This window comes from Oryctolagus cuniculus, chromosome 17 (genome assembly GCF_964237555.1).
Source record: "Oryctolagus cuniculus chromosome 17, mOryCun1.1, whole genome shotgun sequence".
NCBI lineage: Eukaryota > Metazoa > Chordata > Mammalia > Lagomorpha > Leporidae > Oryctolagus > Oryctolagus cuniculus.
In genome coordinates, this window is record NC_091448.1 from 38,383,726 (window position 1) to 38,453,634 (window position 69,909).

At 55.1% G+C, this 69,909-nt stretch overlaps 1 protein-coding gene across 6 annotated transcripts; it reads right to left on the minus strand.

Moving 5' to 3' along the window:
• Positions 1–1,999: 1,999 nt before the first annotated feature.
• On the minus strand, positions 2,000–56,056 carry HNF1B (HNF1 homeobox B). 6 transcript variants are annotated; one of them, XM_008271145.4, is made up of 9 exons: positions 55,499–56,052; positions 51,038–51,237; positions 45,912–46,098; positions 43,947–44,182; positions 23,806–23,966; positions 17,875–18,007; positions 11,977–12,171; positions 9,950–10,068; positions 2,000–2,652 (listed from the first exon to the last, which is right to left on the minus strand). In XM_008271145.4, exons 1-9 carry the CDS (start codon positions 55,840–55,842, stop codon positions 2,632–2,634), a joined length of 1,596 nt encoding a protein of 531 aa, XP_008269367.2. In that variant the 5' UTR covers positions 55,843–56,052; the 3' UTR covers positions 2,000–2,631. The 6 variants fall into 6 exon arrangements, with proteins under 6 accessions (XP_008269367.2, XP_008269366.2, XP_008269365.2 ...); XM_008271144.4 differs by having other exon boundaries at positions 17,875–18,010; XM_008271143.4 differs by having other exon boundaries at positions 45,912–46,176.
• Positions 56,057–69,909: the final 13,853 nt, after the last annotated feature.

Consider the following 69,909-nt stretch of genomic DNA (forward strand, 5'->3'; position numbering starts at 1 on the left):
AGGCTTCCTCATCACCAAGTCTTTCACTCCCCAGACCACCTTATAAAACAGGAACTACCGCTATCACCCCACTATATACAGAGGATCAGGGAGCTTTGTGTGTGTGGGGGGCTGCTGATTCTAATCAAGGCATTCAGTTCCAAAAAGAATATCAAAGACCTGCCCCCAGCTGTGGCCAGCTCAGATTCCCTGGGGATCTGCATTGTGCTCTTATCCACCTGAATTCCAGAGCTGGCAGGGCAGGATCTGGGCCTTTGAGGGGAGCCTCCCAACTGTTTGGCATGGACAAAAGCCACGAGGGTTCAAGGCAGTTTGCTTTCTTTCTTACCCTTGGCTGTTAGAAGGAGACCTGCCTTCCCCGGTACTTCCCCCTGGAGAAACACAACAATCTGCCTGCCAAGAGGGGGCTCCTGCTGCAAAGAGAGACCCTGGACGATGTGCCTCTCTGAACTGTGGAAAGGAAGGGATGGGGTTTTCAGCTGCAGTGGGCAATTCCCAACTGGGCACACCCCGAAGGGGTCTCCTTGCCCCTTTTACAGCTGTGGATAGAGGTTCCTGAGTTAGGAAGAAGGGGGTTAAACTTTCCAAAGTCACCTTTCTGCATGTCTGGCTTCGAATTAAGTTTGGCTGGAAAAAGTCCCCAGGGGCTGTCCCTGTCCCACCTGTTCTCCCTTCCCGGCCCTCCTCCTCTGGCTCCAATGATGATGATGGATCCATAGGACCTCCTGGGTTCTCGGGGTTACTGTAACAATGCAAGATCTAAAATCTAAAATCCACCAGACATAAATGATGGGCGCTCCACACACAGTCTGAGTGCTGATGGGCGGCTCCCACGGAGGCCGGCACTTGAGGCCCGTGTTCCTCTCCTGGACTGCATGGGAGCCGTCCAATAAGAGCCTGACCGGCAAAAGGCTGTCCCATCCCCCGTCCTGCCAAAGTCAACCCTGAGCTTCCTCTTGATCGCCTCAGATCCAGCTGTACCATCAGGAGGCCCAGAACCAGTGAGAGCACCCACAGCCATACCCACCCAGCCCCGCCCCAGGCACAGATGAGGTCTCTGGGAAACCAGCCTGGCTGTGGAGCCAATCTCTGCTTCGCTGGGATTTGGAGGGACCTGTCCCTCAGGGCATAGTTAGCACACTTTCCCTGGGAAAAGCTCCTTGTAGAAGCGGAAAAACCACACACCGGCAGGCCAGGCTATGAAATGAGGGGACAGCGATGGAGGCAGGTCTGTGTGCCTTCATCCTGGAGTCCCTGCTGATCATCTGCAGCAAAGTCCCTGCTGGTGGTGCCTCCGGCCTTGACTTTCGCCTTTTGGATTATTTGTGTTCATTAGCATCCAAGCAAGAGGTGGCACCCACAACAACCCATTCTCCCAATGCCTGCCGGCCTTACAGAAGGAGGGGGGGAGGGCAGAGGAGGGCAGAGGAGAGAGTCTGGAATCACTGCTTAAAATGAGGTTAAAAACGCCAGCCCCAGCATTCTGTTCTGCTATTCATCTCTTTCCAGGACACAAGTTGCCAGGAATTGGTTCAAAGACATTTCCAGGAAGACGGCGGTACTGACCCCTGCTCTGACCACGTGCCCTTAGGGGCACCTGGGGGATCAACTCTCCCTTCCTTTGAATAGCAGCTAATACCAGACACATGACGGCGAGCAAAGGCCACCTGCCTCTCCACGGCCCCAATGGCATAGGAGGAACAGCCCACGCAGACCAGGGCCCTAGGGTTCTTGGTGGCACCGTGGCAGAGGAAACGTCAGAGACAGAAACAAGACTCCGAGTAGTGATAAAATAAATCGCTTTAATGGGCTGCTTTCTGAGATGCTAAATTTTTTTTTTTTTGCTCTCAGCCCGCCAATTTCCCCTCCCTGAGGTTTGTTGGGGGTGCACTGGCTGAGCCCCCAGCCCCACAGGAAGCGAGGACAGTACTCTGACCCCACGCTCAGCCCCTCCAGGGACCTGGGCGTGCAAGTCCTCCCATTAGCAGGGGGCGGGGGGAGAGGGGCTTCGCTTTCTGCTTCAGGTGTTTCTCTGGGGGGAGGGGGCAGTCACTTTGGAAATTTCAACTCTGACCTTTACACAGAAAACACGTAGACGCTTTAGTATTATATACAGGGCAGAGGGGAGCGATGCAGAGGGAAATTGCACTTAATTACAGTAGTTTACAGTTTATACCCATTGGACAAATTTACTTCTTTAAAAGAAATCTCGAGATCATCTGGGACGGAGCAGGGGAGGGAGTCTGTGGATATTTACAGTGTGTCTGGCTCAGTTCAACAGCGGGCGTCCCCCTCTCCTCGCCTCAGTAACAGATTCAAGTTTTCCCATCGGTTTGTTCGATGAAGGATCCCAGGGTGGACGTGACCGCTTTCTCTCTTCCTCTGTCTCCCGCCTCCAGGTCACACAGGAGGACTGGACATCCCGGGAGAGGCAGCAGGACAATACTGCACAGAAAGGAAGCTGGGCTTCAGCCGGCGCCTCCTGAGCGTGCGCAGGACGTCGTGTAGGCGCAGGGACCTCTCCCACGTGCTGGGCAGGTCACTGGGCTTCTCCATGACAGCTGCCCGGAGGGTGACGGTGTGGAAAACAGGGTCCTTGTTGCTGGGCACAAAGTGAGTGATGTGTGGGCATCACCAGGCTTGCAGGGGACACTGCAGAGAGAGAGGGGAGAGAGCTCAGCTGTGTGCATTCGGTAGGGTCATGGGTCATGAGCCAAGGGAGCTGCCCCCCAACTCAGGCAGCAGGGAAGGGGGCTCGGTGCTGGTCCCTGTTCTGCAATGCTGGCCCTGCAACATCTACTTCCGTTACGGAAGTCTTGGAGCTGGCTTTCCTAGACACTTCGGAAGACAGAAGGGAATAGCTGAAGATCTGGAGGGTCTCATCACTGGTGAGCTTAATCCTGAAGCTGGGCTCCACTTTCTCGGACGGTGATTTTTACAGAGTGCTTGTGTGGTTGCAAAGGCAGCTGGGTGGAAGCAGGGTTTCCGAGTTCCCCAGACCGCCACTTCCCAAACTTACATGGAGCCACGACTGTTCCCAGAGAATCCGTTAAAATGTAGCCTTTTGATTCGGATTCAACGGCCTGGGGCAGGCACAGGAAGCTGAAGTTCTAATAACCTTGATCAGCACTGTGCCAAGGCTGCTGAGCTTGGAGCAGCAAGTCCAGGAGCCCGTGAGAAAACCGCCACTCTCTCCAACTCCCCGGCAGGAAAGCCGCTCGGGAACTGCAAGGTGCGTTCCGAGGTTTCTGACCATGGGGGACCAGGGGAAGGGTCCTGGGGCTGTCCTGCCCAGTGGGCCAGGGCTGGAGGCCCCGAATGGCTGGGAAGCACTCTGCGAAGAACCACAGCGCCCTCAGGGACCCTCCAGTCCCAGAGCCTGCCCCTCGCTCCTCTGAACATCGTGAACACCGTAGCTCTCCTCCTGACTTGCCTTGGTCTCTTCCCTCCCTTTCGCTTGGGTCAGCCCTGAAGATTCTGTCTTAAGGCTCGGGGGCTTCTCTCAGATTGTTCCCCCACCCAACACACACACGCTCCTACCACTATCACCTCATGAACCAGGGCTGCCAACCACAGCCCGACAGGAAGGGACGAGCGTGTCCATTTTACAGATTAGGTAAATGAGGCTCAGAGAGTTGGTGAACTGTCCCAGAGTTCAGAATTGGGAGGCTGTGAGCCAGAGTCGAACAGTTCCCAGCAGCCCCTGGCTGTGTTCCCGAGGTGCTCTGCGGTCAGTGTGCCCCCTACTCAGCGTGGTGCTCTGGGTCAAGCCTCAGGCCTCAGTTTCTCCACCTGTAAAACGGAGGCTGCCGTGGATTAGACGAGGCGATAGACAGAAGTCCTTAGACTGGCGGTCGGCACCGGCAGGCCCTGCTACTCTCGGGGGGCGGGCCCGAGCCGCGTGCTTACGTGAGGAGCAAGGTCGCTGACCCTTCTACATTCTTGAGGCTGTGGTCAGGGCCCCCTGATGCCCGCCCTTTGCCTCCTCTTCCTCCCTCCGCCCACCCCCATTCTCAAGTCTCTCTGCCTGCCACTCTCGGCCTTTCCCAATTTTCAGATTTCAGGTGGAGGAGAGAGAAAATGGCTTGTGACCTTGCAGGTTTCAATAGAAGAGCAAACAAGAAGAGCAGATAAGGCGACGCCAGCGGGATTCTATGGCCTGTCGTTAGGGATGGGCTTCCCAGCTATCACATGTTTGCTCACATAATAAAATGGTGGCAGGGCCCGAAATGTTGTCAAAGGGACTAGAGTTATTTGCCCCCTTCAGAGTCTAAACACAAACATCTGATAAGGGGTGCACTGGGGGCCCTCGGAGCTAGGGGCCCAGCACCCCCAGCCCCGCTCAGCCTGGCCCTGAGGATCCCTGAGAGCGCCTTGGTCTGAGACAGCTGGCAGAGGAGGGCTCCGCCCCATCGTCTGGGGCAGGAGGCCCTACTGTGTGCCAGGGGCCGTGCTGAGGGCTTTGCACACATCCGTGCCTTTAATTCTTCCACGGCTGTCATTTATTCATTTCACATCGCTGGGGCTCGGGGCTGCAGCTGCAAACGAGATCTCCACCACCTCACAGAGGCCACTTCCTAGTCAGGGATTTGAGCAGAGCACAAATAAGCCAGTGTGCCTGTGTGCACAGAGAGGAGCACGCCACAGGGCGGCGAGCGCTGTTAACCTGAGGGAAGAGGGCAGCACCAGGGGAGGGCCATCGGGGCAGGCCTCGAAGGCGGCAGCGTTGGAGCAAGCAGGCAAAGCTGGCAGGAGGGAGTGTCCGGGCCAGAGGCTGCAGGTGCAGGTGCCCCGGGGCCGCTGCGGTGCAGCCAGCCAGGCACGAGAGTGGCGACACTGGCAGCGTGCTGATCACACACCAGTCTCCATTCACGGAAAACTACCAGGAAGATTCACGCAGGGAAAGATCGCTCTGGCCGCTGCAGAGCAAGGGCGGGAGCAGGAAAAAAGTTCAGGGCCACGGAAGGAGAAGAGCAAGACAAGGAGGGACCTGGGCTTGGCTGAGGACAGTCCACCGGAAGTGGTGGGGAATGGTCAGATGCAGGCTGTACGTCAAAGCCCTCCCCTCCCCCAGCCAAACCTGCCAATGCCCTGCCAGTGTGGGGTGCAGCAAAAGACCCAGAGCGACTGAGGGGCACTGTCACTTCCTAAGAAGGGAGCGACTCGGGCAAACCGCGGAGCTCCTATCTCAGCTACATGCGATTTGGAAGGCTTATGAGATCTACGAGGGACTTCAACGCTTCCTGGAAGATGGGATTAAAAGAGGACACCCATCTTCCACGAACATGTTGAAATAACCTCGCGCTCGGCACACATACGGCCCTGCCACAGATGCACCAGGTTCATGAGTGGGCACTCAGTGGGCAGGACTGGCATGGGGGCAGGATTATTGATCCAGAGCCAGAGGACTGAAGGAGACCCCCCCCGCCCCCAGGCGTGAGCACAGGTGAGAGGAGGCCGAAGAATGAGCCCTAGGGCCGTGCAGCTCCCACCCGCTGGGAAGTTGAGCTGCCGGCTCAGCGGACGGGCAGTTGCCAGTCGTGCCACAGGAGAACCGGGAGCGGCAGTGTCCCATAACCCAAGGGTCAAAAGCGGGAAGTGACTGGCTGTGTCACAGACGGAGGCTGAACAGGGAGCATTGGATGCAGGGAGGCCGGGGTCAGGGAGTGGGACCCCGTGCGGTTCGAGGACAGAGGCCATCGGCAGGAGGATGTGGCCGAAGCCAGTGCAGGTAACTGTCTTCTGATACTATGAACCCGGGGAAGACGGCGGTAGCTCTGCTAGTGAAACGTGATGACTGTGCCTCCCACGTCACAGATGAGCCGAGTGGGGCTGAAAGAGGCACTGAGTGACTTAGCAAAGCCTGGGCTGTTAAGTCTCTCCTGGACCACCTGCTTCTGCCTTCCGAGTGGGGCAACGTGGGGACAGAAATGCTCCTTGTCATTTGAAAACCTCCCCCACAGGCTCTCCACACACTCAGGGGAAGCTGAGTGGGAGCCGGTTCCGCTGCCTGGGTATTCCCCACGCAAAGTGGTGACGAGTCCTCTGGCAATGAGTCCTTCCAACAAGCAGGTGCAAAACCATTGGGCAGGTAAAGATGCTCAGACGCTTTGCTGAAGCCGTACAGGTAGAAACTGGGGGACTCTTGTGCTGGCACCTGCCTGACTCCCAGGTCAGTGCTCCTGATCCTCGCCTCACCACCCCGCGGGGAGGAAGGCTGGGGGCGGGAGCTGCCAGGGGTTTATGGTGGGGCTGCTCAACTGCGACGGGTCAGCACCCTGGCCTGGCGAATCCTCTGGGGGTCCTCTCTTGCCCTCTCTATAAACTAGGAAGTGAAGCAGTGGGCAGAGAAAGTTGTGGCAACAGCAGTCAGCTCAAAGCCTGCCCACACTTGTTCTTACGGAAGTCAGGGCTCACTGTGGTCTTGTCTCCAGCGGGGAGGGCGTTGCCATGCAAGAGCTCGGGCACAGACCCACTCTGATGGTAACTCGCTCGCACCCCTGCGCCGAGGACGAGAGGCGGGCACAAGCCTTGCAAAGGCCACACGGCAGTGGCTGCAGGAGGATTCTTGGCAGCAGACAAGTCCCAGCTGGGGTTCCTGAGCCGCCATCCCCAAGGCCCCGAAGGCATGTCTGTGTTGACAACACAGGCACAAGTTCAAATCCTGGCTTTGGCCTCCTGCCTGTATAACCTTGGGTCATTGTTATGGGTGCTTAAAAATAGATCCTGGAAGGTGAGTGGTGGTTAGCGGATTTGGAGTAAGAAGGAAGACTACAGCCTGGAAGTACAGCCCCGGAATGTATCATCTCTGTCAACTTGACCACACCTACCCCTCCCCCATCTCAGATTCTGTTCACTGCTCTGTAAATCAGGCCTAAAAATATCTACCTTGCAGGACGAATGAGAGAGTTGGCCAGGGAAGGTAAGATAGAGAAGCAGTTGGAGTGCTGCCTGGAAAGTGGGAGTCCATCTGAAAATACTGGTTCTGAATTCATACGTCTGTCCATCCCGTATTTCTTGAACAGCTACTATAGCCCAGGCATTTGGCTAAACACAAAAGGGCTCGTGTGCTTTTGAGAGGCCCCCCACTGCTTGCTTTGATCCTGGGAGGTAGGTGACAGAGTACTTGTGTGTCAACAGGAAAATGGAAACAGGAGTCTGGAGTCCTGGCCCAGGAGGTGGGATGCACTTGAGAGGCGTCCTAGCCCTCAGCAATGTTATCCTCACAACCTCCTCTGCCCACGGGTGGACCTAGCAACAAGCTAAGTAGCGGAGGAGTGGGAGGAAGGAGAGACGGCTGTCTCCCACGCGATCCCACACAGAAGGGACAGAGATGGGGAGCAGCAGATACCCCATTAGGTACTTCAAACATTTTGTGGAGGTGGGATTGCCCCCATTCATAGGTGCAGACACTGCGTCTCGCCGTGGAGAGGCAACTGCCCAAGGTCACGTGGCAGGGAGTGAGGGAGCTGGGAGGGGCCCAGGGCTGTGGGCTTATCCTGTCACCTTTGCCCACAATGGGGGCTCTCTGACCCCAGCACGGGGCGTGCTGGTTCCCGCTTCGGTACAGCCACCAGTGTTTTGAGGAGCCCTGCCCAGCGGTGTTCCACTCTGTTCAACACAGCGGTCCCCGCACGCATTTGACCAAAGACTCCTTCTCTCTCCGCACCCCAGCTGCCCGTGGATACCCAGCGGTGGTCTTGAGATCTCTTTTGGAAGATCGTACTTTAAAACAAACAAAAGGCAGAACTGCGGGCAGATCTCTTTGGGGTCTCATGTCTAAGCCTTAGGAGCAGAGTCTGCACAAACAGTGGACTACCTTTGCCGTCAGGAGCGTGCCCCCCTTTCATGTCATTCTGCCTTCACTAGTCCTTCTTCAGATTGCAGGAACGAAGTGTCCCGCTTGGAATACAGCACCTGGGCCCAATTTCTACTCCTGTCCTTGACCATGGGAGCCAAGGAGAGCAGCAGGAGTTAGCAGGGGAATTTCAAAGCTGAGTCCTGGATGGCAGGTGCTGTGCAGGCGGAAGTAGCCCAGGATGTGGAGTCAAAGGCCAAAGTCTGGAGGTCCAGGTCTAGAATTTATCACCCGTGTGACCTTGGGCAGGTCACTCACTATCTCTGAGTCTCAGTTTATTTCTTTGTACTTTGAAGGTGGCAATAAAATGATGTGATCGTGTCCCTGAGAAGCATAAGCTGCCAAGTGCTACATGAGTGTTTTGGGTTTTAATCCCTCCTAAGCAAGCATAATCCTCCTCATCAAAGAAATGCTTCTACTGCCGGATCCCTGCCATGTCCGAGCACTTGGGATGGTTCTAGAAGGCTGCCCGTCAGCTTCAGGATCGGCTGCCACTCCGTGCAACGGAGGGGAGAAGCCAGCCGGGGGCTGCTGGGCAGCGACTCTGAGAGCATCTTGAAGCATTTTGATTAAGAGACCATTTCCTGAATCCAGAGGACTTGTTTCAGCAAGCAAGCATCAAAGTCAACTTGGGAAAGACAGGAATAATTAATCACGGTGCTGTCTGGGGCTGACCGAGCGGCAGATGGATTGATAAACCTTTCAAAGGGGACGGTATTCCCAAGCAGGGCCGCTGCGCCTGGCTGCCCCCCGGATTGAGATTTGTGAGCACAGATAAATGTTTTCCCTGCTCACTACAAAGAGTGGGAAATCGCACGGGAGGCGGAGGGGAGGGCGGTGGGGGGTTGTCCTTTCATCTTCCATTGGGTGATTGGGTGAGAGAACAGGGGCCAGGCAGGTCCCACACACCTCGCCCTCTGCCCCCGACTCCGGAGCCTGGCCCACCAGGCCGTGTGCATGTTCCAGTGCCCAAGTTGTGCCAGGCGCTTAATCCACCTGGGCCGGCTGAATCTTTAGGAGAAGGACACCTCACAAAGCTCATTTTACAGATGAAGAAACAAAGGTTCAGAGAGGCCAAGGTCACCGAGAGAATGGCAGGACCGAGCCTAGAACCAGCTGCTCCACCATGCGCTACGGCTGGGAGGAGATGGGGGGGAAGGGCAGAGCAAGCCCATGAACGAAACGACCCAGAAACACATGGTGGTGGATGGAATGTGATTGGCAGGGCTCAGATGGGAAAAAGGCCATCACTGAGACCAAATCCTGCTGAGAGCCTCTGATATGAAGTTCAAGGCTGTTGCTTACTTATCTAGGAATCGATAAAGGCCAAACAGTTCCCACATTGCACAGACCCCAGCTGCTAAAAGGTCTTATTGTGTTGCTCTGGAACCGTGTTCAGACATCTCGTCCTGCTTTCTAACTTCCTGTTTTCTAACTCAGTGTCCCCCTTGCAGCCCGCCTGCCCAGGAGACAGCGATGAGCCTGGCTGCTGGCCATCTGTTTCTATGGCTTTGTCACCTGGACAAGGAGGTGGGAATCAGTCATCCGGCAAAATGATGACTAAGCCGCTAGATTCCCCACTTTCAGCACACCAGGAAGTGGACTCCAAGCTTCCTGATAAAACACCAGGTGAATGCGGACCCTGGAAAGACCTGGCTGCTTCCTGGGGAGCCCCCACGGAAGCTCCCTCGGAGTGGACAGAGTTCTGGGTCCAGCAGGGGTCCTGGCCGGGGAGGGTCAGCCCTGGGGCTGACTCTCTACTCTCTCACTACTTTGTGGATCTGCAAGGATCCTTCCTGCAAAGCATGGAACTCAGCAGGGGGTCTACCCACCTCCCCCAGACCTCTTTCCTAGTCATCAGTTGATCACTGGGCACTCACTACGCATTCTCAGTGCCTAACGGCTGCACATCATCCAGGCTCCAGTGACCATCAGACTTCACTGCTCACGTAGCACGCCCGCTAGTCTTTCTGCAAGTAACTCACAGAGCCTTGGGAGGGGGCCCCCAGAGAGACACGCTTGCTGCCTCTGTGCCACGTCCACAGCCTTGAGTCATCACCCCCAGCCCCGGCCCCGTCTTGCCCGCATTACCTGTTTGCTGGAAGACATGTTGGTGAGCGTACTGATGCTGCTGGTGTCTGAGACCACCATGGCCGATGGAAACCGGGAAGTATGGGAATACTGGGGGGGTTCCTGCTTGTGTGTGTACACTGCAGAGACAGAGTGGGGACAAAGTCAAGGTGCACATCTAGGCACACACCCCCACACACACCTAGTCCCCTCCCCCTGACCCTCCACATAGCTCCTCTTTCCCTGGGTAGATGGAAGTGGGTGATGGTCACCTGTGCAGGGGTGGTGCAACGTGGCTAAATCTGTGCTCCTTAATCAAGTGACTCAACCTCAGTCTCCTCATCTATAAAATGGGGATGCTATTTGTTGCCGGCTTACAAGACGCTATGCTTAAAGTACTTTGTACCAGGTTAATAAATAGCCTTGCCTAGTGTAAATGCTCCCCCGACCCTCTATAAAATGTAGGTGTCAAGGCTTCAGCAAGTGCCCCGTGGGCACGTGTGGTGCCTTTGAGATTTGAAGCCTAAAGGAGTTCTATGTAACGGGCAGATGTGAATTCCCTGGCTAAGACAAGAATGCCAGGTCTCAGGGCAGCAGCTGTCGACTGAGCAACAATTTCAATCAGACACGGGATAATTGGTTGCATCATTCTGAGCTGATGCAGTTTGCATAAAATGGTACCAAAGCTTTATGACATCACAGCAGCTTTATGACATCACAGAGACGTAAGACGATGGCCCAAAGAAGACTGGAGTGAGAATGAAATTCTGGGAGCACAGAATTTGAGTTTCAGTGGTTTTTAGTGCTTCTCCACAAGTCTGGAGCTTCTGCATGCCTGGGAGCTGTCCCTGAGCCTCGTGCAAATTCCAGTCACATGACCAAATGACAGATGCACGTGGGCGCTTGGTGTGACGCAGGGCCCAAGGGATCCCAGGACACGGAGCCCACCGAGGAGTCCTCCAGTATCGACCAACTGGGGTGAAGGTCACGGGCCTGCCTCTGCTTGCCCTTCCCATGCAGGGAGGCTGGGCACTGCCTGGTCCACGGCCTCAGCTGTCCCACCTAGGCCTGGCCACCGAGGGAGACTGCCCGGGGCAGTGGGCAAGTGGGAGTCACACTGCCAGGCTATGGCAGATCTCAGAAGCTGCAAAAACGTGACTGGAATGCGAACCGGGGCTCAGGAAGCAGCTCCCCTGCCTGCACGGGGGACTGAGCCCTCGGGAGGAAGACAGACGGAACCTGCTGTGCTCCCTCAGCGTGCTACCTGCTGGAGTCAGGAGTCCAGTCTGGCCCCAGGCTAACTCCACACCGCACGCTTCCCTTTGGTCCCGAAGAAGAGGAGAGCACAGGATGTCCGCCTGCTCCAAGGCTCCTTCCCAAGCTCCTAGGCTGGGGTGGGGGCCATGGCTGGAGGACCAGGGGCCTGGGGTTCAGGATGGAAGGCAAAAAACAGGTAGACACTGGGGAGGTGCAGAAATGGGGAGCAGCCTCTGTGTTGGGAGCAGACACCCAGGATGACACACAGGTGGCGTTTTGCACCTAGGTCCAGGGCTCCTGGTTAGAGATGTGTGTGGTGGATAAACTGGAGGGCAGAGTTACTCTAGAAAGTTTTCTATTTTAGGCAGGCAAACAGGATGCCAATTAAAGGGCAACCTTGATTATCTGGAAGTAGCTTTTTGCAGACTGAATTTTGGATTCAAAAAGTTAAGTTGAGGCTCGTTGGGAAAGGGTGCTGTGGCCGATTGGTGATGTCTCTTCCCTGGGTGCTGGAATGGCAAACTGGCATGTGCTCCACCTGCCATCTGTCTCCCAGCCCTTTACAGGTGGGCCCATGCTGCTGCCACACCAAACCTTGCCCTCGGCACCTGAAGCTAGGCAAGAGGACTAGAACGGGCACAACAACATGGAAGAATTATGGTTGAGAAATTGGCTGGCTTGGTTGTTGGCAGGGAGCAAGCCAGCTCCTTTCTGAGGAAATGCACAACCAGGGAGGGAAGTGGCGGTGAGGGGGGGAGGGGCTCCATCCCCTGGCCCACTCGTGTCCTTACTGTGCGAGTTCTGTAGCTGGGTCACAGCAGCCATGAAGGGCTGCTGGGCCATGTGGCTACCGGGGCTCTGCTGCATGAGGGGCTGCTGGTGGGGGCTGTGCAGCTGCTGGGAGAACTGCACGGGCTGCAAGGCTGCCAGGCTGCCGGCCACACTGTTGATGACGGGGACGCTCTGGGCTTGGGACGAGTTGAGGCCTGTGGGAGCAAGAGGGAGAGGTCAGCAAGGCTGCATGTGAGTCTGTGGAGCGGGGAGCGGCTGGTGACACCGCCGAATGCTGGGCTGAGCGCCTGAGCACACCATCATTTGGGAAGGGACTTCAGGGGCAGAGACGCAGAGGCTGGGAGAGATCAATCAGCTTGCTATGAAGTCACGGGGAGCTGTGGCACGGACCTGACCACAGCCTGAGAGTCTCCCAGAGGCATCCTGTGACCGCCCAGACTCAGCCCGGGGAAAGCTGACTCTACCTGCCCACTGCCCCCATGCCACACTGGGCAAAGCTGAAGCTGGGCACCCTAGGGCACAGCGCACTGCCCGGATCTATGTTTCCAGTAGAGGGCAGGAGGGTGCAGGCACCTGCAAATTGATTGACAGCAAAACAACTCCCACAATCCTGGGAGTCTGGAGACTCTCATTAGGAGGCTGTGCCAAGACCCTGGGAAAGGTTTTGAGTCCCTCAGGAGCTGGGAACTCAATCTGGGCCTCCAACGTGGGCCTCCAAGTGTGCACATTGGCAGGAAGCTGGAATCAGGAGCAGAGCTGGGACTGGAACCCAGGCTGTCCCATTCAGGATATGGGAATCCTGAGTGGCATCTTCACTGCAAGACCCTGCCCCTGAAATGGGCAGATCGCATCTGGTAGCATCAAGAGGCCCAGGTCTTGGACAGGGGAAGCAGTAGATTACAGGTTGGCCCTTGGCAGTAGCAGGCTTGCCATCTCTGGCACTGTGGCTATTCCCTGGGCCTCTGGACACTGCACACCGCCCCCATGAGGACTGGGTCCCCTGGTACCCAAGCCTTTTATCTTCTCCCTGGGCAGTACCCTGGGGAAGGCAGCTGAGGTTGGGTTGGAGTGAGGACTAGAGGACCAGGAGACGAGAAACCCGGACCGCTGTCCAGGAACTGCCAATGTTCCTTTGTTCTTGCTTTCAGGAAAGGGGCGAGGGGTGGAGAATGGGATGAAGAGAGAAATCCAGGAGAAGGCCTCTGTCTGGGCAGATGCAGAGGGACACCTCGAGAGCCTTCGTGAAAGGGAGCCGGCTGCACCAGCAGCTCCCAGGGAAGTCCACTCGCTTCCCTCCAGCCAGCATCTCCTGGCACCCTGCTATCCTGTTTCACTTCCACACCTTTCACTTAGCATCTCCCTGTCCTAGGAGCTAGAACTTGCTGTTTTTTTTTTTTTTTTTTTCCCCAGAAGCCATGGCTGCTGCCCTGTTTAGAAAATGTCTGTCAAGAAGAGCAAATTAGGGGCTGGTGCTGTGGCACAGCAGGTTAACACCCTTGCCTGAAGCACTGGCATCCCCTATGGGTGCTGGTTCAAGACCCGGTTGCTCCACTTCCAGTCCAGTTCTCTGCTATGGCCTGGGAAAGCAGTAGAAGATTTGGGCCCTTGCACCTGTGTGGGAGACCCAGAAGAAGCTCCTGGCTCCTGGCTTCAGATCAGCACAGCTCTGGCCGTTGCTGCCATCTGGGGAGTGAACCAGCGGATGGAAGACCTCTCCTCTGCCTCTCCTTCCCTCTCTCCGTCACTCTGACTTTCAAATAAATAAATAAATCTTTAAAAAAAAAAAAAAAAAAGGAAGAAGAGTAAATTATCCTGCGCAGAGCACATGGCATTTGAAGACTGAGTTTTTTGGGTTTTAGTTTGCTTGTTTAGATTCATTTTATTTGAAAAGCAGAGTGACAGGGAAAGAGGGGAGAGACAGAGAATTTTCAATCAACTGGTTCAATCCCCAAATGGCCACTCTAGGGTGGGGCTGGGCCAGGCCAAAGCTAAGAGCCAGGAACTCTATCCGGGTCTCCCACATGGGTGGCAGGAGACCAAGTACTTAGGCCATCATCTGCTGCTTTCCCAGGCACATTAATAGGGAGCCAGATCGGAAGCAGAGTGGCCCGGACTCAAATCGGTACTCTGATGTGGGATGCCAGCAACGCAGGCTGCAGCTCAAACCCGCTACACCACAGTGCTGGCCCGGAATCATCCGGGAGAGCTCCGAAAGAGACACACACTCCTGGGCACCGCCCAGGACTTGATGAGTCAGCACCTTCGCTCTCTTCCAGGATCCAGGCTGATGTCATCCTGGCTCAGCAGGGGTGTGGGTGTTGGCCTCTTCCTTTGTTTTTGGGGGCTGGGTGCCTGCTTCAGTAGCCTGCCACCCAGTCCAGCAGGAAAGCAGAGAGTGAGGACTGGGCACCGCCAAGTGATGTACTGTCACTGTCACTTCCTCTGTGGGCCCTGCAGAGCTGGGGCAGGACCCCTGAACCCCACAACTTCTGAATCAGCGAAATGAGGATGCCACAACCAACTCTCCATCCCAGCACCTCACAGGCGGGGCCACTGTGTCTCCACCAAGCTCCTCACCCTTCATTCTCTGTCCACCCCAAGCATGTATGCAACACACACCCGCCCCTCTGTGGCTGGGACACACTCCAGTCTGGCCCATCTGCAGCAGGAGATGAAGGTCATTGTGAGAAGGCAGGGAAGCAGGGGTGGGGGAAATAGGAGGAAAAAACTAAAAACTAAGGACCAGCCGCAGGGAAAATGCTTGTCAGATGATGCCTAAAAAAGAAAGAACAGGTAACTGTGCCTTTCAGTGTGGGGGCCGGCGCTGTGGTAGAGTAGGTAAAGCTGCCGCCTGCAGTGCCAGCATCCCCTATAGGTGCCGGTTCAAGTCCCGGCTGCTCTACTTCCAATCCAGCTCCCTGCTATGGCCTGGGAAAGCAGTAGAGGATGGCCCAAGTGCTTGGGCCCCTGCACCCACATGGGAGACCCAGAAGAAGCTCCTGGCTCCTGGCTTCTGATAGGTGCAGCTCCAGCGGTTGTGGCCAGTTGGGGAGTGAACCAGTGGATGGAAGACCTCTCTCTTTCTCTCTCTCTGCCTCTCCTTCTCTCTCTCCGTAACTCTGACTTTCAAATAAATAAATAAATCTTAAAAGAAAAAGCTTCTTGTGGGAAAAAGGAAGGTAAGTGGGGCACTCTGCGGGTTTGTGGATGATGCTGGTTGTAGAAATACAGAAGTGGGATAGCTTATCCATGAGCCTTTTACTCGAATCTTCTAGAAGGCAAGCACGCTGTTTTCAGGTATCCTGGTACTACTAAGGTTACCACATTCCATATACCAGGGCCCCAGAGAAAAGGCAGTAAATTCAAAATCATTTTGTATTTTGTGAGTCCTCTAAAGGCTTCTCCATTCCCATTCTCCTGCAAAACCATCAGCAGAGTGCGTCCACTTCCAAGCAGCTAGGGGCAGAGCGAGAGCCACACACACTCATTGAACACACTTGCGTGTCTCCTGTGTTCACTCCATCCTGCCCTAACACATGTAAGTCATCCTTTTCAGCTGCGATCCAGGTGCCATCTCAGGGACAGCAGAGGGAAGGAAAGGAAAAGGCGGGACGGAAACAGAGACAGCGCCACCGGCACCAGACACGAGGGAGGCCAAGAGGAAAGGAGGCAACACCAGGCCCAAAGCAAGAGACTCATGTCATGGGCCAGCGGCAGGCCTCCCGCAAGCCATTTCGGGACAGTTTCCAAGGGTCACGGTGATGCTTTCCAGAAGCCAGGACCTGCCCTGAGCTGTCATAGCGCAGCTGAAAATACATCGAACACTCATGGACACTGAGGCTCTCAGAGAAGGGGCAGGTGTCACAGCACAGCAGGCTGACCACAGCTTGGAACGCCCACATCCCAGGTCAGAGTGTGGGTTCGAGTCCCAGCTGTTCTGCTTCTGACCCAAGTCCCAGCAAATGCACCCGGGAGGCAGTGGATGACAGCTCAAGTCCTTGAGTTCCTGCCACCCAGGTAGGAGACCTGGATGGAGTTCCTGGTTCCTGACTTCAGCGTGGTCCTGTCCCAGCTGTTGCAGCCATCTGAGGGGTGAATCAGCAGATGGAAACTTTCTCTCTCCCTCTGCCTTTCAAATAAATAAATAAATCTTTTTTTTTTTTTTTTTTTTTTTTTGACAGGCAGAGTTAGACAGTGAAAGAGAGACAGAGAGAAAGGTCTTCCTTTCCGTTGGTTCACCCCCGAAACGGCTGCCACGGCCAGCGCGCTGCGCCGATCTGAAGCCAGGAGCCAGGTGCTTCCTCCTGGTCTCCCATGTGGGTGCAGGGCCCAAGCACTTGGGCCATCCTCCACTGCACTCCCGGGCCACAGCAGAGAACTGGACTGGAAGAGGAGCAACTGGGACAGAATCCGGCGCCCCTACCGGGACTAGAACCCAGTGTGCCGGCGCCGCAGGCAGAGGATTAGCCTAGTGAGCCGCGGCACTGGCCTAAATAAATAAATCTTTAAAAAAATCAATAAGCAACCTCTTAGAGAGACAGCAACAGCTGGAGCCTGCTTCAGCCTCCCCACGGCCTGCACCGGCCCGTCTGCGGTGGGGCACAGCCCTGGTGCAGAGCAGCAGGGAGGCCCCAGCCTGCTCACCTGTCTGCAGGCACGTGTGCAAGCAGCCTAGTTGTCTTTAAAGTTTTCAAAGCCCAGAGACACTACGACAGCCTCCCTTGGGTCCTCCTGCAGTGCAACTTCAGCTCTGCCTATGGAGTCTCAAACACCACGCAAACCCCCCATTTAGGAGGAAGCCTGTCACACCTTGCTCCATCTTTATCAGCACGAAGAACCTTCTGGAAAATACACTGCATGCCGAGGGACAGGAATGAACACAAAAGCAGACAATGCTTTACACATTTATAGATTCCCTGTCATGTGATTACCTCAATAGGTCATTCTACAAAATAGGTATTTACAGGGATGGTGCTGTGGTGCTGCAGGTAAAGCTGCTGCCTGCGATGCCAGCACCCCTTATAGGCGCTGGTTTGAGTCCTGGCTGCTCTACTTCCAATCCAGCTCCCTGCTAATCAACCCAGGAAAGCAGCAGAAGATGGCCTAAGTGCTTGGGCCCCTGCACCCACGTGAGAGACCTGGAAGAAGCTCCTGGCTCCTGGCTTCGGATCAGTCCAGCTCCCTCCAATGCAGCCATGTAGGGAGTGAACCAGCGGATGGAAGACCTCTCTGTCTTTCCCTCTCTAACTTTGCCTTTCAAATAAATCTTAAAACAAACAAACAAACAAACAAACAAAAAAACCAGTTATTTATTTGAAAGGCACAGAGACACAAAGAGCGACAGACAGAGAGGTCTCCTTCTATCTGCTGGTTCACTCCCCAGGTAGCAGCAACCAGGCTGGGCTGGGCCAGGCTGAGGCCAGGAACCAGGAACTTAATCCAGGTCTTCCAGGTGGACAGCAAGACCCAGCTACTTGAACAATCCCAGGGTGCACATCAGCAGAAGCGGAACTCAGGAGAGCAGAGCTGGGACTTGAACCCAAGCCTCTGATATGGAGCTCGGGCATCCCGGATGGCATCTAAACCCCTTTGTCCGCCCCTCAACAACCCATTTTACCAATAAGGAAATTGAGCCACATGACGGTTCAGTGATTCGACCCATGACACACAGCTATTGAACCGTGACTGAGATTCCAATCTATCCCATAATTTTCTCTTGTTTTAGGCTAAACAATCCAAGTATTGCTGAGGGGAGAGGTGAGAAACTAAAGAAGTTAAATCAAGTGCACGAGTCGTGGGTGAGATCCAAGGGGACCTCCCGCACTGCTTCCCACCACGCCAGCTGGCTCCCCGCTCTTCTCCCGGCCGCCGCATGTTCTGACCGATGAGGAACTTACTTTGTGCAATGGCCATGACTCCAGAGAGGGGGGTCATGATGAGGTTCTGAGACTGCTGGGGGTTATGGTGGGAGAGGCTGTGGATGTTTGTCAAGGTGCTGACGGGGGGCAAACCTCCTCCGGAGACTGAGATCTGCTAGAGAGAGGAAACAAGAACGGCGTAAGTGGACCAGAACCACCCAGGACACTTCCCGCGTGGCACAGCTAACTCCCTGACTCACGCGTTCACTCACTGACCATCAGTGAGCACCACAAATGCTCATGCGCTCTCGCGGCGTGCGGCCCCTGTTCTGCCTTCTGCGCGTTACGGGTGCTAGAGACGCATAACTGCTAAAAATAACTGCAGGCGTGGGCTGGGGTGCCCCAGTGAGAGCAGGTTAGGGGCCAGCAGGAGCACGGGGATGCTCTTGCTGCTCCAGGATGCGCTACTCGTGCGTGAACTGAAACCACACCGCAGTCCCACGCAGTGGTGGAGACTTCTGTCAGTCCCATTTCACAGAGGGGTAAACTGAGGCTCAGAGTAGGCATCCGTGCTGCCAAAGATTCCGTAACTAGGCAATAGTACACCCGCTATTCAAACCCAGGTCTGTCTGACCCCAGAACATAAGTTTTGATCGGTTATGTAGGACTACTAAGGGCTGGGGACACCAGCCATGACTGGGGATCCTTTTCCAGATTTGTAAATGCAAATCCACCCCTCCCCCTTTGTTCATTCAAGGAACTGATGATGTAATGACAAAGCTATTACATGAGTCTTGAACACCCTCCACTCAGTTTCACCATTATATATATATATATATTTTTTTTTTTTTTGACAGGCAGAGTGGACAGTGAGAGAGAGAGACAGAGAGAAAGGTCTTCCTTTGCCGTTGGTTCACCCTCCAATGGCCGCCGCGGCCGGCGCGCTGCGGCCGGCGCACCGCGCTGATCCGATGGCAGGAGCCAGGAGCCAGGTGCTTTTCCTGGTCTCCCATGGGGTGCAGGGCCCAAGCACCTGGGCCATCCTCCACTGCACTCCCTGGCCACAGCAGAGGGCTGGCCTGGAAGAGGGGCAACCGGGACAGAATCCGGCGCCCCGACCGGGACTAGAACCCGGTGTGCCGGCGCCGCTAGGCAGAGGATTAGCCTAGTGAGCCGCGGCGCCAGCCTCACCATTATATTTAAGACACAGTTTAGGAAGGAAAGCTACTGATTTTGTATATTCTCTTTCTGCCCATTTTTTAAAATTTATTCCTACTAGCGTCTTTTCCTCGCTGATTTTGTTTTCATGTTCCCAAGCGCCTGACTGTATCATGAGACTATAATGTTAACAGGGGCCCTCTTTCTTGCTGATAGCAATCTATCTTCATGTCTTAATACATTGGTTAGAACTTTCTAGGTAGTAAAAACAGTAGCAGCTGGGGCTGGTGTTGTGGCATAGCAGGTAAAGCCGCCGCCTGTAGAGCCGGCCTCCCATATGGGCACCACTCTGAGTCCTGGCTGTTCTACTTCTGATCCAGCTCTCTGCTGTGGCCTGGGAAAGCAGTAGAAGATGGCCCAAGTCCTTGGGCCCCCGCACCCGTATAGGAGACCTGGAAGAAGCTCCTGGCTCCTGGCTTCGGGTCAGTGCAGCTCCAGCCATTGTGGCCATCTGGGGAGTGAACCAGTGGGTGGAAGACCTCTCTCTCTCTCTCTGCCTCTACTTCTCTGTAACTCTGCCTTTCAAATAAATAAAACAAATCTTAAAAAAACAGTAGCAGCTGTAACAGATGCACTTGTTATGTTTCTGACATCATCAGAAATGTTTCAAATGTGCTCTGGTTAATTATAATTCTAAAGATGCTATCATTATTTTATTTTATTTTATTTTATTTTTGACAGGCAGAGTGGACAGTGAGAGAGAGAGACAGAGAGAAAGGTCTTCCTTTGCCGTTGGTTCACCCTCCAATGGCTGCCGCGGCTGGCGCGCTGCGGCTGGCGCACCGCGCTGATCCGAAGACAGGAGCCAGGTGCTTATCCTGGTCTCCCATGGGGTGCAGGGCCCAAGCACCTGGGCCATCCTCCACTGCACTCCCTGGCCACAGCAGAGAGCTGGCCTGGAAGAGGGGCAACCGGGACAGAATTCGGCGCCCCTACCGGGACTAGAACCCGGTGTGCCAGCGCCGCAAGGCGGAGGATTAGCCTAGAGAGCCGTGGCGCTGGCCAAGATGCTATCATTTTATATATACATTATTTTTCATAGTAGTTTCTTTTGTATAGTTTTATTTTTTTATTTAAAAAGTTATGCATTTATTTTCATTTTATTTGAGAGACAGAGAAAAAAATCTTCCATCTGCTGGTTCACTCCCCAAAGGCCTACAACAGCCAGAAGCCAGGAGCTCCATCCTGGTTTTCCACATGGGTGGCAGGGACCCAAGTGCTTGAGCCGTCACCTGCTGCTTCCCCGGGGGCTGAATGAGCAGGAAGCTGGGCGGGAAGCAGAGCAGTCGGAACTCAGACAGGGCTTTCCCACGTGCGAGTTGGGCGTCTCAAGCGGTGGCTTCACCACCACATCACATGCCTGCCCCACGTACAGTTTTCAACTAACTTTCCCAATTATTATTCAGCAACACCCCCCCCCGCCCCCCGCCCTGACACTGCGGCAAGCACCAGGACCCTTGAGAGGGGCTTTCAGAGTAATCCAGCTTCTCTGTTTTTCTGCCACCCAGGGCTCTTTCAGCTTTGACGGCTAACACCAGCACCCAGGTACCAGATACCCTGCCCTCTGGCCAACCCCACAGCCTCCAAGGTTAATTTGAAAAAAGAAAAGAAAGGAAAAGCCAAACAGGTTTGTTTGTGTTTTTCAAATGAGCATCAAGAAATGAGGTAGAGGTCACATGACCAAGAAAGAATTCCAACCGCATGGAACAGGAGAGAACCGGCCTGTTGGCCAGACTTGTTTTTCAGAGATGTCAGAGTCATAAAAAACAGCAGGGATCTGCCCTCCAACTGACTCCCTTGGGTAATGGAGTCCTTCGGGGATCTCTGGGCTGTTTCAACCTGGAGGCCAACGATTAAGACAGCCTGCACGCGTGGCTTCAGTTTGTCCAGTGTGCTCCCCAAGTGTGCTCCGTAGAGAATGCCGCCCACAGGGCAGGCCAAGGAACCAGTCCTCCAGCAAGTGGGGGCCGGGTTTACTGGAGTTCAAGCCCCGCCCACTTTCTGTGTTGGACTCCACAAAGTCCCAAGGGTACTGGGCACAGACTGGACAGCTGGGAGAGCCCAAAAGCCATCAGCGTGCGTCCCCCCACCCCGACCCACGGGGTTTCTAATCATTGCCCCTGCTTTGCAGTCTGGGAAATGGAAGCTGAGAAAAGTTAAACAAGGCTAGGCTTCTCATCATGAGGCCATGCTACTTGGTACTATGAAACTATCCAATACGTGCTTTTCCTAAAACAAAACAAACAAAAAACTGCAAACCTCAGCCTGACTCCTCCCCACCCCTTTAAAATCAAAATTTACCATTTGGGTACAGAGTATGGAGACTGGGGGAGGGAGCAACAGCACCACAGGGAGTGCTAACAGATTGGCTTTATTTCCACAATTCCCTGCAGGAAGATTCCCACCCCCACCTGACTGAAAGCCAGCCCTGAGACTGTCACTCCAGGAACAGGGCTTACCCCACCACGGAGCCACAGGGCCACCAGCCGTGCTCAGACCTGTCTGTGATGTTCTCACTCTCCATTTCCCAGACAAACAAAGCGATCGCTGCGCCCTCCCACTGGGAAATGACAGAATCAGGACCTGCACACCCGGGTTCTTTTTGAGCCACACTCCTCTCCTGCCTTGCCCGACCAAGCTCACAGGGACGTGTTACACATTAACAGAGAACAGACTCTTGAATTTGGGCATCCAGGGGTAGTGTCACATCATAGGAGCCAGGGTGTTAGGGACAGGTGAAAAGCTGCGCCTGCAAACAGGTTCCAGATGTTTGCTAACGTTTGAGGTGTGCTGGCTGGGTCAATCATCAATCCAGTAATATACGGCCCAGGCTGGGCAGTGCTGAGCAGAACAGGAAGCAAAAGGCACGTCTTCAGGCTGGGTCTGGAGCACCCTCAGCCTGGGGGAGGCAGCCTGCCTCCTGGAAGGAAGAGCAGGAGAGCTCAAAGGGGAAGCCCCAGGACCCGCAGGCAGCAGACCTGTCCCCCAGGGCTCCCTTCCCTGGGAAGCCTGCGTATTCCCCCGTATTCCCCGACCCTGACTTGTTTGGGTCTCAATGTGGACTCTGGAGAAATCGCTAAGCGTGGTCTGCAGCGGACCTGCACTGGTTTTCAGGAAGTGGAATCTCTGTTAAGGTTTGGAAGAAGGCAAGGGGACTCCAAGATGCCCCCCCCCTTCAAAGTGCCCTTTCGATTTTTTTATTTAATCACTATTTACTTATTGAGAGACGGAGTGCTCCCATCCACTGGTTCCCTCCCCCAAATTCTCACAATTGGAGTGGGGGTGGGGGGAGGTTGGGACTGGAGAAGGAGAGGAGGGAAGGGGCTGGAGGCCAGACCTGGAAGCCTCGAACTTGATTCGGGCCTCCCAAGTGGGTGACAGAAACCCAAACACTTGAGCCATCGCCGCTCCCCGCTCCCTCCCAGGCTCTGCATCGGCAGGAGTCAGGAGCCAGAGCTGGGGACTGACCCCGGACTCCCGTCTGGGACTCAGGCGTCTTAGCTGCCCTGCCTTTTCACCTCTGTTTGCAGAGACCACTCCAGAGACAGCAGCTCAGGGCCCCTGAAACCAGGGTTGGCCGGGCCAGCGCTCTCCTCAGAAGCCACACTTTGTTTGTCCTGTGGGCAGCCAGGGACCTGATTGCCTGTGACTCACTATTCCTGTGTTGCCTACACAGCACACACACGTCAAGGTCTAGAATGGCAAGTGCTCTCCACCCCCTCCCCCTCCCCCGCGCCCTCTCGCCTCTGGCTCAGACACTGTGTGTGTGTGCGTGCGTGCGTGCGTGCGTGCGGGAATGTGTGCAGCTCCACCTCGGGCTTGGGAATCGGGAACCCTCGGCTCCTCCCTCCCCTGAAACACAGAGCATGACCCAAAGAATGAAGTTTTCCATTTCTGACCCTGGCAGGGGTCAAAATGCTCCTGTTTCGCCATAGGAGCAGGTCCTTGGGCGTTGGCACTGTCCCTCCCTCCCCAAGTGGGCCACACGCACATCTGGTGCAGGGCCGTGTAGAGGAACACAGGAGCGTCATTCGGTGACCACAGCACTGCTATTAACATAACAATGCTGCCATTTATTGCGCACTGCCCAAGCGGGCTCTGTGCCGAGCGCTAGCACCCTGGGTCCCCCAACAACACTGCTGCTATTACCTCTACTTTATAGACGAGGAAAAGAGACCTACAGTGGCTCAGCAACCTGCCCAAGGCCGCACAGCTATTAAGTGTCCCAGCTGGGACCCCACGGCACTGTCGCTTCAAAGCCCTGTGTCTCTTTCCGGAAGTGGTGTCCCACCCCACCTGCGACCCTGACTCCTGCTGCTGCTGACTGCTCACCAGTACCAAGGGGGCTCGGTGGGGAGGGAGCATGGTGGGGGGGCTTGTCGCAAAGTGAGGTGCTCCCTGGGCTGTGGAGGCCTTGGAGAGGGGGATGAATGAACATTTTATCAACACAAATGTCATTGGCAGCCCCAAAACAAATAGTGTCCCACCCGGCTTGCTCCTTTATGAGGCATTCAATCAATAAAATGAGAGCAGAGCTCTGTCAGATTTATTGGCTGGGTTCAAACCGAACAGCTCTTCCACCCGCCAAAGGCTGGCTCGGGCTCTGCCTTTCCGTCCCGCCTCTGGCCGGCCCCCATTTTCCCCTGTGGGGCTACAATGGTTCATTGTTTGAGGCAGGCCTTGTGAGAAGTCCTGTTTGTTTTGCCTCTTATCTTATCAGCCCCAGAGCCACAATGGCCCAGGTGTACTCACCATTTTACCATCAGGTGAGAGGAGATTGTGGCCTGGGTCCAGGCTGGCTGGGGAGACTTGCTGTAAAACCGCCTGGCTGGTCACCATGGCGCTGTTGCCATGGTGACTGATGGTTGAGGAGGAAGTGACCTCATTGTTTCCTTGCTGGCTGTAGCGCACTCCTGCAAAACAATACAGACCCCACAGGGAACATTAGTGTCACCTGGACCCAGGAAACTGACTCAGCTCCCCTGTGTTTTCCAGGGTGGATGAGGAGAAAATCAAGTTGCTCTGGGCTTCCCTGTCCACCTGTCCATCAGCTGTCCTCCTCTGGGCTGAAGATGCTACGGTCTCTGCTTTCATTCTAGAATGGAAGCGCCATCCCGTTCACTGCCACGCGCCTGTGCCTCGGCACTTGGTAGCTGCTCACTAAACATCTAATGAATGAACGGGTAAGTTCTGCTTGCCACTGCTTCAGCGCCGTTCTTCCAGGATTTAGGGGCCGAGCTTGGCCTTCCTCTTCCCGGCTGCAGTATTTGATTTTTCCCAAAGCTTTCCAGCAATGTTCCCCTGGCAGCCCCAGTCCTGTGGGACTGCAAAGTAGAGGTAACCAACTTTACAAAGAGGAGGTACTTGTCTGGGGACTCCAGGAAGAACCATGGCTTATGCATCTGTGACACTGACCCCTATTTTTGGCCAATCCTGAGGCTAAGGGACACAGACAGCTCAAGACAGGGACAGGGCTGGGGGCTGTGGCTCTGGAACTCACATCCCTTCAATGGAATCTCGTTTGGCTGACTTCTTGGACACAGGGAAAGGCATGCCTGCTGGGCGGTGGGGTAGGCAGCACACACAGGTGGGAGGTGGGTACTCAGTTTGTCCTGCAAGGGAGGGCGGGAACCAAGCAGGTGGATGACCTCGCCCTCCTGTCTCCCTCTTGCTCAGGAACCCAAGCAGAGCTCTGTTCTCAGTGGAGGGAACGTGCTGGACAGGGACCGGCAGGAAGCGGAAGGGTGCAGAACCCAGCTTCGCTTTGCAGAGGTTTCAGCATCCTGCTTGACGTGCCCACGACACAGCCCAGGAAGAGCTTGGGGGTATTTGGTGGCATCGCACCCTAAACTCAGAGCTTAGGAAGACAGTGTCCTTGGTTCTTGCCACAGCTTGTCAAACAGGTGTGGGGGACCCAAGCCTCCAAGGAAGGGAGACCAAATGCGCTTGGCATGGAGTCATTTGGAAACCTGGGGCAGCTCTTTGGCTATACTTCTCCGTTTGCCCAGTTTTCCAGGAAGAACCATCCTTGAACTCTGTTCCCCACCCTGCCCCGCCTCTTTCTAGAGCAGGTTACAGATGCCCCCAGGAGCCAGGCCAGCGGCCCTACCCAGCAGCCTCTAACTCACCAAGCTAGAGCTCACCAAGGAGAGATCCAAGCCAGTGTCCCCTGGCTTTACCCAAGGTTCTCAGGTCCTAGGACGCCAGAGGGCCAGGGAGAGAACAAATGAACGCTAAAGCAGGCTTCGAACCTGCAAGAGCACCTGGTTTGACTAGGAAGGGGCTTGTTGCTTGCTCTACAGGCTTTTTCTGCTGGTGGGTGTCCTGGTTTGTTGATGCAAGGGGCTCTGGGAGGATAGTGTCAGGACCGGAATTCACTGGTTATTGGCACTACAATGAGGGGGAACAGCAACAACCATGAAGTTAAAGGAGGCGTGGCTTCCACATCTCCCAGTCAAAAGCTCTGCCCTGGCCTTCTTCCTCTGCACTTGTCTGCAGCTCCTGGGTCTCCTAGTCACCACCCTCTATTCCATCCATTGGATTCAATGAAGTTCTGTTTCTCCACTCCAGTGGGACGCTTCTGATAGTTCAAAGAGCTGTGATAGAGAAGAGGAAAGAGATGCGAACCCTGTGAACTCCAAAGGCAGAGTGAGGTCCAATGGAAAAGAGAAAGGCAGATTTCTGATGAATAAAAGGAAGAATTTCCCAATGAGGTGGGGGTGGTGGGAAGGCTGGGGAGGGGGGAGGCTCTGGGAGTAGACAGACTTGGGTTCACATCCTGACTTTGCTCTTAGGAGATGTGTGATCATAGGAAGATTACTTTCCCTCGCCTTGATTTACAGCCATAAAGTATGGAGAATATGTGCCCCATGGGGCTCTTTGGGGGTACAGGTAACATTGACACAGCTCCTAGCATGATGCCAAATAACTATTGGCACCATAGGCAGGGATGCGGGGAGCAGGAGAGCTGGCACAGGGGTGTATCCCAAGACATATGCTCTAGGGTACGCCAATTCTAGACAACTTCAGGCAGGTCTAAGCACTGAGTAGCCTTACCTTTCTATAACAAGCAGTTTCCACAGGACCCTGCCCTTTGCAGAACCCCTGATGCCTTGTCCTGCAAGCAACCTGGGGAGAGGCCTGGCCACTGCCCTCCCCCACCTTTTGGAGGAACTGGATGGCATCCTGTTTGTCTCCTGCTTTTTCTGATTCCTTGACCAGCTGTTTGCCTTCCCAGGATGCTCTGCTCCTGGGAGAGCGGTGATAACACCGGGAGTCAGGTGTGTTGTCACCTCCCAGCCAGTCCCCATCATCGATTCTGCCTCAAGTCAAACAGTCTCTGGATTTAGCCTATTTAATTTGGCTGCAGGAAACGGGCCAGCCCTCTGATGATCAAATATAGGTCACAGGGAGGCTTCTCCCCTACCACAGGCTGCGCAAGTATTTATTTAAAAATAATTAACCCAGGACATCCGCAGGGAACAAAAGCCTTCTTCACCGGCAAGAGAGCGTCCAGGGCTGTCTGTGAGAAGCCCGGCAGTGGAGCCCAAGGGTGCTATGGTTTTTATACTGGGGCTTTGGTCCCAACAAAACTTCATTACATGAAAAATATCACGGGGGCCAGCACTGTGGTGCAGCAGGTTAAAGCCCTGGCCTGAAGCCTCGGTATCCCATATGGGCACTGGTTCTAGTTCTGGCTGCTCTTCTTCCAATCCAGCTCTCTGCTATAGCCTGGGAAAGCAGTAAAAGATGGCCCAAGTGCTTGGGCCCCTGCACCTGCGTGGGAGACCCGGAAGAAACTCCCGCCTCCTGGTTTTGGATTGGCACAGCTCTGGCTGTTGTGGCCAATTGGGGAGTGAGTGAACCATGGGATGGAAGACCTCTCTCTCTCTCTCTGCCTCTCTCTGTAACTCTTTCAAATAAATAAAATAATCTTAAAAAAAAAAAAAAAGAAAAATATCACAGAGGAGCTGCTCTGTTTAAAGACAGGTGGGCCCAGACCTTCAAAATTCCCTTTAAAACCTCTGGCTGGGAGCCGGCATCATGGCGCAGCAGGTGAAGCTGCAGCCTGCATTCCCATCCAGGTGCTGGTTTGTGTCCCGGCTGCTCCACTTCTGATTCAGCTTCCTGCCAATGCACCTGCAAAAGCAGCAGAGGATGGCCCTGGTGCTTGGGCCCTGCCATTCACACAGGGGACATGGATGTTGTTCCTGACTCCTGGCTTTGGCTTGGCTGAGCCCTGGCATATTGCAGCCCTGTGGGGAACCAGTGGATGGAAGATTTCTCTTTCTAACTCCGCCTTTCGAAGAAATCAATCTTAAAAACAAAAACAAAGGAAAAACCCTCTGGTTGGAGGCAAACATTGGGTGCAGTGGTTAAGATGCTGCTTGGGACGCCCACATCAGAGTGCCTGGGTTCAAGTCCCTCCTCCACTCCCAATTCTACTTCCTGCTAATGCATACTCTGGGAGGCAGCAAGCAACGGCTCAAGTACATGGGTCCCTGGATTAAGTTCCTGGCTCTTGGCTTGTGTCTGTCTCTGTCTCTTATTTAAAGGATGATTTAACTTCAAAATTAAATTGAAATCTCTGGCTAAGGACTAGAGACCTGGCTGGGAATGAGGAGATTATGTTCATCATGACTTTGCCACCCATTTAATGGGTGAGCTCCAGCTTCCTCACCTATAAGCCAGAGAACCACCTGCTGCAGGGAGAGGACCGCTGTTCTGAAGCCTTTTGGGAGCAAGCCCTGGAGTGCTCATCAGACCAGAGTCTTCCTGCCCCAGGGTCTAGGCAATTATGAGATCCCAAGCAGCCGCTGGTCTTACAGGGAGGTGTGTGTGTGGGGTGGTGCAGGGTGTGTTACGGGTGTCTGCAGGTGACACCATAAATAGGTGCTCATGTTAGAGGAAGCAGAGACCAAGTCCTTTCACATTTCACAAACTCAGAAGAGCACTCGAAATGAGAACAAAAGTGGAGCTCAGAGTGTGGGGACCTGAATTGAAATCACGCCTCATCACCTAAGAGCTGTGTGACCTTGGGGAAGTTGTTTAACCCCCCTGAGCTTCCATTCCTCATCATTAACAATCCCCACCCTTAGGTCATTGGGAAGAAATCTGACCGAGTTAATGGTTTGAAATTCCCAGACCATGCTTAACACATAACAGTTGCTCAAACACATCCTCCTACTTTGGGACTGCTTTTGTCTCAAAGACGCATCGAGGCAGGCTGAGAGCATAGAGCTTACTGAGCATCTGCTAAATGCCTTGCACCAGACTAAGGAGCCTGCCCTAAGACTAGAATGAGGCTTCCCTTCCTCCTTCACCCGGGCCTGCAAGCTATGAAAGTGAATGCCTATGGGGCCGGCGCTGTGGCATAGCAGGTAAAGCTGCCGCCTGCAGTACCGGCATCCCCTATGGGCACTGGTTCAAGTCCCAGCTACTCCACTTCCGATCCAGCTCTCTGCTATGGCCTGGGAAAGCAGTAGAAGATGGCCCAGGACCTTGGGCCCCTGCACCCACGTGGGAGACCTGGAAGAAGCTCCTGGCTTCATTACAGCCATCTGGGAGTGAACCAGCAGGTGGAAGATCTCTCTGCCTCTGCCTCTCTGTAACTCTTTCAAATAAATAAATAAATCTTTAAAAAAAAAAAAGAAAAAAGAAAAAAAGAAAGTGAATGTCCAAGGTTTAACACTGACTGGCCAGAGCTGCCGGGCTAACAGCCACAGGGACCCCAGAAGAAATGACCATGGCAGACGGTAGCAGCATCTTCCATCACATCCAGGCTCAAACCACTAATTGGCCACATCCCCATCACCAGCCATCGGAACTACAACAAGCAGCAGAAGGCATCCCGGGAGGAGTCTAGAGACCCTGTGAGGTCATCTCCGCTCCCCATTCCCAGGCCTCAACATCCTGGGCCCTGCGTTACTGTTAAATTCCCAACGCCATCGGGGACAGATGCAGACTGTATGGTTTCTATTCTATATGATCAGAAGCTTCAAAAGCAGAGAGAAACCTACGGTTCCAGGAAGCCAGCACCACTTCCCTGCCTTCCTGGTCCAGCAGCATTCTTTGCATTGCTGCAGCCTGCACTTCTAAAACAGAATCATCCCAGCTCACTGCCCTGCTGGGGAACCTGTGACAGCCAGCTCCTCACTACGTTCTGGGAGAGCCCAGCGTCCGGGACAGGCAGCAGCGGTCCAAGTCGCCTCCCGTGCCTCATCTCTCCCTGCATCCCACGCACAGCGCCTGCCCCTTCTCCAGGGGGCCTGCTGTCTCCTGCCTCTGCGCTGGTCCCTCTGCCTGAAGCGCTCTGCCCATCTTCTCCCTGTCACATCCTCTAAGAGGACTGACTGTGGCCTCGTCCGTGAGTGAGGCTGGCAGTCCTCTGGCCCGTCCTTTGTAGTTTCCATGCTCTAGCGACTCTCACAGGAGGAGTCAGCCCCCCGGGAAGCGGATGGTAAATGTACCTCTTTCTCCCCTCCTTTAAGAAAGGGACGGCTTTTGCACACTCTGCCTGCCTGGTGGAGTGCCAGGCACTGGGAATGGCTGTTGATCAAAGGAAGGAGACCTCAGCTGCCTTGGCTACCCATGCCCGAGGATAAGCAGCGTCACTTCTAGCAGGAGAAAATGCAGTCAGTTCTGTGGTGCTGATTGCATTGAAAGGGCGATTCTAGGGGCTGCTGGTGTGGCACAGTGGGTTAAGCCACCCCCTGTGATGCTGGCGTTCAATATGGACAGCGGTTCGAGTCCTGGCTGCTACGCTTCCGATCTAGCTCTCTGCTAGTACACAGGGAAAGCAGGGAAGTGAACCAGTGGATGGAAGATTTCATTCTCTCTCTCTCCCTCTCTCTCTTTCAAATAAATAAGTAAATATTTTAAAAACTGTGATTCTGTCCTATTTGCACTGACAGATTACACTTGAGTGTAACTGAGTTTGTCATTGGAGACACATTAGGTAAATTCCAAAATCTGCATCGAGTTGAATGGAGTTGCAAAGGCATGCAGTCAATGGGCCTGTGCACACACACAGCTCCCTCACCTCACTGCAGGTGCTGTGTGCCATGGCAACCTTCGCTCCGCCCACCACTCAAGTGACCTGACAGCCCATAACCTTTCCAACACCCACCTCCTTGGGCAAGCTTCAGGACTTCCCCCAGCTCAAGTGCCGGATGTATTGTTACAGAGCATTTATGTGCTTTCCAACCATCTCACAGGCTGGATTCTCGATTCTCGTCTGTTGAGGACTGTCACTGATGGAGTTTGTGCCCTCAGCCCTGTATCTTCCCCTAAGCCTGGTGGTTTCTTGTTGCACGACTTTGCGAAGCGTCACGACATTTAGGACGTGCTTGTTGAGGTCCACAGAACTGACTGCGCATGTGTGCTCAAAGGCAGACACAAGCCCCTTACGGCAGGGGCCCCGGAGAGAGGCTCCACACGGGGACTGTTAAGAACAGAGACGTTTTAGAGACCTGCGTGGTGGGGCTTAGAATGACAACTCCGAGTGCCCCGGATCTAATCCAGCACTCAGAGCATTTTGAAAAACAGCTGAGACCTCAGCTCCACGATTCCAGTGATCCACAGGGGCCCAAGCTTCCAGAAATGGTCCCAAACGCCCCACCCCCCCTTATCTGCCTTAGCTCTCTCAGAGCTAAGGGGACCAGTCCCCTTTGGTGGCATTTTGATCTGTAAAATGGGCAGAGCTAGAATGATGCACAAATAACATCAGAGAGGCACTGGGCTCAGCCAGCTGAGCAAAAGAGAGCTGTCTCAGTGAGGATAAGATGATGAAGATGATGAGGGAATCAGGACCCCCGGGCACCGTGGTGCTCAGCCGGCCCTGCGTGCGTCCCCTGCATCGGGGTCTGAGCACCACACCCAGAATCTGGAGGGATGCTGGTCACCCTTGACATTTCAGAGCCAACCTCTCATCCTTGATAATGCAGGAATGTGCCTCTGGCCGGTGGACCTGTGCCAGCCCCAAGAGTGTGCGTCCCGGCCACCAACAGAGTAAACATTACTCAACCAGCCAGGCCCTGTCACACACATTCTTCCCCTGTGTTCCTAACCTCATGCAGAGCGCAGCCCAACCCCGCAGGGTCTGCAAAATTTAAGCTCAGGCGGCAGGGAGCGTGCGAAGGAGAAGGAGCCGCCAAGAGGAAACAGGCACGTCCACAAATTACCAGTAGCAGAGCTGTCTTCCCCGCGAAGCCGGGGCTGTTGGGGAGAGCGTGGTGGGGGTGAGGTCGGTTGGGGAGGGCCCAGGACCGCGTCCTGATCGCCACCCCCTCCCCTGGAACTTGGATGGGGCAGAGAGACAAATGATCCCGTCTGGGGATCTTCCGAGACCTCACTCCACTCGGGATGGAAGAATGTGAATGCCTTCCCAGCTGCAAACTGGGAGCTGGGAAAATGAAAGCATTCGGATGAGTTAGCATGGCTGCCTCGGTTCCCTCATTTGTAACCCCGTCCTTATTAACCTTTCCTCCTCTCTAAGGGTAAAGATTAATGCTTGCAAAGAGCTGGGGAGATTAAAAACCTGAAAGCCAGGAGGACAAGGCTGATGCAGGGGGAAAGCAATTTCAACACTGGGCAGGTTTCCATTCCAGGTCCCTTCCTACCTGCGGTGCCTGTGTTAGGAGCTCGGGTCACAAGAGCAGAAACACAGACAGGCCTGTGGGGACGGCAAACATTCTTGACTCAAGGAGTAAAAGCTGAGTGATACTTAAGGGAAGCCCACAAACTGGTTTTCTTATAAAAATCAAAGCAAGTGTAATCAAGAGAAGAAGAAAAAAATCGAGTCTTCCATTTCCATCCAAAGCACCTTGACTGAGAACAGAAGCTAATATGCACAGTGCACCTGGTAAGACTGCCCACGCAGAAGCCCTGGGTGTCCTCCCCAAAGCTCGCCAGGGAGCCACCGCTGCAGGCAAACATCACGTGCACTACAACCAACTCTTCAGCCTGCAGACGGCTGGCGCAGGTCAAAGGAACAGGCCTGGCACTCGAGGGCCTGAGCACCGGCTGCCGCTCCGAGTGTCACCGACGCCCATTTGGGTGGAAAGCTGAGAGACAAGGGCCACAGTCCAGCCAGGGGTCTCCCAGCTGTCAGCCCTCTTTCAAAGCTAAGCATCTCGGGCTTCCCCGTCAGCCCCTCGCAGGTTGAAGCTCCCCACCATGGCCCACTTAGAGTGTGCAGTGCTGTTGGGGGGTGGCTTATGTCTTAGCTGCACCTCTCACCAGAACCCAGGTCCCACGAGAGCAGGACTTTGCCTTCTTCATTGTCTCCCAGGGCCTTGCACAGAGCCTGGGCTTGTGCTAGGCTCTCAACCAATGTTTGTTGAACTGGGAAGTGACGAGTGAACGGCCCACACCTGCACCGTGCGAGCTCCACGCTGGCTTGCGTTTATCTGTTGTGTTGGGTGGTAGGGAAACGCCTGTGCAATACACGTGTCCTCTACATCTCCTGGCTTTTCTGGGGTGGTCGGTTGGGGGGAGGCAATTTTTTTTAAGGGAGGAAGAGGAGAGAGGAGACAAAAGTGGAACCAAGGTTGAAGAAACAGTGTTAGCAGGTCTGGGTGATCTCCCGTTGAAGGCACAGGTCTGTATGTCAAGTGGCCCAAATGACACACCAGGGCCACCTCCTCAGGCTGCAGACTTGGACAGCGCTTTGCCTGGTGCATAGAGGGCGGATGGGCTGCCTGCAGGGTGCCCACCGATTCTCTTCTTCTTAGAGTCTAAGCATAACACCTAGTACCCAGGGCTCGCTAAGGGGCTGGGGAGTGGGCACTTCTGCTAGCACAGGCCAACCCCACTTTTTTTTCTTCTTTTATTTACTGGAAAGGCAGAGAGAGAGAGAGAGAGAAAGAGAGAGAGAATGTCTCATCTGCTGGTTCATTCCCCAGAGGTGTGCAACAGCTGGGGCTGGGCCAGGCTGAAGCCAGGAGCCAGGAACTCCATCCAGGTCTCCCACATGGGTGGCAAGGACTCAACTAATTGAATGACCTGGTGCCTCCCTGAGTGTGCGTGAGCAGGAAGCTAGACTTGGGGGCAGGGCTGAGACACGAACCCAGGCACTCCGATGTGGATGCAGGGGTCTCAAGTGGCATCTTAACTGCTGCACCCAACACCCACCATGTAAGAAGCCAGTTTGGGGCACACTGGGTTGGTCCCAGGGTAAGGAGAGGGGTCACTTCATGGGGCTGGGCAGCCTCAGTGCCGCTTTCTCCTACAGCACGAGGGTGAGACTGAGAAGGGTTAACAGTGGCCATCGCGAGGCCTAAGGGCTGGGGCCAGACGCCCCTGCGCAGTCTGACTCCTGGGGTCTGGTCTTTTCTGAGAGCCTGCCTTTGCGGGCAGGGGTGATCCATCTGCAACAAAGGCCCCCGGGTTTGGTCGTGGAGAATGGTGATGCTCCTAGCGGGCCTGAGCACTGGGAGAGCTGTAAAGCCATTGACAGACGGAGCCACTGGGTGTCCGTACAAAAGCAGAGTCCTATAAACAGACCTCTGCATTGTGTCTTAAGGGCCAATAAAGTGGCCTTAGAAAAGAGAGGTTTTCTACTGTGGCCTATTCAGAAACAGGGCCCTACTGGGAGATGATAGCCACGGGGAAGTTCCTTTGAGACCTGGCAAGTATCCGAGCTGCCTCATTAAGGGGGTCTGCCCAGCCAGACCCCAGCCTCTTCATCACCATTGCTGAGGGCAATGCATCAGCATCAGCATCATCATCACCATCACCATCATCATCATCACCATCATCACCATCATCATCATGACAGACAGCCACTGATGACCCGGCAGGCTCAAGGATGCCTGGCCCAGCAAGCACCTTGGAAGGTGGCTGGCTGGCTGCTGGCTTCCAGACAGGAGCACCAGGGACTGCTGGCTGCCTAGGGCGGGGCAGTTTTGCTCCTGTCTCAACAGGTGACTCCAGTTTGCAGTGAGTCCAATCCCTTCTCTACACCTCAGCACACTCTGCAGAAGCCCAGGAAGGCTAGTTGTCACTCTTCTCTTGCCCAAGGAGTTCTGGTAAGTAACGATAAAAAACTAAACTAACAGAACATCAGGGAGAGAGACTCATAATAGGTTCTTTGAAAGCTTGCTGGAAGCATTGAACGCTGACCTTATCCAGCCTCCCTTTAAGCAGTGCTAAGAGGGATGGAACTGGATGACACTGTGTCCACAAAGGAAAATATGTTTTAAATGACACGTAAATTGAAACTCATGCCACGCTCAGTTTTACTCTAAAACTGAACAACAAACTTAGAAAACAGGAGATTTATGCACCGAGCCTTTGGACAGGAAGCTCTCTACAATAGGTATCCTTATTCCATAAACAGAAGGGGTGCCTGCCACAGGCTATGTGGAAAAGCCACCAGGGCTCAGATGTTGGAACAGCCCACAGTTCTACTACTCAGGATTCATACCTAGGGAGAGAAGCGGTTAGAGACTTCTCAGGGATTTTCTTCACAGGGAGAATAAGTCTTGCTTTCTTTCTTTTAAAGTTTATTTATTTAAAAGGGAGGAAGGGAGAGAGGAAAGGAGAGAGACAGACAGACAGAAATCTCCCACTTGCAGGTTCACTCCCCAAACACCTGCAACAGCCAGCGCTGCCCCAGGCTGAAGCCAGGAGCCAGCAACTCAGTCCAGGCTTCGCTCGCATACAGGTGCAGGAACCCAACTACTTGACCTAGTGCCTCCAAGGTGTGCATTAGTAGGAAGCTGGACTGGAGAGCAGAGCTGGGGCTGGAACCAGGCACTCTGAGATGAGATGCTGACATCCAAAGGGATTGTTTAAGTACTGTGCCAAACGCCCCCCTCATTTCTTTTTCTTTGATAAATGGGGACGCAACCCCAGTGCTGCACCTGGCAGAGGAGTCTGAGCACCCAGGAGGGTGGGCTGCTCATGGTCGTTTCTATCCACGAAACACCTTGAGACAAATCCAGCGCTTCCTTTGTGCCTACCGTGCAGACCGATGTGACACACAAAAGGAGACTTTGTTTACAGGTTTTTCTAAGAACTCACTTGGCTTCATTGCCAATCCAACCTAACCGGTGCCAGCCAGGAAGAGGCACCTGCAGTGGACAGGGCCATGAGGTATGGGCATGCAAGCTGCCACTCAAAGGCCCCGAAAGTGTTAACCTCCAGCAGTGATAGGTGTCTTGTTTACACCCATTATAAATCTGGTCCCTGTGACTGGCCCCGCCCAATCTGCTGGTGCTGTAAATCTCTGATGAGCCCTAATAAAGGTGGAGGGCGCCTAACAGCATGCAGTTCCTGCAGTGGGGAAGCAGCGAGGCGCTGAGCGAGAGAAGGAGGGAGAGAGACAGATGACGAGCTCCACAATAAAATATCACAATGGCAAACCTCCCTCTGCACTTCAGGCAGCAGAGTCCTGAGCCCCAAAGCTGATGTGAATCCCAGTCTCCAAATAATAATCCTGGAGAGCTGGCGGGCTATTTGCCAGAATCCCCGAGATGCTAAGTGCTTCATCCAAAGTCACCCCTGCTTGTCCCTGGCCCTAGCCCCCTGGCCCCTGAAGCCCAGTCCAGGTTTCTCACTGCAGCAGCGTCTCTGGCCCAGTTCAGCAAGGCGCTGTCAGGATCACCCCGGGGCCCAGGGACGTCTGCCCCTGGCTGTGCATCTACATCGCTTAGAGAACTGTTGAAGCCCCCAGGCCTGAACCATCTCCAATGCTGATCCTAAAGGGGTGTGGGTGGGCTGGAGGTTGAGGGTGCCATGTCCGTTTTGAGCGAGCTCCCCAGATGACTGGCAGGTGGTCGAGGGAGATTTCAGAACCACCGAACCTGCCACTCTATTGGCTTCAGTGTTTTTGATGCCTGAAGTCACAACTAGGGCATGATCATGGCAGGGGAAATCCCCCCAGGACGAAACTACAAAGCCGCACCCTTGTCAAGAACCCCGGGGAGGGCCACAGCCGCCACTCTGACCACGCCCTGAGTCAGCCCACTCACTGGGCAGTGGCAGCCACCCCTCCCTCCTCGTCAGGCACCGGCTATGTTGATCACCTTGAAGCTTCACAACAGCCCTAGGAGACAGGTATCATGAGCCCTACTTTACAGATGGACAAACTGAGGTCAAGGCTAATAATATCAGATAATATCAGAACCACAGTTCAAGCCAAGCCTGTCTGGGGTGCTGCACCTCGCCACCTGTCCACGCCCACCGGAGGCTGGCGCCGAGAAGCGTCCATCTGTAACCAGCATGCCCTGGGTCACATCGACGCTCCCTGGATAAGTCACTGAACACCAAAGGCCATCTCAACAGTGCTCCTCCAGCGTGGGAGGAACGCGCATGGTCCCAGATCTGAGAAAGCTGATTCCTCCAGAGAACAGGAGAGACCAAGTCTTCCCTGGCTGGCCGACTCCTCAGTGGCTAGACTCACACAGGTGCGCTATTGGCAAGGGTGCTGGCGTCAGACCATAGAGGCATGTTAAGCAGATAGGTACACATAAGGCGAGGGAAGTCACTTCCAGAAAATCAGCTCTCGGCAGCAACTGAGGTTTCCCAATGCTCATGTGGGTTGCATCCACCCTCCCTTTCCTTCCACTCCACTGCCTGAAGTTTGGGGGGCTTCCCTTCTCCAAAGAAAGGCAGGCCAGCTTCTCAGAAGTGACCTCCACTGGAATAGCACCCCACCCCCTGGAACTGACAAGTTCCCAGTGCTAGTTACCAACGAGCAATGCTCACAAGCAAGGTTCCCTCCCATAATTAAAGGAGAAAAGATGCCCTGTTAGGTATGGGAAAGTTACGGTCATCTTGAGAACCTGACTTCCTACGTGGACATCAGCCTACCCCCCACCCCCACCCCAGCCCTGCCGATCCCCGGGGCTCCCTCTCTCTCTTTCCTCTACTTGTGCTAAGGACTCGTGACACTGGATATGGCCGTGATGTCACAGAGCGGCCCTTCTAGGAGGAGTGGGAAACTGCCTTGTGCCCCATGCGCTATTGCAAGGCAGCCTGAGTCTGCTGAAGATCTCAAGATGGGCAGCAGGAAATACTCAAATTCTCTAAACATCAGCACTGACCAAAACCTCCAAGAGAGCAGGAAAATGGAGGGGAGAGGGACCCCAGCAAAGCTCCGCAGGACTAACAGCTCCTGCTTGTGAGAGCCTGCTGCATCAGGGTGCCTCACAGACATACGTGTCCCCCATTTTACACACTGAGAAACTGAGGCTCGGAGACTTGTCCGGGATCACACAGCCACAGGTGGCCAAGCTGAGGCTGGAATTCAGGTCTGCCTCCACAGCTCCTGACTTTGTTGCTACGCGCACTGGCTCTATAAGAGCATTTCCCCCAAAGCACCTTTAGGATGTGCTTGGTGATGAGGTTGGTGACATTCAGACAGGGAGAAATGAATGCTCATGGGGTGGCTCCAAGATCCCCCAGGACACAGAGTGCGGTCCCTGGTCCATCTGCTCCAATACCACCTGACAAGTTGTCAAAAAATCCAGGCCTCATCCCCAGACTGAGAGTCAGAGTCCACATTCTCACACATCCCATGTGCTCAGAGCTCTCAGACTTGGCTGCACGCTGGTGTCACCTGCAAAGTCTTAGCCACAACCCTCTCCTCAGGGACTTGGATTCAACAGGCGGGGGTGCAGCCTGGGCCCTGGGACTTCTAGATGTCCCCCCCACGGGTGCTTCTGAACCGCTGTTGCACAGCGGGGTCAGCCAAGGGCAGTGTACGTGCCACAGCCAGCTGCTGGCGGACAACACGTGAGCCAAGACTGGGTTTTATATATTTTGAAACAGTTGGGGGAAAAATGCAAAGAATATGTTGTGATGTGGAGAAACTATATGAAATTCAAATTTCAGTGCCTGGAAATAAAGTTTGCTGGAAAAGCCAGCCACATGCATTCATCGACATATGATCTAGGGCTGTTCTGGTTTACAAGGCCTGAGTTTTGGAGCTGGGACTGGGACGACACAGGCCTGAAATGTTTATAAACTGACACTACAGAAAGAGCTAGCCGAACCCCTGTTCCAGACTACCCAGGAACAGCCAGGATGAGAACCAGGACTGGGTGCTTCATTCGTCTTTATTTGTAGCTAAGTTACACATACAAAGAGTACTTCATAAGGTTCATGGCAAAATGGAATGAGAAGATAAATCCTGCTGCAAAAATTATTTGAAATTCAGGCATTGTTTTTTTCACAATATGTGATGAACAAAGATACTTTCTACTCACTTTCTTTTTTTTAAGATTTTGCTTACATTTGTATTTTCCTTTTCTCTATTGCATTATTTGTTTTTTAAAAATATTTTTATTTTCGTTCAAAAGGCAGAATTATGGGGGATAGGGGTGAGCGAGTGAGCTCCTATCCACTATTTCACTCCCCAAATAGCTACAATGGCTGGGGCTGGACCAGGCTGAAGCCAGGAACCAAGAGCTTCCTCCAGGTCTCCTACCTGGGTGCAGGGGACTAAGCTGTTGGGGCATCCTTTGGTGCTTTCCCAGGTGCATTAGCAGGGAGCTGGATCAGAAGTGGAGTAGCAGGGACTTGAACCAGTGTCCAGATGAGATGCTGGCACCACAGATGATGGCTTTGCTCACTATGCCACAATGCCAGCCCCCCATTCACTTTCTTAACAAAATGTATTTGAAAGACAGTGAGAGAGAGAGAGAGATATGAATCTTCCTTCTACTAATTCATACGACAGCCAGGGCTGGGCCAAGCTGAAGCCAGAAACCAGGAACTCCATCCTGGTCTCCCACATGGGTGGCAGGGGCCCAAGTACTTGAGGCATCCTCCACTGCCTTCCCTGGTACGTGAGTAGAAAGCTGTATTAGAAGCCCAGTAGCTGGGACTCGAGCCAGCGCTCCAATATGGGATGCCAGCGTTGCAAGTCGCTTAACCTGCTGCACCACAACACTGGCCTTTCCACTCACCTTTGGAAGATCCCTTGTATGGATTTCAAAATTTGAGGGCACCAAAATAAACTGATTTTTTAATTCCATTTTCCACACACGTGTGGCACACCCTCTGTGTGTGTGTGTGTGCTTGTGTGTGTGTGTGTGTGCCTATTCTGCCCCTCTCCCTCATTTGTGTTTTTATTTCCCTTGCCAAGCAGGCAGAGAGGTAAGGCCAGACCCTGCGCCTCCACTTATGCAGGTAGCCTCAAGGTCTTTGTAGGGATCTCTGCCTCTTTCTGTACCTCTGGCACTGAGGCTTCCCATCAAACTTTAGCAAACAGATTCCAAGAGCACTTCTCCCACCAGCGGCAGGCGGCTTCCTTCCTCCTGGAGGCAGTAAGGAGTCTTCAAATCTCTAAGCACCCTTCAAGGGGATTAGCCAGCAGGGCTACCTTGGATGATAGGACCCAGCTATCTCCCGGCCCCTTTGTGTGAGGAGCTCTGAGCACCCCCAGCCCCAGCCAGGTTTCTTTGTATGGAGACCAAGGTGGGTCTCCTATCAGTGGAATGCTTTGAGGGCCTGGCCTCTGAATGGCATTAATATCCTGATTGTCTTCCCCAATCTCGTGGGAGCCCATGGGGTGGTGCCCACAGATAAAATTACCTTCATATCCAAGAGATAGAGGGCAGGCAGATAAAGTCCCTAGGAGGACAATCCAGCCGCCTGCCCCAAGGAAGCCACAGCAGCTCCTAGGGGACAATGGGGATCTGAATATTTGTACAACTGCCCTCATAAACCCCTCCCTCTGTCTGCTGCCCAGGGAGGGGCGGAGCTCACAGAGGCAAGCTAAGGTGCCTGCCCCGACTCATTAAGTTGTTAACAGGCATTTAGTGCCCCAGACAGGGCCCAATGCAAGGGCAGTTCAAATCCCCACTGGGATGGGGAAGGGGTCCTGGGGGAGGGGCTTCCATCTTATCCCACAGAATGCACCTTGGCCAGGGGCAACACTGGGGAGGAAGCAGTAAAGCAGCCCCTGGCTGCCCGACTGCTCTCAGCATCTGCATGGAGCAGAGAGGCACAGGGCACGCCAGCTCCAAGCTCTGTCTGAACTAGGGCAAAGGACTTCAGCATACACAGAGGTCCCACCCTAGGAGCTGGTTGTGCAGGTTCAGTAAGTGATGCCCCGGGCTCAGGAAGTGCTCTGTCAGTACTCCCTGTCCCGATTCTTCACATTGATGCACAGCCTCACCACTGCCACTGGGGACGGCGGGGCCTTCCTCAGTCCTGCAGATTGCGGTGTCAGGGACAACAGTGGGAGCGACCCAGGCACAGTGTCCTGGAGTCCACTTCATCCAGGGCCAGGGGTTAGATTCATGCCAACAGCGTGGGAGGGGCTGGGAGGGGCAGCCAGGGAGGCAGGAGGATCCTCCGTTTCTGCAGCTCTCATCTACTGTCAGGGAAGTCAGATCCACTGGGCTTACAGAGGGAGGAGCAGCGGCCACAGACACAAAAGCCTCCTCCTGTGGCACAGGAGGCCTGGGTGTTATCCTGGGCAGGCAGCTTCTCTTCTCCGTGCCCTCCTCTGCCCAGGGGCAGGTGTCCCCACTTCCTTCTCCAAAGGGATTGCCACAGGGAGCAGGGGCTGCACGGCCACGGCTGAGGGCAGGCTGGGGAAGACTGCGTGCCCCTCCCCTGCCTCCCGAGGCAGTGGCCGGGCGAGTTCGCCTGACTGGAGCGAAGGGTGCAGCGAGCAAGGCCACCACTGATCACGCAGCAGATACTGCGGCTGGGGCCGAGAGGTGAGCCCAGCTTCCGTCCCGTGCCAACTTCCTCCTCCTCTCCTTGGGCCAATCAATACGCACACCAGTCTCGGGCCAGTCCCTTGTCTTACTGTAGCCCTGCCCTCTGACCTTCTAGGGGCCTTTCTCTTGATTCAGCTCCAGAATGGAGGTAGAGGCCATCACTCGGGGCCTGCTCAATGGCCTCAGAACCGGCTGTCACGGGGCCTATAACCAGGGACAGCTCCTGCTGGCGCAAGCTGGGATGGGGTGGAGTGCAGATAAAGGCCGTCCAGGCCGAAGATAAATGGCCGCCTGCAGCCTGCTCCAGCGACTCCAGGCCCCCGAGAAGAGCAAACAAAGGGTGCCCCTGTGACACTCCCTGGAAAGATGAAGGCCCATCAGCCAGAGCCAGGCTGGTTCAAAGCCCCAACTTAATTGTCAATTAGGCATGCATAAGGGGGACAAAGCCATGACAACGGCGGGCTGCATGCTGGTGTGTGATTGTAGGGCAGCTGATTCTGCTGACAGTGTGCTTGTGGAGCACCTTGTAACCAATCAGCTGCTGACAGCGGCACAGGGCTCCTCCTGCCACCCCTACTGGGCCGGACATTCCAGGACCAGGGTCACACCGTGGTCATCGTGGGCGAGTGGGCCACTCGGCGCTGAGCGTGGCTGGGAGGCAAGGGGAGAGCAGACACTGTGCCCCTGCAGGAAGGGGCTCTGGGAAACACTCGTCTCCCAGCTGCTGGTGCCCGGGGAAGGGCAGAGGGGTCTCATCTGCCCCCTTGCTCCAGCTCAGCCCGAGATCGGCTGGCTCTGGATGTTGGTTTCTCCTTAGTGACTCAAACTCCTTTTGCATCTTGCATTTGGTTATGTCTGGGCTTTTACAGACTGGACCTTGGTCATGGGTACCGTGAGGCTCTGCGGACCAAAGCCCACCCTGAGCACCAGGCTCCAGCCTAGGAATGCCAACGCAGCTCCAGGCAGCCTGAGGCGGGGACATGAGCCTCCAAGCCCAGGCACAGGTGCACTGGCTGCCTCTGCCTCTATCCCAGGACCAGGACAGCTCCTAGGAATAACGCCCTGGCCCGGTGTGTGGAATTAAGCAAGCAGATCTCCGCAGCCTGCCCTTCTTCCCGCTGCCAACATCCAGCGCTCTGTGATGACTGTAGTAGGCATGATGAAAACACAGCTTACTGGGCAAGGTGACATCTATCCACTCCCATGTTGAATCCTCACACAGACCCCGGGAGGCAGGTACCGTGTCTGCATTCTACAGGGAGGTTTTGAGAACTCAGCACATTGATAAGCTGGCTGTTTAAAGCCAAGATTCTAAACTATACCTAGAGAATCCAGTGCGTGGGCGAAGACGAGGGCAGCCACTGGAAGTATACAGTGTCCCATAATTGTTGCAGGAATAGCGCAGGGCATCTCCCTCCCTGGAAAGATCCACGCAGTCCTGAACGATAACCCGGATGCCCCACTGGTTCTGAGGCCTGCAGGGTGGCAGCCTCAGCTCCGGTTACAGCACGCTGCCCGGGCCTGGGAGGCACGCAGTGGGAATCAGCAGACCCAAGTTTGCGGCTTTGTTTTGCTACCACTGCACTGCGTAACTCTGGCTAATCACTGCCTCCCTCTGGGACCCAGCTTCTGGGAAGTCCTGGCGAGCGCTGACTTTCTGTGACTTGTTACAAGGCGCACACCTCTGGGGCATCCCAGCAAACCCTCTTCCAGCTGGGACAGACGGTGCTCAGGCTGCCATCACTGGGCTGTGCCTCCCGCCCACCCTGCCCGGTTTCCAGTACCTGCTCGGCCGCCCTGCTGCCCCAGCCCTCAGTGGTCCCCTTAGCTAGCGACCCCGAGGTGACCTCTGCACAACCCCAGCTTGTCAGAAAGCTGCTGGGCCTTTGTTTGGCTTGCAGGCTCCCTGGCTTTGGAGTGGAGATCACAGGTCCCAGCACAATGGCCATTGTCTTCTCAATAATGCCTCTTGCCCCAGCCACGCCCCCCGCAGCTCCCAGATTCAGCTCTGTGGCAGGCACACGGCTGGCCCGCCACACGCCTGCTCCTGCCTGCTCTGAGTTTCCAGAGGAGCTAAGTGACTCAGTGACTGCAGTCAGGTCAGTATTTGCCTGGGGGCTTCTCTGTCACTTTCTCCCTGGGCGTCTGAGCCCTTGCTTTCCCTGGGAGTGGGACCCAGAGCGACTGCTCACCCAGCTCCTTGCTAGACATGATCCTGCTCTCAGATACCCCCCAAGTGACAATGCATGGAACAAACACTGCATACTGCCTGCCAGCTTGGGGCTCTGAGCCTGTCCCGGGGGCACGGTCACCCTAACACGTGGGTCAGCTGCCAGCTCTCTGGCCCTATCCATCCAAAGGGGCGAGTGGCCAGTGAGGGGAGGAACAGGTTGCAGAATCGCCCCAGAGTTAGAAACCATTCCTGGTTTCCCTCTTCCAAGCACTTCCACAGAGTGGGCAGGATACTGCTCCAGGCTTGACCAGCTGGGTGTGCAGGAGACCTCAGCAAGCACACAAGCTCTAGGCAGCCCCAGGAGGAGACGTGCTCAACCCCAGCCTGTGCCCACCACGACGCTCAGCCAAAGGGCTGGTGTCCCACAGCGAGCACAGACGATTCCATCCCAACCAACCCAAGTCCCCCCAGCAGAGGTGGGCTCGCCCAGCCAGCACCTGGCATGCAGCAGGGACCGGGTCAGTTCTGGCCAACTCCTCACTGCAAACACTGCAGGTGACAGACCCTACCCAGCCCTGATGGAGCAGAGGTGCCAACCGTAGAGGTTGCCGGGAGACTGGCCCTTTCCGAAAGGCTCCTGGGCCTCCCTTGCTGGAGCCAGATAGAGCAGCTGGGGCTAGGAGACGGCCAGAGTGACTGGTGACGCCTGTCTGCAGTGTAGACCCAGCCTACCAACAAGGCAGCCTGCTCAGTGGATAATCCCATGGCTGGCCTGATCTGCTGAGCCAGCAGCCACCCAGGTAGAAGAAAGGGGATGAAGGGCTCCCTGGAGGTGGCATCATCCCTCACACTGTGATGCCTGAATAAAGAGTTGCAGGGGATCACCAGAGCCACACACTGTTTTCAAGAGAATATTCTGGCCTTGGGAGGGGACCAGCCCTCGCACCAGCCCCAAGAGTTTGCTCCTCTGAAAAAGTCTTGAGCCAGATGAGCCACATGGGAGAGGCAGGGGCATGAGGCTGCGGGACCCCGCTTACCTGACAGCTTGTTTGGAGGAGAGGCACTGGGCTGGTGGTGGGGGGAGCTGTGAGCCAGCAGGGGGTTCAGGCTGTGCGTCTGGTTGGAACTATAGGCGTCCATGGCCAGTTTTTGCCGGAAGGCCTCCTCCTTCCTGCGGTTTGCAAACCAGTTGTAGACACGAACCTCTGTGACCAAGTTGGAGCCCAGGCCGTGGGCCTTGGACGGGGACACGCCTCGCTGCAAGCACTCGGCCCTGGAACGGAGGGAGGGGAGAGGCTGGGTGAGGGTGGCCGCTCTGCTGCCGGGGGCTCGGCCCTACCCTCCACGTCGCCATCCTCAAGCCAACCCAAAGGCCTTAGGAGCACGCGGAGGCCCAGGACTGAGCGGGGAGTGGGGAGGAAGGCCATCCTGAGCAAATGCCAACCTGTGCCATCATGGGGTGAGGGTGGTCAGCCAGGGGCCTGAACCCCGCACAGAGCAAGCTGGGCCACCCTGGAAGTCAGCGGCCCAGGCCTTGGAGGAGAGAGCAGGCATGGGCGGGCGGGCAGCTCAGCGGCAAGGCCCTGCTTGTGCCCCCAACACCTCCTGTTTTGCCTTTCTTCCCCCCTACTCTAAAGGCAGGGTCCTTTGCCAGCTTGGCCGAGTCCCTTCAAGGAACTCGGAGGGCATCTCTGGGCCCAAGGACACCCGGACACCAGAAAAGGTGCTGAGGCAGCCGGAGTCCTTATTCACACCCAGAAGCCCCTGCGAAAAGCAGGCTGGGTAGGATGGCGGCCACACACAGCTGCGCCTCTATTCATCACGGCTGCCAAAACCCAATCCAGGTACGAGAGATGCTGCCAGACCCCACCTGGGGCTCCGCGTCAGCAGGGGCCAGAGTACAGCCTGAGTGTGCTGCGCCCTGTGCGGGCCAATTACTCTGCCTCCCCACTTCCTGGCCACATCTGTCCACAGCCAAAGCTGACCTTGCTCAGAGCTGGAGAAAGGGCCAGAGGCCATGGTCAGCAACCAAGGGCAGAGTTTGTAGAAAGCCAATACTGGAGTCAGGGAGGACTGGGCAAGAAGACACCCCACAGATCTCCAACTGCTTTGTTGCTTTGTAAGTTACACACAGGTGTCAATGTTGAGGTGTTGAGGCCCAGGGCATGAAGCTGCTGCCTGTGACACTGGTATCCTGTATCAGAGCACCGAGTCAAGCGCTAGCTGCTCTGCTTCCGATCCAGCTCCCTGCTAATGCGCCTGGGAAAACAGCAGAAGATGGCCCAGGTACTTGGGTCTCTGCCACCCAAGTGGGAGACCTGGATGGAATTCTGGGCTCCCAGCTTTAGCCTGGCTGTTGCTGGCATTTGGGGGGACTGAACCAGCAGATGGAAGATGTCTCTGTTTCTTTCTCTCTCTCTCTCCCCCTTATCACTCTGCCTTTCAAATAAATAGATAGATACTTTAAAGTGCTCTTCTGAGTCACTATGGCAGAGTGGACGGAACAGATCCCACCAATTCCCGGTCTCTGTCAAGTTTCCTTCTGGGCCAGTGGGGGTATGTATCACAGTGAGTGAAGGCAGAGCCAGAGTCTGTGGCTAGAGGAGTGGTTTTGCTCTGGCCTGTGTGGAGGGCGAACACACGAATTGCCCTTTGCTGCGTCATCTTTTACATGCTGGGGCGTGAGTCAGCATTCCACAGGAGGAAACGTCCATGGGCGACAGCCAGGCCAGCATGGCGCAGGAGGGCTCTGCACTACAGGGCTTCGCCCGGACTGACCATGACCAGTCATCTCTCGCGGGGACCCCTCCGAGGAAGGAGCCACACGACGCTGCTCAACTATGCTTATTCACATCTTGAAATTGGGGGCTCTGTGGGACACACTTGGGGACACTCTGATTTGCCCGCACTTATCTGGAAAACCAGTGTCTCCACGGCCCTGGGCTGAGGGCGTGGCCAGCCCTCGCAGGCGCTCCCGCCTGCCCCTGGGCTCTCGGTGTTACCTGTTGCACTCCTCCACTAGGGCCTCCCTCTCCTCCTTGCTGGGGTTCTTTTGCCGGTCGTAGGCCTGGTACAAGATTTGCTGGGACGCGGGCCCCCACTTGAAGCGATTGCGACGCATCTTCTTATTGGTGGGCTCGGAGCAGGCGTCATCGGACTGCCCGGGGCCCTGGCTCTGCTGACTGAACTCTGGAAAGAGAAACAGCAGCTGATCCTGACTGCTTTTGTCTGTGAGATTTCCAGAACTCTGCACTGTCTGGTTGAACTCTGAAAAGAGAAAGGAGTAGATTTGATAGGGTCTGTAGCCTTCCCTCGGCACACAGACAGACAGACAGACAGACAAAGACACCTGTACTCCTCTCCCCTGAGCTTTGCCGCCTGCCTTTGCCCCGCGTGGGGCTACAGAGGGGGCCTCTGCGCCCCCTCGGGTGTTCCAGCAAAGTCACCCTTCTTCTCCCTTCAAGGAGCTCCACCACGGCCAACCAGTGCTTTGGGAAGAATTATTGTCTTTGCTTTCGGCTCATGGCCCTTGGACATGAAGCAACACTCTGGATCCCATGCCCTTGTATTTTGTTGTCAAAGGGAGGTGCTTAACCAAGTGCTTAACCTAGGGGGAGACTGCTCAGAGGCCCAGTTTACACTTAGACAAAATATTCAGACACTTTAAAGAGCTCACTCCACCCTTCTCTCGTCCTGTATCTGCCATATCCATGTATTATAACATAAAGTTCTTAGAACAACATGGAACACAGAAGTCTTGGAATAAGACTAAAATAAACACGAGCAGAGCTTTGCAGTGGAAAGAGAAGACGCTCTTTAGATTTAAAGTGATTTAAAGGCTTTGGTGTGTATGTGTGTATGTGTCCAGGGGTCAGTTTCTGAGACAGCCAGCCAGAGAGGGAAAAGTCTGACAGATCCACCCACCAATCTGAAAATGGGCAGGTGCAGAAGTCAGCAAACACGGGACGTTCCTGGGGAAGGCGTTGAATGAGCAATGCAAATGGAATGGTGCTCCCTGTCTGTCTGCTTCCCAAAGCCCAGGCCTCTCCTGACCCTCAACATGTTTTTGTGGGGCCCACGCTGTGGTTAAGCCACCCCCTTCAATGCTGGCATCCTACATCGGAGCACCAGTTTGAATCCTGTCTACTCCACTTCTGATCTAGCTTCCTGCTAATGTGCCTGGGCAAAGCAGCAGAGGATGGTCCAAGTGCTTGGGCCCCTACACCCATGTGGGAGACCCAGACGGAGTTCCTGGCTCCTGGCTTCAGGCTGGTCTAGACCTCACTGTTGTGGTCATTTGGAGAGTGAACCAGCAGATGGGAGATCTCTCTTTCTCTGTCTCCAACCCGCTGCCCCATTTGCTCTACCTATTGAATATATAAATAAATATCTAAGTACACATATTTAATTTTTGTTGAACAAATGGAAGAGAGACTGCAGCTGGGCCCGAGGGTGATACCTAGGCCTATACGGCTTCTCCGAGAGTGAGACTGACTTTGCCGAAGACAGAACTGTGTCGTCTTCCTCACATCTGTGAGGAGCAGGGCCCATCAGGTGATTCATCCATTTTACAGATGAACAAGCAGAGGTCAGGCACTCTGCTGAGCAAGGCCACTTGAATCCATTTCCCAGCTCCGGGCCCAAGTCCTGGACCTTGGTTCTTGGAGTCATCTCGCAGGTCTCTGAGTGTCCAAGGAGCCCTGGAGTGTGAGTCTAGATGTGCCAGCATTGTCCTTTGGACAGCTGGGTCCCAAATCCTCAAAGTTCAAAAGTCAGGCCAGGCCTTAACGTTAAAGTCCCCTCTACAACACCCACCCCGGGGGCCGTCCAGTCTGTATTTCTCCTGCAGCTGGGAACTTCCTACTAAGGATTTATTTGGTCCACCACAAGGGAGCCATGAGCCCCTAATCAGCCTGGACTTAGGGTCCCAGTGGCAGGTGGTGGTGGGCTTCACTCAGCCAGCTGCTGATCAGAAAGTCTGCGCACAGTGGCTCACTGAGCTTGTCCCTGGGGTCTTTGATTTGGGCCTCACTCACTTTGGGTGGTCCTCAGGACACCTGAGGTACACAACAATGCCTTTGGAGACCTGGGCTGTATCTGTCACAGGCCCCAGGGCATAAGGCGGGGTCACAGCCAGTGCCTTAATCCCCCAGTCCCTCAGCTTCCCCACCTGTGGAATGGGCCTGGCTGAAAGTGGCAGGGCACTAATTAGTTAGAACACCTCCGCCCCGACCGACCCCAGTCTTCACACCTCTGCGATTACTTGGTCAGCTCCACAGAGCTCTGGGTGCAGCCACCTGAAGGCCACCAGAGAGCGTCCCTGCCCCGGCAGCCATTTGGCACAGTAGTTAAGACGAGGGCTGGACGCTCACATGCTGGGTTCAAGTCCTAACTCCGGCTCCCAATGCCCACTTCTTGCCAATGCACACCCTAGGGGGAAACAGGTGCTGCCTGGAGTATTTGGGTCCCTGTTACCCAGGCAGAAGTCCTGGATTGAGTTCCTGGGCCCTGGCCCTGGCTCCTGGCTTCAACCTGGCCCAGCCTCAGCTGTTGCAGGCATTTGGAGAAGTGAACCAGCAGACCGGAGCTCTGTCGGTCTCTCTCTCCCTCACTGCCTCTCAAATACGTAAAACTAAAGGAAAAGCAAGGCCCTGCTCAGTGTGTGTGGAATCTGTTCTTGGTGTCTCCTCCTGGTGGGCCCCGGCGGCACCTGTGAAGTTGGAATGGATGGTCCAAGGGCTGGGGTCAACGTAAGGTCTTCCACTTGACGTGAACAGGAGTGCGGGCAGCTGGCCCGCGTCTCGCGCCAGGCCAAGGCCCCCATGCACCATCCCCACTCTCCACCTGAGCACTGCGTCTCCACTGCACAGATGAGGGGACTTGGGTCAAGTGACTTGGGGCCGGGGCCAGGATGCCAACCCAGCCTGTGGGCTTTGGGCTCCCGCCCACCACTCCTCACTTAGGAACCCGACCCCGGCAGCGATGCTGGCCGTGGGCCTGGGGGCCGCTCACAGTTGCCCCGGAGGGTGGGGGGCACCTCTGTCTCTTGCTTGCCTCGGAGGAGGGAGCAACCTGAACGCTGTTCAGAGCCCAGTGCAGGCCTCCACCTGCCTGCCGGTCCTATCGACCTCAGGGCCTAGCCTCCCAGCTCTTGGAACTGGAGAGCTGGACTCCTCCGTGCCCTGAGTCACCATCAATTTCCGCTTTCTCCCGGATGAACAGAAAAGCTCTCCTGCCCGTGCCATCTAACTTGGGGAGCTGGCTTCAGCACCTCTTCACAGACTTGGCAGCCAGCCTGGAGGAGCAGACTCTATGGACGTATATATGGATATGACCGCTCCTTATTTTCAGATTTTCAAGAAAATGCATCATCACCTATAATCTTTTAAAATCTCTCCCCCCTTTCTCCTGCTACTCACCTCATTCATATATGTCCCTCGTTTATCTATCTCACTTCCTAATTTTTACCCCATGCTTACAGGTATCACCTCCCCTGGAAAGCCCTCCGGGATGTCTCCAAGCAATTTAATGTCCTCTGCTGAACCTTGTGTATATATTTATAACACTTTTTAGAGAGTGGCTGCTGTTATTTACTCAAATTTCAACTCCCTCACTGGACTGGAAGTCCCTGGAGCAAAGGGCCTGTGCAGTCACAGCCTAGCACGGTATCTGGCACAAACAGGTGCTTGTACAATATTTACAGAAGGGAGAAATGTTCCTTAGGCTTTGTGTCTCTTGTGACTCTAAAACAACAATAACAATAACAATATAACCAAAAAGATCCCTGGAAGAGATTGCCCTAAATTTTCGTAAAATGTCCTTTCTCAAGCTTCTGGAAACACTTGCTGGGGTGTTTGTTTTTCTTCTAGAAGGTTCCAGCCTCCCTCTCCCCTCCTTGAACGCAGAGCTTGGGTTTGGCCAGTGGCAGGACTTCTCCGGCCGTCAGAGACACGCTCCTGAGAACTTTTCTCAAGTTTTCCAGGAACCAGAGAGTTGCTTCATGTCAGGGACACACATTCTTGAAGAGCCAGTCACCACGATGGGGGTCGGCCCCACCTTAAAATCCTCCTCTGGGAGGGAGCAAACGGCCCTGCTCAGCGTCCTCTGCTCTGCCCACTGAGTGCCTCCACCAGAGGACTCCACCAGCCCTGCCTTCCCAGCCCGGGACCCCGAGACACTAAGCCCGAAGCATGTGGCAGAACACAAGAGGGATTTTTAAAAAGCGCCCATCCGTGGGAGTGGAAAAAACAAAACCCAACTTCCGCCCTGGCGGCAGCTAAACACAGGGCGGAGACAGTCGGCGGCCCGGGGAGCACAGGCAGGGAGGAGGCAGACACCCCAAGTTTCCCTGGGGAGAGGGCTGGCTCAAAATAGGTCAGGGGATTCCTCCCTACAATCACGCCCCTCACGCTTCTGTCATTCCCACACAGTCCAATCCCCCCCAAGACTTCGAAACCAAAACCTCGGTATCAGTATCGGTATCGGGGGAAGAACTCTCGGGACAAAAGGAAAACTCCAGGATGGGGTTGGGAGTGACAGGAAGTGGTGGGACAGGGCTCAAAACGAAGGCACTTTGTGCCTTGCCTTGGCCAGCGGCAGCCTCTTCACTGGGGCCGCCAGTGGCACTCCCCACACTCTGCCAAGTCTGGTGAACTGACTTCAGCCCCCAGCCCCCTGCCCAGCCTGCTGGGTCCTGGACCCCTCTCCCCGCATGAACAAATGTCTTCTATTTTTGGCTGCTTTTTGCCGCAGGGAGGAAAGTGATGGAATGACCCCCATTAACCGGCTGCCAATGCAGTGTCTTCTCCGATGCCAGACTCTGACCTGTGGCTAGGGATCTAGAGGGGATGTCCCCTGGGGGACATGGTCCACTCCATCACCTGAGTGGTTCCAAAGCGAGGGTGTGGGAAGGAGAGACAGGGACAGTGCAGACTCTCAAAGGCTTGTCACAGCATCGGGGGAGAGAAAGAGGTGGCACAGCCGAGCCGCTGCATGCCAAGGGCACCTGCCACCTTCCTTGCATCCGCCCGCGCTCACTAAGGCCTTGGGAACTGAGGCAGCCCAAGGGGGTTGGCACGCGGGCCCAGGGCACTGCAGGTTGAGGCAGAGGCAGGAGGGAATCACTTACGTCGCAGGATCTCCCGCTGCTTTCTGACGTACCAGGTGTACAGGGCCGCGCGCTTCTGGGTCTTCATTGGGGTGCCCTTGTTGAGATGCTGGGAGAGATGGGACTGGTTTAGGCCCGTGACGTCCACCACCTCCCTCTGGGGGATGTTGTGTTGCTGCATGTAGCCCTTGATCATTTTGGCGGCCCTCCAAGGGTCCTCACTGCACAGAGAAGCAGATGGTTAGGGTGTGAGCATGCCCTGCTGGGAGAAATGGTCTTTGTGCCACTTGTTGCTCTACCTGTCCAAGCTACAACCTTGGGGCAGGTGTGTGGCCAAAACACAACCTAGACAGGAGAGGTGCAGGGCAGGTGGTGGGGTGGCCAGTCCCGTCCACTCTCCATCCTTTTCTCCCGAGATCTCCAGGGCAAGAAGATGACTTTCCCCTTTTGGGGAATGAGAGAGTGCTCACTGCCCTCTCTCTCCCCCTCCCTCCCTCCTTCCCTCCTTCCCTCCTTCTCTTCTCTCTCTCTCTTTCTCCCTCCCTCTCTCCTTCTCCTCTCTCTCTCCCCCTCCCTCCCTCCCTCCCTCCCTCCTCTCTCTTCTCTCTCTCTCCCCCTCCTCCCTCCTTCCCTCCTTCTCTTCTCTCTCTCTCTTGCTTCCTCTTGCTTTCCTTCTTTTTCCAGGACTGGGCGAGAGGTAAAAGGCCAGCAGCCCCCTGGACAGTGCAGACGACAGGAGCCTGAGGCTGGGCTGACCAATTCTGCAACCACAGGGGCTGGTATCAGTTTTCAAATTCACTCGATTTTGCCCTCAGCCTCTCCCACGTTATTTTCCTTTTGAGTGGGTGTCTCCGTCCCTTCAAGGAGAGGGGTGAAATGTGCATGTCCACCTCCTGAGAACCACGGAGGGCTCCCCGTCACAGTGCTCAGAATTTCCGAAGAGTGCTCAGAAGTGGTGAGGCTGTTCTTCCCTGGGACTGCAGGATCTCTGCCACCACCACCGCTGCCGCCGAGGGAAGAAGGTGCTACCTGAGCCCCGCCTCCCCAGCACAGCCTGGTGGGGAGGAGTAACTCCAGTTCTGGAGTGAGATATGAACCGTCTCCAACGCCTGGCTTTCTTGTACTCTCACATCGCCCCCCCCCCCCCCCGCAAGGTAAGAGTGGCTGGAAGGTGATGTTTCTCATAAATCTCAAGCCCAGGCTAAGATCATGCTTAGACTTTTCATTTTGTTTTGCACAGGTATGCAAAACAAAATCTTGGACTGGGGCCATTGAATTTTATTTATTTAAAATGTTTTCAACATTGTCAGTACCTTTTCTTGCCTATTGAAAAAGTGACTTAAATGTGAGAGAGAAGAAATTATGAATGCATAACACAAAAATATTACAGAAGCAATACAGCCATTCACATATACTACTTATTAACTTATTAACTTATTTATTATCATTAACGTACACAACATCCCTTTACTGAATGTTTACGTGTATATCAGTTTGGCAGGACACGAAAATTAGTTTCCAGTGAAACAATAAAAAAAATGGTGTCAAAGCAAGATCCAGATTATAGTGTTGTCATGTAATAGTCAACTTATTTCTAAATGATTCCTTTCAGGCATCCGATAAAATTATTTTTGTTTCATGAATAAAATAATCAAATAGAGATTTTGTTAGCCCGTGAGTAGTTGCGATTATTTTAGCAAGTCCCCGACTTTGAAGGAATTGCTCTTGGGAAACGAAAACTTTTGAGTTTTAATTATATTTAAGTCAGTAATCACATCTCTCAAGTATTTAGGAAGGTGCTTACTAAATATGAAGTATTTAGTATGAGGAAGCAGCAAGGATCAACAAGAAAACTCGCTGCACTTTCAAACGTGAATTCACCTTGAGCCAAAGAAAAAGAACGCCACGAACATTTTCGCCTGTCCGTGTAAATGCCAGAGACGTTTTAAAAGTTTATTTCTGGCGAATACTCGTGTATTCCCACAGAGAGTTTTAAGGCGGAAAAACACTTTCCCCAGATAAGGAACAACCGCGTCAAAAGTCGGAAGGAAGCCCTCGGTTCTTAAAGTTCGCACGACATCGCTAGAGCAGACTTCGCTTTTGTTCAAACGTCGTTACCTGTGCACGTCCTGTGCGCCCAGAAACCGAGCGAACGGCTGCAGTGCTGCAGTGTGAGTGGTTTTGTGAACACAGCGAACGCGCCCCACAACTAAGAAGGTTTGTAAAAGTAAAGAAAAAGCCCAGAGAAACCTTTTAAACCCGGCCCAAGGCTTGAAGCCCGAACGGAAAGGCCGGAGTTGGGGGTAAGATGGCGCAGGTGCACCTTTCTGGCTTCCCGGCCCCGGGATTCTCCTGCGTTCCCGGAGAAGGGCCCGGACAGCGGGCCACGGCGTTGGACAGGAAAATCCCTCTCACTTTCAGGGGTTCTCAACCCTTGCCAGGACACGCGTCCCGGGCCGCGCGCTGGGCCACGGAGCCCGAGCGCAGGTGTCGACTCCGCCCGAGGGCGAACAATGACCTCGCGGCCCAGCGGCACGAACGCCCCGGATCCCGGCGCTGTCGGCGGCGCGCGGGGCCCCGCAGCCCCGGCTTGGGCCCGCGAGGCCGCAGTCGCAGTTCCAGACTCGCTCTCCCACCCCAACCCACAACGCGCGCCCTCCCGCCGGGGCGCGACCCGCAGCGCGCAGTCCCCAGCCCGCCTCCCTAGCCCTTCTCTGCCGAACTGCGCATCCGGCCGCTCCGCACCGCGACCTTTCTTCCCGCCTTAGAGGAACAGAGCGAGTGCCCGGCGCTCGGGACCTGCTGTGCGGCGACTGGGATCGCCAGCCGGAGTCCTAGAAAAATTAGTTTCATAAAAGCCGAACACCCCCGGGGGGCGGGGAGGGACTGCGGCTGACCCGGCCACGGGGGAAAGGCCTCGGGGTTTGTCCCGAGCCCCCGAGCTCCGCGAGACGGTCTCCAGCTCCCGCGCCCCGCGCCCTAGCCCGCTTTGGGGACGAAAAGAGGCCAAGGCCGGGGAGCCAGGGCCGGACCTGGGGGCGTCGGCCGCGCCGGAGCTCCGCCGGGGCCGCGGCTCTCGGGCAGCCCGGGTCTGCCCCGCGTCCGCGTCTCGGGTGCCGTCCCCCGCTAAGCCGTGTTTACGACTGCACCAATGAATAACCCGCCTCTCTTTTCAGCCTAATCGCCGTGCTTTGTGTATCTTTCTGTTGATGATTTATAGAAATAAATTAATAACACCCCAACTCCACGTGCTGCGGTTTTGTTAGTTCTCGGCTGCGTCCAGTCCGGCACCTGGCCGGGTATGTGGGGGGCTTCCCAGACGTCCGCAGGGGCGCCTCCCAGGCGGGGAGAAATTACCGCCACGCGGGGAAGCCTCTCATCTATGAATTATAGCAAAAATACCTTTTAAAAAATCCAGAAGTGCCCCCAGTCGTCCTGGCTGGCGGGCAAGGCGCCGGGTCCGTCCCGAAGCGCAAATTCAAATGCAAGGTCACCTCCCACCCGAGCCGCCGCCGCCGGCCAGCGGCCCAGCCCGCCCGGAGTCCCCGGCGCGACTTCAGTCCCGGCCCCCCGCAGCTGAGACCGCCGTGCTTCGGGGTCGCAGGCCCAGCCGGGGGCTCGGTCCCGCAGCAGAGAAGCCTGAGAGCAGCGTGCGGCGCTGGGCACCGCTCGGCTCCCTGGATAATTAGTAACCAGCTGTCAACGCGGGGCCGGCCGCGACGACCGGCAGGCGATCCCGGCCCGGCGTCGATAGTCAGTCCGCCTGAATCCGGCCCCGGGAATAGAGGGGCCCCGGCTCAGAACGCGCTCCTGGGCTCAGACGCAGACCGGATCCCGCTGCGAGCCCGGGGCTTACTCGCACCAGCCCCAGGCAACACCTGCTGGCTTATGCATTCGCGGCTCCTTTTGCCCCGCGCGGGTCCACCCCGACAGTACACACAAACATTCTCCCTTTGCAAATCTAGACTGGTTTAGGGGACTCCGGGACCCTCCACCGGCCCTGCAGATTCGAGCGCCTACCTGAGACCTCGCTTCCCAGACCCCCTTCCGGCTGCGGCCTGCCCCTCGGCGGAGGACGGAGGGTCGCCGCGCCCCAGGCCTCCCCGCCACTTCCCGAACCCGAGACAGCGCCGGGAGAGATGCGTGGGACTGGAGGCTTGCGGGCACGCGGGCTCCCGAGAAACCTCAGCTGTCTCGCCGCACCCACCCGCGCCTTCGGCCGCGTGGGCAAACCTCCTGGCCAAGGGGCCCCGGGCCGAGCCCCACTGGGAAGGCCCTTGGGCACAGGACGCTGGCGTGGGCCGAGAGGGGGAAGGCTCGGGACCCCCGGGCGGCCTGGCTGCGGGACCGCGAAGGGTCGGGGTGTCGGAGCAGAGGCGGCGCGCCCCTCGGGGTCTTCTCTGGCGGGGACCTGGCGTGGCGGGCGCAGGGGCCCGGAGCCCAAGGCTCGGGCGCGCCCTCTCCGCCTCGCTCGGCGCCTACCTGAGCATCCGGTCCACCTCGGCCCGCTGCTCGGCCGCCTCCTCGGTGTTGAGCGCCTGCAGCTCCTTGAGGATGGGAGGGGTGTCATAGTCGTCGCCGTCCTCCGAGCCCTCGTCCCCGGACAGGCGGCCCTTGGCGTGGCCGTTGGTGAGCGTGTGGAAGACCGGCTTGGTGTCGGGCTCTGGCCCGCTCCCGGGGGACAGGGGCAGCGATTCCAGCTTCACCCCGAAGTTCGGGGACGGCAGCAGCTCCTCCAGGGCCTGCACCAGCACTTCCTTGGTGACCCCGGAGCTCAGTAGGGCGCTCAGGAGTTCTTGCTGTAGCGACGTGAGCTTGGACACCATTTTCCAAGGACGCAGAAAGAAGGGGGTGCGGGGGTGGGCGGGTGCGCCAGAGGAGGGTGGAGGGGAGTTTCACGAGTGACCCCGGAGTCCGGCGGCCCCTCCACCCTTCAGCCTCCAGACACCTGTTACTCCCCGGGGTCCCGGAGTCTCCTCCGAGAGGAGTCAGAAAACTTCTAACTTGCCATGATCGCCACCATTAGGCCATATAAGACATGCAAATGAGTGGGAAGGGCCCGGCTCTCGGCTGGATGCAAATGGTGGTGGGGTGGGGGGAAAACCAAGAGAGAGGGCGAGCCGAGCTGGAGGGGCAGATGTGCGCCACAGGCGCGCGGGGCGGGCGCGGGGCCGCCCAGGCCCGCGGCGCGCACGCCGGGGGGCCCGGGACCCGCGCTCCCCGGCTGTGTTTGCCGGGCCACGCGCGCTTGAGCTCTACCCTTGGTCTGGGCGCGGGGGGCTTTTCTACCGGCCGCCCTGCGGGCCCGGAGAGAAGAAACTGCGCTCCGTGGGGTCCAGGTGAGAGCCGGAGAAAGCTGGGGTGCGCTTGGAAGAAGCGGGTAAGGAGGTGGCAGAGAGGAGAGCCCCTCCGAGGCGCTGCGGGTAGAGGCGATGTCGACACCCTGGGGCGGCGCTAGGCCGGGTAAGCGAGTCTAGGAGGGGACCCGTTGCCTGCCACTGCTCGCCGCCCAGCAGGCGACCGGCCCTGGCCTTTGGGTTTGCGGCAGTGCGGCCGGGATCACAGGCACCGGGCGAGGAGGCCGGCCGGAGCGAGCAGCTTGGTAAAGCAGAGCCCCCCCAGCAGCAGGCCCGCCAGGCTCTCCGATTCCAAGAGAATCCAAGCTGGACGGCTTTGGAGGCAAAACCAGGACTGCGGGAACTCCTCCGGAGCGGCGAAGGCGGAGCTCGGTCCGCGACTGGCTTGGCCCACTCATTTCTGGTTCCCAGACCCCCGCGGTGCTTGGGCGCTGCGGAAGCCAGGTCACTGCGGCAGTGGCTACGGCAAAGGCGCGCGAGGAAAGAAGGCCTTGTCTACCCAGGCCTTCCAGTCGCTGCTCTCCGGGCAGCCGGGGAAAGGAAGGAGGAAAGAGGCCAGCCTGGGACCTGGCCTGCGCAAGAACACGGGAAGCCCAGCTCTTGGACCCACAGCGCCTGGAACAGAGGCAGGCCCTCCCCGGTCCGAGCCTCTGCTTCTCATCTGTGCAGTGGCGACACTGCTGACACCTGTAGTGCAGGGGGTCCGGGTTGGCTGCATGAGACCACCTGTGCAGCCCCTAGGTCTGACCAAAGTGTTCCCTTGCCTGTCTAGGGAGGCAGGAGGCCCGGTTTCCCAGGTAAAATCTGGCTGGAAGCTTAGGGTTCTCAGAACCAAGAAGAGCCAGGGCTGGGGTTGGAGGGAGTGAGGCATTTAGTTCAAAAATTCAGAATCGAAAATTCAGAATCAGCAAGAAAATGGCCAAGGATCTCCTGAACCTGTCGTCCTTGCTCTCCCACCTATCAACCTTATTAGGCGGAGTTTGGGGTGAGGTTAGGGAGAGAGAGGGATTCCGGCTGAGGAGCTAGGACAACTCTTTCAAATACAGGATCTGCTACTCGCGCTGGAGCCACCTATACTGGGGCCAGAAAGAAGGGGGTGCTCCGTGCGTTGAGCCCTGGGGCAGGCTTCTGCCTAGTTCAGCCGGTATTTCCCCGAGAAAGGGCCAGTGCATGCATGGGAATCAGGCCTGCCATGTCACCTTGCTGTCTTGTTGGGACCTCTGGCAGACCCTGCGCCTTGTAGCCCCCCAGCCCTGCGGTAGGTCTTTCCCCGCTTCCCCAAGCCTCCCTTCAAGCAGGATAGCAAAGTGCTCATCCAAAACATCCCTGGAGAACCAGCTGTTTCTGTCTCTCCCTCACTATCGTGAAAGAAGCCTCAAGGGTAATGAAACTTAGTTTCTGTGTCAAGCTGGGAAAACCCATTATTAAAAAACCAGCCATCACTTCCCTTTTAACCACCAAGCTTTGCTTTGTAGTTCCAACCGCTGTCCGCCCTGCCCCTCTGTCTCTGTCTCTGTCTCTCTCAGAATTGACCTGTCTGTAATCCCTTTCTTCTTCCAACCCCAGGCAGCCATGTGAAGGTACAAGGAGCTTCACACAGAGGGGAGACTCTCTGAGTGTCCAGGTGTATCTTCCAGGTAATCTGGCCGCTTCTACTCAGCTATTCCTGTAATCCTCCTGCCCAGACCTACCCGTCTGTGCCACTCAGTGCAGTGCAGGTGCTCACCAGTTAGGCACAGATACCGATCTGTGAGCAGATGCGATCCTTTCACATGGAAATTTTTACAGCATGTAAGCAGTCCAACAGACAGCCCTTCTGGATATGGGTCATCACTTGTGAGCTCCGTGAGCTGGCCCATAAAACCCCTCTCATTTAAGCTTCCCCCCGACAGAGGGAGATGGCATAGGACTGAAATAATCTTTGTCTATGCTTCACATAGGGACAAAGTGGTGAAAGACTGATACAGCAATCCCAGTTCAAAGTTGAGAAAATGAGACATGGGACAGGCCTAAGGAGATTGTTGGTAACCGCCGGAGTAAGTTCATGGAAGGGCTGTGATCTGGGCTCAGGACTTTTGAGCAAGACTTAGGATAAAAGTGGAAGATCTGTTTTCCTTGTGTCAGGGGAGGAGATGCTGAAAGGGAGATGCAGTGGGGACAAGGTGGAGGACACACGATAGGGAACAATGGGCAGGCCTTGGAGTCAGAACAGACCCACGTGTGCAGAAGGATAGTGCTAGGCTACCGTGTTTTTGTGATTACCTGTATTAGTAACTGCAGGTTCTGCAGTGAGGTGGACTCTCACACATTTACGATGAGCAGGCTCATCACGGACGCTTGCTCAGAGGCCGGACAACTGATTTCCTGGGGCCCTTGAACTCCCAGCTGGGTTTTAAGAGTTCGTGGATTTGAAGAGACTACATTAGACTATTGCACTCAAATGATGATTTTGTAGTTCATATCTCAAGGTTTTGGAGGATGCAGTCCCTGGTGCAAACGAATGTAAAATCCATTGGTTCATTGCTCCATGAGGGCCCACTGAGCACCACACCAGCAATGTCACAGCACGCATGGTGGCTACTGTGGACCTGGCCACGTGATATTTCTTTGCTGCTCTGTGCACAGTCTATCCCTCCCCCTGTTCCATGGTTATGTCTACAGAAGGGAGACCCTGCTCATTTCTGTCCTCAGATGCTCCACTTTCCAAGGCTTTCCTGCTGGTTCAGTAGAGTGTCTGTCAAGTCATCTCCAGAGTAAACGGAAACACCACCTTGTCCTGGTCCGTAACGTGCTGGGGGCTTATGTCACACAGCGGTACCGCAGCCTGGAGAACGGCCTCGACTTGAGGGTCACAGGCCCAAGTCCCTAGTTCTGGCTACAATACCCCTTTCTGGGTGACTGCTCACCCCCAAAGGCTTTGGGGGGCAGCTTCTCTAGGGCTTTGACACTGCTGCTGACCATTTAAATCGCTCAACACTCCTATGATTTAAGATTCCTAAGATGTCTTACTTTACTGGGATGTTTGTTTCCAAGTCTTTAGGCAGGTGGTCCAAGAACTCAGGGCACACCTGAGCACGTGACTTGTTTTACCCGTGAAAAAATACAGCAGAGACTGGAAGCTCCACAGAGGGCAGGAGCCTCCTCCTGAGTTCCTCGTCACGGCCTGGCGGGATGCCTGTACATAGTAGATGCTCAATAAAGCACTTGCTGAAGCAAAGCATGAGTGTGTGTCTGGTGGTGATGCTGTGAGGGATATTTGCACTTCTCAGACTTTTTAATTTGTCAGGAATGAGATTGTAGTTTACAAATGACCACAGAAGAACTCACTTATATGCAGTTTAAAAGTGCAACTTTAAACTTTTTATATGCAGTTTAAAAGTAGGAGAATGAGCCCATGGTGACAGAGGCACCTGAGATCCTAGACGGCTTCTGTATTCTGGGGGGGATGGTGGAGCCGTCACTGGGCTGTCTATGCGGGACTTGTGCGTGTGGCTGTGTGTAGGTTACAACTCAGTACGAAGCCAATTCAAGAATCCATTCCAAGGTGGGAAATGACCCGCCTCAGCCACTGCAGCTGATGTGCGGCTCGCGGATTCTTCCCCCGTGGCCACGTGTAAGACCTGCAGCCCAGTGTGCTTCAGCACCCCGCAAGCCTTTTCTATCAAGGGCCAGGGAGCGGATGGTACAGACTCTGTGGGCCATGTGGTCTCTGCCTCAGCTGTTCAACCTCACTTTCCTAGACAACACATAAATGAGTATGTGTGACTGTGTTCCAATAAAAACTTATTCACAAAGGCAGCGCACTGGCTGGACTCGGCCCCTGGGACACAGTTAGTCAGACGCTAGATAAAGTACTTACGCAGGTAGCAGTAGAAGTCATCTCACTTCCCTTCTTCCTCTTCGGGATAAGGAAGTGGATTCTGTGGGTAGGGGCGGGACGGGGAGTGGCTCTCCCAAGAGATCCGGCACACGACACCAGGGAGACCCTGGCTGTGGAGTCAGGTGGACCAGCTGCTTTCTGGGGTGGGGGGAGAGGGGGTGTGGGCATGCCTTGGGGCAAGTTACTTAATGCTTTTCCGTCTTTATATTATCGCCATATGTTAACTGTTGAGAATAGTGGAATTTATGTCTCATAGGGTTGTTGGAAGAATTCAAAGAGGTGACACAGAAAACACCGCACATCAGGGCTGGCACAAATTGAGTGCTTGCTTGGTCATAGCTCAGGGACTCCCTTCCTTCTAAATGCACAACTTCTGGGTCAAGTTCACTAGCAAACACCACTAGGCATTGACTGTGTGTGAAGCCCTCTGGGGTGCACAGCGAGGGAATAGCCAAGTGGTATAGGGAGACCACAAATCCCCCCTCTCTAGAAACCCCGACCAGTTTAGAGGGTTGTTGCCCAGACACGCTGATATCAGATGATCCGTGCCAGGGAAAGTCCTAGGGGTCGAGATTTCTCTCATTTTGATTCAACGAGCTGCCTCCTCTCGCTGGGTCATTTTTAGAACTAGGGTGTTCCCAGTCACTTGTAAAAGATTAAATTAAGAGCCAGTGGCCTAGTACGATATTAAACGAACAAATACTACACCTAGGATGGGCAGCAGCCACAGCAGAGCAGCGCCTGCTTCTACTGCGTCAAGAGCGCAGTGGGCTCAGCACACGGGAAGGGCTCCATCATGTGATGAGCCCAGCACGCAGCAGGTGCCCCAGAAATGCTGCTGCGTGCGTGATACGGGCTAGGCTATGAGAGTTAAGGCGAAAAAATACCAATCTTTGCTGAAATGTCCCAGAAGCTGTTTTCAGGTTAATATTGCAGGGAGTATCACTGAGATGCCTGGCTACCTCCCTTCTCATAAGCCGAGGACAGAGCCGGTATCAGCCCTCTTCAGTGCTGAGGGAATGGAAGCCGCGAGAGCGTCAGGGTCGGCCCGAGGACCCACAAACATCTAAGGGGTGGAACCTTGAACTTGGACTGAGGACTCCTCGTCCCATGTTAGGAGCCTCACTTCTGGTGCTCTTGTAGCTTTCAAGCTCTCTACCCACCCACCCAGAGGGCGATGCAGGAACAGCCTGGGGGGGGTGGGTGGGAGAGGGAGTGAGAGAGAGAGAGAGAAACTCAAGGTCTGCTCTGTCAAAGAAGACACCTTGCACATGAACTACAACACCTGTGCAGGATTTTATGGTGTGCAAAGAGCCTTCTCCCTCCACTTGATTCCCGTAACAGTGCTACAAGGCAGGAGGCACTCCTGTCCACACTGCACAGGTGTGGGAACTGGGGCTGCGAGAGGAAAAATGACCCCCAAAAGGTGTCAGGCCCACCAGCTTGTGACCAAGAGGGGCCCAGACCTCCACCCACGTTGATGTCGCCCTGTGGCTGCCCCACTGGTGTCTCCCCTCCTTGCATCCTAGAGTTGATCGTTATGGACAGGTGTGGGCTGGGCTGGGCGTATCTGCCCAGGAGTACTGTCCAAGGGCTCGCAGCCCTGGGGGGAAGGGCGGGGCAGGGCTGCTGAATCCATGCAGCACTAAAACCAACCTTGCCTGAGCACCCACTGTGTGCTGGGCCCTGCGACAGGAAGATCACTTCCTGCTCTCAGGAGCTGGTTCTAGGACAAGGGACACAGACATGCACACCCTTACCTCTGCGGCTAGGACAGGGCAGACTTTATTGTGTGCGGAGATGGACACCATTACATCGTCTGAGGTGAGCCTTGTTACTGTGTCCTACAAAACTGAGCAACGTGGTTATACCTGGAGTCAAATCACTAGGATTGAGGTGTTGGGCTCCCGACTCACCATGTATAGACAATTCATGAAATTTGTCTGTGCCTCAGTGTTCCCATCTTTAAAGTGGGGGTAGAGATAGGCCTTACTCAGAGGGAGGCTGCAATGAGCAAATGAGCCAGGGAGTGGAAGAGAGGCTGCCAGCAAGTTCTTCATAATTTCCAGTTATGATGCTGGTTATTTAAAACAATTTTTATTTATTTGAAAGGCAGGGAGAGAGAAAGGTCCAGTCCACTGGCTCACACCCCTAAATGCTCACAACAGCCAGGGCCAGGCCAGGCCAAAACCCAGAGCCTGAAGCTCCATCCTGGCTCCTGCATGGGTGGCAGGAACCCAAGCACTTGGGCGTGCATTAGCAAGAAGCTGGACTAGGGAGTGGGGCTGGGCCTGTGCCCAGGTGCTTTGCTACGGGGTGTGGACATCCAAGCAGCGTCTCTAGCCACAGCGCCAAAGCCATCCACAGTGATGGTGGTCACTGCCTAAGGTGGCACATGGAGAGGGGGTGACCCAGTAGGTTCTATGCTGGGGGCTCTCCAGGGAGACCTCACCCTTCTGCAGGCAGGAGGTGGGGGACAGTCCACAGCAGGGCAGTACAGAGGGGACAGCAGCCAGGGTCAGAGGAGGTCCCTGTGGAAGGGGCCTCAGCGGCATCCATCCCCAGGGAACTCAGGCAGCTGAGGCTCAGGCCAATGCAAGGGAGGCCCAGAGGCAAAGCAACGCCTCAGAAGCCACGGCAGAGCTGTGGGAAAGTCCAGACATCATCTGAGTGAGATTACGGGCCCCTCCCACCTTTCCTCTCATCACCCACCCACCTAACCCCCCCCCCCCACACACACACGCCCTGCAAACCAGCCTCCCTGGAGACCTCTAGGACCCCGGCTCATTTCCACTTGTGCACCTGTCCACCTGCCACTTCCTCTACTTGGAAGGGCTGCTTCCTGCCAAGTCAGACTCTGCAGCTTCCCTGAAAATTTGTTTTAAAATCCCTGAGCTGCCGGAAGCTTTCTTGATGGGTTCTGCCCCTTCTGATTCCTTTTCCCTCTGTAACTTTCTGGGAGCTGCTGAGGGCAAGACTTTAGGATGCCCAGCTGACCCCAGGTGGAGTTGTTAACTGGTGCTTCTCTCCTGGTCATGGTTTTGGCCCCCAGTGGGGACTTGCCAATGTCTGGCAGGGCCAGCTTCGTGGGTGGGCCTGGGATTTAAGGCTTAGTAATTGCCATCTTGAAGTTCCCAGTGTTTTTTCTTTGCATTTCTGATTTGTCCGTGAAGTCTGATGGGGGTAGTGGGGCATTGCCAGGGGTTGGCAGTCTCAGGTCAGGCCATCCCACCCCTTTTGCCTCCCTGCCTTTGAGGATGGGTCTTAGGCCTTAACTCTCCCAATCTCTGGTGTCCCCTGTCCGGCCAGGCTTCTCTCTCCAATCCCATTTAGCAATCCTGCTGCCCTCTGCCCTTGGGGGGCTGTGCATGGGCCTGGGGAGGTTGGACAGGGTGCTCTTATCCCGTGGAATCTCTGGACGGGCACGGCAGTGGCCAACCCTGCCTGAGGCTGGCAGTGCCCTGGGGCATCAGGCAGTGACTCTTTGGAAGGGGGCCTGTTGCCCACCCTTAATCAAAGGGTGTCCCGAGGCCCAGGCCCCAATGCCCTGGGGGCTAGCCATCTGCCACGGCCCGGAGAAGCACAGAGGGAAGGAGAGACACCCAGCTTGGTCCTGTGCTCGGCTGGGGCGTTGCATGGTCTGGTGGCTGCTCCGCGGGGAGCGGCTGGAGGACCACAGAGTGTGGACGGAGTCACGAGCAGGTCTGCACGTATCTGTGGGGCTGCACTTGCCCTGCTAGTGTTCCTGTCCCCTAGGAGTGAAGATGCTTTGTATTTCAGTACCTGTAGTGGCATTTTTTGTTGTTGTTGCTTTTTGAACAAGGGGTCCCTCGTTTTATTTTTCATTGGGTCTCACAACGATGTGGTTGACCCTAATGTCTAGAGAGATTTTTAGTTATCAGGATGGGAGCTTGCTATAGGTCTGTAGTAGGCAGAGGCCAAGGCTGTGGCTACACATCGTGTCGTACACTGGACAGCCCCAGGACAGGGAAGGATCCAGTGAAAATGCCCTTGGGACTGACCTCACCACCTGTCTGGACCCAAATTCTTTAGGAGTAAAATTGCATTTTGGTTCATCTTGGCAGTACTAGGATCTAAGGCAGTAAGTTTGCAAGACTTGTCAACTGGACTTACTCTGTCACACTTTAACTTCTTATTTTGTGTTTATCATCACCGCCTGCAGCTGTTCTTAGGGCCTTATATGATTGCTTGTTTTACCTTCCCTGCACGCACTGCACATTCCTAAAGCACAGGGAGCAAACTTCCTACATCTCCTCTGTGGCTCACTGCATGCAGTAGGTGTCCTATAGGTGCTTGCCTATTTCTTTTGCTCTGTGCTGATCCCACCTTTCTGATGTCCAGATTTCATTCATTCATTCATTCAACAAACCTCCATTACTTGATGTGAAATGCTGGGGATTTACAGACATTAAAGATAAAATTTCTGTTCTCATGGAATTGAGACCGGCCACGGAGGTAGAGAAAGTTTTCACTCAGCGTGGTTAAGCATCCCAGCTTCTGTGAAATCAGCCTTCTGAAATGAACGGTCAGGAAGAGAGGAGGGAAGACAGTGACCTTATTCTAACAGAAACCCCTCGAGCCTTGCTGGGGACTCTAAACCGCTCTGCACAGCTCTGCAAGTCCACGTCCACGTCCACGTCCACACTGCTGCAGGTGTGGGAGATGCAGCGGGCGGCTAAAGCAGAGAAAGGTCCAGCCTCCCAGAGCTTGCCGTCTGGAGTCGGACGGATGGATGGCAGCTAAATACACAGGCTGCACCCTGGGGAGGGGAGAAGGGCAGGGGCAGGGGCAGGGCAGGGCAGGGCAGGGCAGTGCAGTGGCCCTGCTGTAAGGGAGGGGCCTCCCCAGGCAGGCGGCTGGGGCTCCTGCTCAGCGTGGCCTCTTGGGATGCCACGTCCCTGCGTGAGCCCAGAAATTCCCTCTGAGCTGCAGACTGCAAACAGCCAGGAGTTGAAGCAAGGGCTACTCAGTTTCCCAGGGCTTTTCTTTATTTTCTTTATTTTTTGTTTTATTATTATTATTATTATTTTTGGACAGGCAGAGTGGACAGTGAGAGAGAGAGACAGAGAGAAAGGTCTTCTTTTCCGTTGGTTCACCCTCCAATGGCCGCCGCGGCCAGCGCGCTGCAACCAGCGCACCGCGCCGATCCGATGGCAGGAGCCAGGTGCTTTTCCTGGTCTCCCATGGGGTGCAGGGCCCAAGGACTTGGGCCATCCTCCACTGCACTCTCTGGCCACAGCAGAGAGCTGGCCTGGAAGAGGGGCAACCGGGACAGAATCTGGCGCCCCAAACGGGACTAGAACCCGGTGTGCCGGCGCCGCAAGGCAGAGGATTCCCGGGGCTTTTCTTTAAAGCAGAGAAGTCTGTGATTATTTTTTCCGAAGTTACCGCTCTCAGCTAAAGCGGAGCCTGAGCACCTCGTTCCCGTGACTTGTGCTAATTAATGAGTGAACACTGGATACGTGCCTGCCGGGCTAGTATGCCGTGCTCACTAAGGAAAAGGAACAAACTCTGCGAGGATGGAGTTCATGTAAATGGGAAAACGAGACCCAAGAGTGGCCATCCTGGTCCCCACCCCCTGCCAGGAGGCTGGTGCGCCCCTGCTCGGGAGCCCCAGATCCAACGTAGGAGAGGGCCAGGCTTTGTTTTGGGGTGAACAGAGACCTGGCTTGAGGTCACCAACAGCTGCCCCTCGGGAAATTAACTGAAAGTACAGGAAGAGAGAAAGGAAAAAGGGCTATAAGGAGAACAAGCTAAGGGAAGGAAGCTTAAAAAAAAAAGGGGCCGGCGCCGTGGCTCACTAGGCTAATCCTCCACCTTGCGGCGCCGGCACACCAGGTTCTAGTCCCGGTCGGGGCACCAGGTTCTGTCCCGGTTGCTCCTCTTCCAGGCCAGCTCTCTGCTGTGGCCAGGGAGTACAGTGGAGGATGGCCCAAGTCCGTGGGCCCTGCACCCCATGGGAGACCAGGATAAGCACCTGGCTCCTGCCTTCGGATCAGCGCGGTGTACCGGCCACGGCGGCCATTGGAGGGTGAACCAACGGCAAAGGAAGACCTTTCTCTCTGTCTCTCTCTCTCTCACTGTCCACTCTGCCTGTCAAAAAAAAAAAAAAAAAAAAGGAAGAAGGGACAGACAGAAGGATGATGAAAGAAAGAAATGGGGGCGGGTGTTCGGCACAGAGGTTATGGTGCTGCCTGGCAAGCCTGCGTCACTTATTGGAGGGCCTGGGATCCAACAGAGCTTCCTGCCAATGCTCACCCTGGGACGCAGTGGCGATGGCTCAATTACTCGGGTCCTTGCATTGGAGCTCCTGGCTCCTGGCTTCAGCCTGGCCCAGCCCCAGCTCTTGCGGGCATTCGGGGAATGAACAAATAAAACACATAAAAGATTTTTTTAGCAAAAGAAGAAATATAGGAGATTCATCAATCCGACTACTGGGTATAGACCCAAAAGACATGAACCCATTGTATCAGAGATACCTGCACCACCATGTTTATAGCAGCACTGTTCACAAGAACCAAAATATGGACACAACTGTGGTGTCCAAGACCAGATGAATGAAGAAAATGTGATGCATATATACTTATTTACAATGGAATATTATTTAGCTATAACACTACTCCTATCATTTGCAGCATTTTTAACTGGTTGGACCTGGAGGGCATCCTGTTCAGTGAGGTTAGTCAGATAATGAGGGACAAATATCACCTGTTCTCCCTTATATGCAGAGCTAAAATTAAAGGAAAAAAAAAAAAAAGAAAGCAATGCCTGTGTGTATCAGCTTTGCTGCAAATCTAATGTGCTGTCAATTCTGCTTTCATTCCTGTCAGACTGATAGGGGTGCTCTCTCACGACAGTGTGAATTGTTTCCGACTGTGGTGGAGTTGACACGCGTGAAGTTGAACGTCTTCTCACTCGGTGACTGTCACCCTTGCCTGCCCTCCTGTAGGAGTACCCGCCTTTTACTTTCTGCTTGTTGAATTCCGCTTTTAGCAGAGCCGTGACGCCTTTGATCATCATGTAAGTTAAAAATATGTTGTCTAACCGGCGCCGCGGCTCACTAGGCTAATCCTCCGCCTGCGGTGCCGGCACCCCGGGTTCTAGTCCCAGTCGGGCACCGGATTCTGTCCCGGTTGCTCCTCTTCCAGGCCAGCTCTCTGCTGTGGCCAGGGAGTGCAGTGGAGGATGGCCCAAGTGCTTGGGCCCTGCACCCGCATGGGAGACCAGGAGAAGCACCTGGCTCCTGGCTTCGGATCAGCGCGGTGCGCCGGCCCCAGCGGCCATTGTGGGGTGAACCAACAGCAAAGGAAGACCTTTCTCTCTGTCTCTGTCTCTCACTGTCCACTCTGTCTGTCAAAAAAAATGTTGTCTCAAAAAAATAAAGTATTGTTAAAAAAAGAAAACTTCCAATCAAAAAAATAAAAGTGCAGGTTCTAGAATAAGACAGTAAAAGGAAAAAATAGCAATTATGATTCTCATAGAAAATCCAGAATGGAGAGAAAGTGATTGCATTTCTATAGTGTTTTCTGAAGGCAAGGCAAAGATTTCATAAACCGGGGAATAAAAAGATAACATTATTTCAAACGTACGTATTTCATTATAAAAATTATACAAATGCTACATGAAAGTTATAAAATAGGAAAAGGAGGAGAGAGAGGCAGAGAGAGAAGGAAAAGCCCCCCTCCCCCGCCAGGCGCCGCTGGCCAGAGCCGGCCTTTGCTCCGGCCTCTCGCCCGTGCGGTAGGAGTGTTCTGTCACAGTCTATAGGCTGGACCTTGGCCTCTTTCCACACATCCAGTGCCCCTGGCTAACGATGTGGGCATTGCTTTCTGGTCCGTGTCTCTGACCCTATAGCCAGTTCCCTGGCGTGGCCCTGCGTGGCGGTGGCGTCGGCAGTGGTGGAGAGCCTGACCTCCTCCCGTCACTGTCCACACGCCTCAGCAACCCCTCCTCACACCTGGGCGACCAGGGTGGAGTGGACAGGCTGACAGGTTCCACAGAGAGCAGAGCCGCACACGGTTTCCTAGAGGTCGGGGACCCGGGAGCTCCCTCCTGCAGGACACGGGCTGCAACTGGATGTCTGAGCTGTGCTCCAAGCCCTTGGAAAACCCCAAGTGCTTGGTTCTGCTTAGATGCCCCTTCATAAAGAAAGGACTGAGACAAGGTGCTTCAACGCGAGGCAGATCAGATCAAACAAAACCACATAAAGTAAACACACACGCAGTGCCTCTTCAAGGGAATGCTCCAATTTCTAATCTGATCAAACCGTAAGCCGGGGGCGTGGAGTATTTGTTGAATGAATATGTGTGTGTATGAGTGAGTGGTGAATCTTCCAAGAATCCTCTGCTAGTGGCGTCTTCATGGAACTAACAAGACCCAGGCCCCAAGCCCAGGAAGTCAAGTGCCCAGGGCCCTGTGGGGGGTGAGCAGGTGGCCCTGTCCCATGTCACCAGGGCCACTGCTTCTAGGCAGTCTTTTTTTTTTTTCATTTGGGAGAATTTGTCACTTGCCCAGATGTTCTGGTGAAGCCCTTCCTTTAGTGTACACACACTGAGCACCCATATAAAGACTGGCTCGGTGCTGGGTGCCTGTGCAGCGGGGCTGGAAGCCCCTAAGCTGGCTGCTGCCCCTAGGGAGCTCCCACACCTGCAGGGACCCTGACGCCTCTTGTTTTCACTCTTGTTCCCTGTCTCCTTATTGAATCCCTTTCTTTTCTAAGATAACACTCCTTTTTATTTTTTTTTTAATTTATTTTATTTGAAAGACAGAGTTACAGAGAGAGGTAGAGACAGAGAGAGAGGTCTTCCATCTGCTGGTTCACTCCCCAGATGGCTGGGTCCAGCTGGGCCTATCTGAAGCCAGGAGTCAGGAGCTTCTTCCCGGTTTCCCACATGGGTGCAGGAGCCCAAGGACTTGGGCCATCTTCTACTGCTTTCCCAGGCCACAGCAGAGAGCTGGATTGGAAGTAGAGCAGCCGGGACTCAGACCAGTGCCTGTATGGGATACCGGTACTTCAGGCAGCAGCTTTAACACACTGCACCACAGTGCCCGCCCCCAAGCACTCCCTTTTAAAAAAAGGGTTTTTTATTTTTTAAGTGACAGAACTAATGCATACCAAGAGATATTTGTACAGCAGCATGATTCACAACAGACAAAACGTGCAAGCGAGCCAGGTGCCCACGGACAAGTGAATGGATGGACAAAACACCGTGGAGGCAGCCTTTGAAGGAAGGAAGGAGCGGGCACTCGGGCTGGGTTAAGGCACCAGGTCCACATGCGAGGGCCCGGCTGTGATTCCCAGCTCCGGCTCCCGACTCCAGCTCCCCACCAGCAGACCCTGGGACGCAGCAGGTGATGGCTCAAACAACCCGCCTCCCACATGGGAGACCCCGCGGAGTTCCCACTTCAGGCTCCGTCCCCGCCTCAGCCACGGCAGGCATTTGGGAAATGAACCAGCCGTTGAGAGCTGTCTGTGTCCTGACTCTGTCTCTCAGATAAACACAACAAAGTTTGAGAATGAACGAAATCCTAACACAGACCCTGGCACACGTGGACTTTGAAAACACGCTCAGTGAAACAAGATGGACACACAGGGCTGGGCATCGCGGGGCCCCACTCACGCGGGGTCTGCAGGG

Coding starts and splice junctions, on each gene's coding strand:
- HNF1B (XM_008271142.4), bottom strand. CDS start 55,842: ATGGTGTCCAAGCTCACGTCGCTACAGCAAGAACTCCTGAGCGCCCTA. Junction 51,238..55,498: donor GAGGTGGACCGGATGCTCAG/GTAGGCGCCGAG, acceptor TTCTCTGTGCAG/TGAGGACCCTTGGAGGGCCG. Junction 44,183..45,911: donor CTAGTGGAGGAGTGCAACAG/GTAACACCGAGA, acceptor CCTCCGTTCCAG/GGCCGAGTGCTTGCAGCGAG.